The sequence below is a fragment of the Panthera uncia genome, chromosome C2 (genome assembly GCF_023721935.1).
Source record: "Panthera uncia isolate 11264 chromosome C2, Puncia_PCG_1.0, whole genome shotgun sequence".
In the NCBI taxonomy this organism is placed as follows: Eukaryota; Metazoa; Chordata; class Mammalia; order Carnivora; family Felidae; genus Panthera; species Panthera uncia.
Window position 1 is genome coordinate 151,730,845 of NC_064810.1, and position 72,089 is coordinate 151,802,933.

A 72,089-nucleotide genomic window follows, 5' to 3' on the forward strand; every position below is an offset into this window, starting at 1 on the left:
ACATGCTTAAGAAGGCTTAGCGATGCCATGATATGCCATCTGTGAGTTATGGAACCAGGAAAGTTGGTGGTATAATTTAGTGTGAGTCCCAAGGCTTGAGAACCAATGGGGCCAGAGGTATATAAGTCCTGCAGTACAAGGTCTAGAGAACTAGTAGCTCCAGTGTTCAAGGGCAGAAGAAGATCGATGTCCCCACTGAAGTAGAGAGTGAGAGAATGTGCTCTTCCTCCACCTTTTTGTTCTATTTGGGCCCCTAGTGGATTGGATGATACTTGCCCACATGTGTTAGTGGGCATACTCATTACTCAGCCTACTGACTCAAGTACTAATCTCTTCTGGAAACACCTTCATCAACAAACCCAAAAATGTTTCATCAGCTCTTTAGGCATTATCCCTCCGCCCAGTCATGTTGACATGTGAAATTAGCCATCATACTCACCTTGAGCATTACACTCTTAGGCAGTCTTCTCTCAATATGCCAGACCCCCATAATTTTTTACATTTGTTTACTTGATTAAATGTTTGGTCAATCTTCTTCTCACCTAGGACATCATATGCTTTATCAGGAACTCCAAAGCTATGCTCTTACTTATGTTCTGTAGCCTTAGAGCCTAACTCTGAATAGATGAATAAATATTTTTAATGGACTTGGTGTTTTCAAGCCCCTGTAGGCTCTTTTATCTTCATATCTAAATATATATTGAGATGGTGGTAAATTAGTGTTATTTTGCATCTTAACAATTCTATTTCTCTAAGTATCTGTTAAAATCGGGTGGGAGTTGACATCATATTACTGGGCTTTTTGGCATTTGACATCCCTCATTTCTCTAACTGTGAAGTGCACATCGTATGGACTTAACTTCTGGGATTACCATGCAAAATAATGTGCGACATCAAGGCATTTTACAATTCCAAAGTGCCACACAGAAGCCCTATGATGGTGATAATCATCATCATCATCATCATTTTAATATTATATAATCTTGGTGTGCTTGGCTCTGGAACCCTTAGGAATAAAAGCCAATAATTCCATCATATGGAATATTCTATCACTCTTGACTTAGTGATACTTTTAGTCATATAATTTAATGTATATAATAAATTCCAAATATAAGTTAACAGAAGAAAATTAAGTTAACAAAAGGCCCAAATTAATTTTTTTTCTAATGAAGATATTAACTACATGTTATCATGAGGATTTTGTGTTGAAAATATGTATTTAAGTAGCCATCTGACACTTTCGCAATTCAACATGGCATTCACAAACTTATCGAGTGGTCACATTCCTCTAACCATCAAGTATTGTGGACCAAGCCAGGAGTGTGGGAGAAAAGCTGCCTTTGAGGATTTGCTCTGGTAGTGACCTTGTTGCATGGCCCTGGGAAAAGCTCTTCCTTTTCTGACTCTTACTCATGAAGAGGGGAAACCACAAAGCTTCCCCCTGAGTTTGCTGTGAGGAATACAGACCAGTATATGGGATAGTACTCACTACCCTAAAGACTGCTGTGTTGATATGATTTATTGAAAGGGGTCCCCTTCACTATAGCCAAGCCCATCCGGTTAATTGTGAGTCAGAGAGATAGAGAGTGGAAGCAATTTTCTTTCCCATCTAAAGAGAGAGACCCAGGACCACCACAGAGTTCTTTTGAACCCTGGCAACATAAAGTATCAAAAATGTTCTCTTTAACCGTGAGAAACTACCCACTCTCAACTGTGTTGTCTGTGAAGTGCACGACACAGAAGTATTTGGAAATATATTTCAATCTAAATATTTTAGATTTCAGACACCAAACTGAATTGGGCACCTACTCTCTGATTTCTTACATGTGCCATGATCCATTTCTTTTTATTTCCTCTCTAGTCTTTCTCAGCCCTATTTCACATTTGAACAGATGAGTAATCAGACTCAGGGAGATTAACTGGCTTACGAAAAGTCACTCTAAATGTGACAAAAATTGCTAAAATCTTCTAATAATTATACTAACATTTTTTAAATGCTATTCCTTGCCCTGGACTCAGTGAAAGTGTCAACGTTATGGTGGAAGAAAAAGTTATAATCGGATTTCCAGAACAGGTGTCCTGCACATTCTCTCACCCATAAGCCATGCTACTCCCTCAAAATCAGCCTGACTTTTTGTGATAACTTATGATCCTTTCCAAAGAAACTTCTTTGTTTTTGAAATTTATTTTTCCTCTTTAGAAGCTTAGTTTGTTGTAATTAGCCTAATTAGATAGACAAACTGCCAGAGTGTTCTTTGCCTTCCAACCCCTCTCTAGTATAATAAGAACATTTTATCTCTTGTACCACCTTTGGTCATCAGATACTAGCTTCCTGGAGGTCTGTTCCAAAATATCTGAAAAAAAATTGCTAAAATCAATGAATTGCATTTGTCATGAAGTTAGAAGATTAGAGTCATATTTTCCTTCCCAAGGTAAATTATTCATGTGGCCAACAAATATAAAAATAATATTTCTTTAAGACAAAGGTGCTTGTGGGTTTCAATGGGATTCACAAGGCCTTGAAAAAATTACAGATAATCCATTGCCTATCTAAATGGAGAGCCAGGCCTAGAGCTCTAATAATAAAAATTATGACAACATTATAACAATAGCTCAAGTATATTTTCTTACTATGTATCAGGCATTGTGCTAAGTTAATAATATATGGGAATATAAATATATTCTGATTTTATCCTCAACAACTCTATATCATAGATACTATTATTATCCTTCTTTTACATGTATAAATAGAACCTCAGAGAGTTAAAGAACATAAACATTATTAATCATTTGTGAAAGACGGGATTTGTGATCTTCTGACTCCAAACTCAAATTTCAGAGCTACACCATACTATCTCTATTATTCTCTGTTGTAGATTACAAAAATAGTCGCAAACTTTTGCCTTCCCATTGAGAGTTGGGAATCTATGTTACCTTCCCCCTTCTAATATTTGCCTTGAATTATTCATTCGAATGCAGACACATGCCATTTTTTGAGTTCTGAGGCTAGGTCTCAAGAGGCCTTGTACTTTTCCCACCAACCTTGGGCTATCCTGCCCTAGACTCCAAGTGAGTAGGCTTGGCCTTGCCTGCAGAAGGATGAGAGAACAAGTGAAACCAGCCCTCCACCTGAGCCACATGTGACCGGCTGGTCCACAGCCAATCTGGAAGCTGGCTCCTGGCCAATGGATGAGCCCGGTTGAGATCAACCAACCCTGGGCATCAGATAAGCAGAACTGTTCAGTTGAGCCGAGTGCAAAGTAACAATGCATAAGCTTGTAAGCTTAACAGATGACTATTGTCTTAAGTCATTAAGCCTTGGCATGACTTCTTATATAGCCTAACTGATGAAAGTCGCAAGAGGGAATAAATATAGGCGTTGTTACGCCATCCAGGCAAAGAGAACAAAAGAAAAATAAACACGTCCTTGAATCATAGAGAAGAAAGACGATTTTGTAGGGTAAGGAATGCAGCCAACGCTGCACAGCTTCCTTTTTGGTTTTCATGTGGGCTACCCTTCCTCTCATCTCTTTGAGTTTGCTTAATATGTCAAGGGCCTGAAAAAAGAAGCATGATCCAAGCAGTCAAGGCTAACCGCATTTAGGAAAAGAAATAAAGAAGCGAAGGATGGAAAAGGAGCTGAAAATGGCAGAAGTAAAAGAGAGGAAAGGAAAAAGATTTAAATACGAAAGGAAGCAAGTGGCAACTTCTCTACCAGTTTTCAGCGTTCCCACATCTTCAGTGTTCCCAGGGGGTCAACAACAACAACAACGAAAGTTACTTCCTTACTTCCTTGGGGGAAAAAAGTAGAAAAGAAGAAGTTAGAACAAATGTGCTGATGTTAGGTGTGCTGGCTTGTGAAAGACCAAGAGCCAGATGTGAAAATATAGGCAAAGGCCAGCTGTGGCTCGATGTCTTGTATAGAAATCCCCAGGGTAGAATTTTACTTGGGTACAGCAGCAATCGCAGAAATGGAACCTCAGAATATAAAAAGCAATTTGGGTTGGGCATAGAATGGGTTGTCTTTTTGAAAAAATTGTTTTTAAATGTTTATTTATTGTTGACAGAACACAAGTGGGGGAGGGGCAGACAGAGGGGGACAGGGATCCAAAGCGGGCTCTGCACTGATAGCAGCGAGCCCGATGTGGGGCTTGAGCTCACCAACCGCGAGATCGTGACCTGAACTAAAGTCAGAGGCTCAGCTGACTGAGCCACCCAGGTACCCCAAACGGGTTCTCTTTTAGCCAGGGAAAAGATAATTCTAAAGAATCCTCTAGTCTTACCTGGGCCAGTGGCCTCAATCGAGAATTCATAGACACTATGGCATGCTGGACACAGATTTGATTATTTCCCATTGCTAGCCTCTGGGATGCATCTTAGTCCAACTAAAAGACTCTGGGGGTTATGTTTGTCTTTAAGATAAGTGGATACATACCAAAGAAAAGCCCTATAAATGTAGTCAGTGTGAAAGAATGTTTAGTCAGAAGCCAACATCTATTTGACATTAGTTCGTCCATAGTGGAGAAAAATCTTATCAACGTCCTGAATGTGGAAAAGCCTTCAGTCTGAAATTCGACCCTTAGGAGCTGTCAACAAAAGCACACTAAACAGAACACTCATCAAGGCAGTGAATGTGGAGAATCCTTTAGTCAGAATGTGGATTTCATTTATCATCAAAGAGCCCATGCCAAGGAGGAAATGTCTGAATGTAGAGTATGTGAAAAAATTCTTTAGTTTTAAGGCTAATCTTCATTGACATGAGGTCATTCATACTGGAGAGGAGACCCTATAGATGCGATAAATGCAGAAAATCATTCATTGACACACAGGCTTTATTAAACATCAGGGTGCTCACGAGAGCAGAGTAACCCAAGAAGCTACCATTTAAAGACTAGAACCGGGGCGCCTAGGTGGCTCGGTCATTTGAGCATCCGACTCTTGGTTTCAGCTTAGGTCATGAGCTCTGCACTGGCAGTGTGGAACCTGCTTAGGATTCTCTCTCTCTCCCTCTCTCTCTCCCCATCCCCCACTCACACTGTCTCTCTCTCTCTCTCTCTCTCTCAAAATAAATAAACTTAAAAAAGATTAAAGACTAGAACTTACCACTATTGCAAATAGGCATAACTGGATTGTTTTATGGAAATTAATAAACAGGAACTGAAATGGTAAAAAACAAAACACAAAAACACGCGAAAGGGAAATCCAATGATCTCCAATGTTTTGTCTTTCATGTGGGCTATATCGTCATAGTTGTTCTGTAGTGAACTGCATGTGACAGTGGGGAGTAAACAAAACCGCAGTGATACGCTCTGGGGAGACACTTCATGGTGATAAGAACAGGACATCTTGAAGATCTTCTGAACTCCTCGTCCCCTCAGTGGTTGAATGAACACAGGCTTTGGGTGTGAAGCTAAGTGGATTCAGAGAAAAAATGGGAAGGGATATTTTTTTTCAAGGCCAGTTGGTTTTCTTTTCGTGTATCAGACCTGACTTTGCTCTGCTACCAAAACAGAATAGCGGCTCATTTCATCGTCAGAGCCCTGTTCAGTCATGTGCTACGGCTGAGCGGAGTCACCGTGTCTTAAGGAAAGGAAGCCATGTTCTTTCCTTCTCTTGACTTTCATGCTTCAAACTCAGGTCCCACTTTGATACAACCCAACTATGTTTGAATACGTGGCTGAAATTCCTGGCCCCCAAATTTAGATTCAGTATTGTGTGTGTTTGAGTGAGTATGTGTGTGTGTTTGTGTGTGTGGGTGTTGTTTGTTTGTTTCTTTTTCTTTCTCTTTGATTTTTGTTTTCCTTAACTTGTTTGATTTCCCTTCCTTTGTGGTGGGGCACTGTGGAAAGTGAAGACAAGAATGGAGAAGCAAGGAATACCCACCGAGACTTCTACATCTAAGGCAGCTGGTCTAACTTACCCTCCATTCAGTGATCTGCAGAGAAATATCCTGCATAGACATTTAAAATGTGGATATCTGAATCCCAGTGTTCAGCATTACTCTCTAAAGAAGCTTTGAGGAGACTCCAAAAAACTGAGAACAAACTGAGGGTTGATGGCGGGTGGGAGGGAGGAGAGGGTGGGTGATGGGCACTGAGGAGGGCACCTGTTGGGATGAGCACTGGGTGTTGTATGGAAACCAATTTGACAATAAATTTCATATTAAAAAGATAAAAATAATAAAAAAATAAAAAATAAAGAAGCTTTGAGGAGAAGAGGTGCTTGGCATGAAAGGTACAGAGATTTTTAGGATCGCTCATTACCGATGCACTATAATCCTCTCAAAATTTAGTCCTTAAAATTAAAATATAGGTAATATTTCACTATACATACTGTACTAGAAGCCAACCTAGAGTAAAAGTGGATTTGGGGGAGACATGTCCTTGCTTTGTGAGATAGGACTCAGTTTGGGGTAGTCATCAGCCAAAATGTTCGCTTGAGTTTAGGCAGATCCTGAGGTCTTGGGAATTTTACCTTGGTCTATAGGATCAAGTGTGGAAGGGTCCTCTAGGACAGTGGGGTTATAGGATGACCAAGGGAAATCGTTTACAGGTTGGATCAGTCCTTCCAACTCCTTCTCTGGAGAGTTTGCAATCCCTTGGACTCAGGGAGCCTATGTGTCTGGCAGATTTGCAGGATGACTTTATCTGACCAAAGGTGATTCACTGGGAAGAGTGAATTTGCATGGTTTAAGGACTAAAAACAAAACTGTTGATCCCTCTTGTCTTCCATAAACTGACCTAAACAATGTCAAGGATCTTAGAGATTCTACAGACGTGAAACAACTCCCGTCTCCAAGACAGATGTTGCCAGAATATGACATAGTACAGAGAAATACTTCCGATCGTGTTCTTGGCCAAAATGGTTGATGACGGAGTCGTGAGCAATACAGACCGCTTTGTTTTACGCAATCTGAAATCTCAGTTTCTAGAAGCTGAAATTCAGAGCAAACTTTTCCCGAATTCATTCCAGAAAATCTTAAGGAAAGCGCAGCGCTTTGTCTGAAAAGCACCACCTCTCACCTTAGAGATAAACGTTGGTGTACAAAAACAGATTCTACCCCTGCAAGTTCCCAAACGGAGTATTGGCGCAGGAGTGAGGAAGTACGAAAATCAGGGCAGCATCAGACCCAAGAGCTACAGCAGCAGCTATATCTCCCACGAGCCGTGGAGTCTTAAGCAGAAATGAGCACCGTGCTTAAGTATTTCTGAGCCAATGACACAGAGAAATATTTAGGCAAAAAAAAAAAATTGATTTGTAATGTGGAATTTCTATTGCCATGAACTTCAATCTCAGAGCTCACTTTACAGCTTTGTCAGAGTAAATGGATGGCAGGCAGCTTTATCTTTCACATTCCCTCCCTTTATGCCACAAACGGGGGTCAGTGTCTCCACCGTTTGTTTTGTTCATCCTTTCTCGCACGAAGTCCAGAGTTAAGCCGAGAGCTGCTGGAACTAACGAAAACAGCTTAGCTTTTCTGCTGCCATGATACCCATTCCCTCCCTTTACAGGTCACCTGGTTCTTTAACTTTGACAAACGTCCTGTTGAGTCAATGGTCCCCATCTGGGTAATGTTGACTGATTTCTACATTCTGATCTTAAACATTGATTATCGAATTGGTTGGCGATACCATGAACGAACAGGGCGGTACTGTTTCTATTAAACCGTGTAGTAGGTGGTGAGGCACCCACAGATTCCTAGCGAATGGTAACCTGTGTTTTACTTCAGGTTCAAATGATAAAGTATAAGGTGTACATAGCCCACTGGATGGTGGGGATCTTGAAGCCGTCTGCCTACTCAACATGCGTGTGCCTTTGCGGTCTCCACAGGCCCAGGACTTCATTCTAGATGATTAAGGCACGTCCCATGGCTATGTGCGTCAGTCAGCAGAAAATCTCTGTAGTGCTTCTCAGGACTCTCCCCATTACTTGCCTCCCTCCTTGCAATGCCAATGGCCAACTTTTTTTGGGGGGGGCATAAAGTCTTCAATATGAGGCAGGGAGGAGTACAAGGGCCGAGGCCTCCACAGAGGTCTGAAATCATACAGGAGCCTCAAACATACAATCAGACACTTGGCCTTGTGAAGATTAACTTTCTCTACCCATAACTCCCGTACCTTATTATGCTAGAAGAGAGTCTAGATTCTTCTCAGACTTGAGAAACGTATGAAAAGCCAGCCCCCTGCTCTTGTATTCTCAGTGAGGTCCAAGGGAAGGTGAGGAGGTGGGCAAGAGTTGGAGAACCCACTTCAAGCATCAAGGAAGTAGGGAAGCTGGAGTGGATGGAGACCCTGGGGGGCACGCGGGGCCGGAGGTCAACACAGAGCGGGCCACGAGCTCCCGGTTAGGGTTTAGGTCCACGAGGGACGGGATCTGAAGTTCCATAACGTCCTTGGCACCTGCCACAGTGCTTGGCACATGTCAGATACTCAGTAAAGGGCTTTGAAGGCACTATTTTAAAAAATATAACAAGTTACATGTGGGCCAAGTTTCCAATCAAGAGAGACAGGAGCACTGAGCTTGCATCTAGATTTTTTTTTTTTTTTTCCTAACCCTTAATTCACTATGTCACAGGCCATTGGAAGAATCTGGAGCAAAGAAAACAATTTTTTTTGAGTATCAATTCTGAATCTTGAATATCATTTCAGGGGTTCTTGGATCCTCCAAAGTCCATCTGAAAGATTCACAATCCACGGGGTGGGGGGTAGAAGGGCAGTATTCTCCTGATGCTTGTAAAATGCTACAGAATTTCCGCTTCCTCATTTTATTCACCTAAACCAGCAATCTTCAGGTTCTTCAGAGACACACTCTTCCTATCTTTTTGTTCCCCTTTCCCACTGTCCTGCGTTGCTTTGCAGTGGTTCATAAGCATGCACGGAGGAGGAAAAAACCCACTAGGAAAAAACCAAAACCCAAACCAGAAACGATGCTCCTTCTAAGTACACCTTCTCAGCTTTGACCATGAAAAGAGAGCCACCCCAAACCCTACACCCACGATAATCTGTGGGGTCGTCGAATGCTTCGAGACTGGCCTGTCCCGTTCCCTATTCTTAAGATACCCGCCAGGGTTAAAATGAAAGCCAAAGAGGTCTCTCAAGGAGCCCAGGACGGAGAGGAGGAGGAAAACCCAAAGATGGGCGGTGTGCATCTAGCCCAGCCTGCGGCTGATGAATCTGAATCCCGCGGCACATCAGACCCAGACCTCATTGTGGGAAACAGTTGTTGGCAACTCGAGACGCAGCTTGTACTTGGCCATCAGGAGACGTCCTCGGATAGCGCGGTGCGGTGGCCTTGCGAGTCAACGTTGGAGGAAACCAGAGCTCGCAAAGAGCCCAACAATTTTGGACCCAACAGACTTGACAGGTCTGACATAATCGTAAGCTCCCAGGAGTATTGTAAGACAGAGCTCTTCATAGAACGAGAGAAAAGCACCTTAGAGCTCCCCACGTTCGAACGAAGGCAGAAGTCAGGAAGGGACCTCTGGAGAGAGAGTGTTACAAAGCTGTGAAATGGGTTCATGGCACATCCAGGTTCTCTGTCTGGGGCTCTGGCAGAATCACCCGGGGCGTTGAGAGTCACCTAGAACCCACTTTCCCTTCCCCTGCCCGTCATCCGGGGTGACGCTGGGAGGCACGTGCCAGACAAGACGGGGAGGTCAACGACATTTAGGGGGGACACACTTCCGTGTGCCTACTTAGCATTTCACCTTCATTACATTCATCTCACATCAGGACCAACGTCCCCGGGAGGAAGCATCATTTTCTGCTTAAATACATCAACCCAGAAACCACGGCCCGGGGTTCAAATGTGGGGCGCTTGACTCACTTAGGAGCGACGTGACTTGGATGGGTTCGTTGCCTTTCCCGTCTCGAAAATGGGCAGAGCTGTAGTCTGAGCTCTGGGGGTGACAGCGGAGAGGCAGGTGGGTGAATTCATCAAAAGTACGGAGGACAGCACTTGGCACGGGGTGACCGTCGGGGAAGTGCTGGCAATTACTCTCAGCAAAATTTTACAAGTGGGAAGATGGGAGGTTTGGAAGGTCAAGTAACAGTCAGCCAAGGGTCGTGCGGTGCTGGAGATTTTTAAACGGTTCTAGCACATTAATAACCACCCTGGGGCCCGGACCGTGTAGTCTCGAGGTGGGAAGGTGATTTGCTATCTTAAGAGCACGCCCGACGCTTGGTTCCGTGATTTACTCCGTGCAAGGGAGCAGGACGGCACCCTTTCCGCCATGCAAGTGAATTTCCCCTTCTGGAAGTACACATAAATAGAGAAAATAATGCCGCAATTAGGTCTGTGAAAACCGTCTTATTCAATATGCAAAGATGTTTTTCTTGGCTCACGTGCTTCAACCCCATCTATGTACAGGAGAAAAGCTATCTAACCATTTTGTAACCTTCTGGCTTTGACAGGGGTGAGGAGTCTTAGGATCGGGGCGGGGGGGGGGGGGCCCAAACCAGACCCGTTCTGATCTCACTGCCCCTAATAGTTATCTTGGCCATTGCCCCTGAAATCTGGAACATACTGCTCACCACATGGGCTGCAGCTCTGAAAATCAGGCCCCCTTTGTCATCATTCCTGACCAAGTGATGAGACCATCAGAAATATTCCACACTAATAATCCACTTCCGGCTCCCAAAAGATTTGCCCTGAGCACGGGCCTTGGGGATTGCCTCTGGGCCCTCCATCCCAAATTACTTTCTCGAAGTTCCTGTCTGACGCTTTGCTTCTGATCTTGTTCTCACTCTGGACGTGAGGCTGAGACTTTCTCTTGCTTGCTAGTAACTCTTGGCCAGGACGCAGCGTTCATTTCCCCCTTGCTTCCTGGGCCGCAGTGGGGGTTATCGCTACCCCTCTTCATATCCAGGATCGTTCCTAACCTTTCCTTGGACAGAGGGGAGCATTCACAGAATCTATTTGATTTGGTGGGATTTGATTCAACCTAACTCAGTACAATTCAAGAATTCTGAGCACCCGCTTTGAGACCAGCCTCACTCTGGGCACTATTTGCCTGGAAATCAGAGAATAAGAATGCATAATAATAAGGATAACATATCACATATTAAGACGAACCTCCCGCCTCTCCTTTTCTCTCAACTTTAACTTCAAATAAACTCCATCTACTCGTTTTCTACTTTTTTTTTTTTTTTCTTCCTGGAACAAGCTAGCAGGCTTTTAAGACTCTTTGTCACATAAAAGGCAAGGCTCTGGTTCGAGATATAACCAGAGATCTGACAACTGCTTTGGAAGCAGAGTAATAGCACGCCTTTCCCACGGGTGCCCTGGGCATTTTGATTTCTCTCCCGTGCGTGTGAGAGAGTGTGTACGCGTGGGGCTTTTGCTTTTAAAAATACGGCTGCGAGAATGAAACTACCTCTCTCGGGGGTGCACGGAATCTCACGTGACATTTCAAACTCTGCTCCTGCCGGGGGAGGTGGGGGGCAGTGGATTTAAAACAGGGCACAGGCACCCGGGCACGGCCGTCTGCACCCACTCCCAGGCTCACACCTTCAGATCTTGCCTCATTGCTTGCACACTGGTAAAGGTGGTCCCACCGCGTCTGCTAAATGCACCAGGGGCAGCGGAGGCTGTTGGGGGACACACGTTCCCCCAAGATGGGACCTACACAGCGGCAGGGCGGGCAAGCTCCCTCGGCTCTCTCCTTTCCCCTGTCTACAGGGCAGTGAGTGCCCGTTGAGAAGTCCCAAGGATTCTGTGTGCTTTTCTGGGTCATCACTTGGCACGTTCAGCTGACTGCGTGGCCAGCCCTGCCCCGTGTCTGGTGTCACTCTCAGGGCTGGGGCCGGCGTGTGTGGCCGCACCTTGCGAAACGTCGCTCGCTCAGAGGTTGGCAGGACAACTCAGGAGCCGGCAGAATCCCACACCGGGGTGGCACTCACGCACCTGCTGTGGGTTGTGAACTTCCGGCTGCCGTCCGGTCAGCCCCAGTTGACAGCAAGGGGCCAGGGCAAAATGAAATGGCACCTGGAAACAGTGCTCCGTCACTGGGGCAGGGGGATGGCCCAAGTCAAACACCTTTGGAAAAGCTCCCACCGAAAACTTCTCTGGGCGAATCACTGTTCCTCTTAGCCTATTAAAGGTTCTGATAAGGTTTGCAGTTAAAAACCTTGCCTGCCACAGTCCTCCAGAATCTTGACCTTGGATAGACAGATCCCAAACACATATGCGTACTTGGGCACACATACCCTGTATTGCCCCCGCCAGCTGCAGCGGCTATAACAAAATACCATAGACTGGATGGATGAAACAGCAGTTTCTACCTCACCATTTTAAAGGCTAGAAAATCCAAGATCAAAGTGCTGGAAGATTCCGCCGCTGGGGAGAATCCTCTCCCTAGTTTGCAGACAGGTGCCTTCTAGTGGCATCTTCACACGGTGGAGAGAGCTAGTCTCTTCTGATGAGGACCCCAACCCCATCATGCGGACCCCACCTCCAGGACTCAATTACTAATTTAGCCTAAACCTAATTACTTCCCCACACCCCATCCCCAAACCACGCTGGGATGTAGGGCTTCAAGATACGGATTCTGGGGGGACACAGACCTTCAGTCCATAACAGTACCCGTTAACCAAGATCCTGTGTACGTGAAATTTCCCAATGCTGCTTTTTCTTGAGAGCTTGCGGAGTATATCTCGCAGCATCCAGGTCACGGATTCAGGACTCTGCCGGAGCTCCCTGGCCTGGCAAAGCGACCCGCAGCAAGGCTAAAAATAGTGACGATCGTAGAAGGTCCCTGCAACAGTGAAATATATTGATCGAAGGACCAAGACTGGCACAGGTTCTTCGCAAGCAGGCAATGAATGTTAATTATTGTTAATTTCCTCCGTAGACCGTATCTTAAGAAGCGTTAAACTAAATTAGTCTTGCTGGTCACACTGCTCGTTTCTCCTGCACCCGGTCAATTTTGGTTTCTCATTTTTCAGCGTCTGCCGAAAGCGAACCTGTTATGAGTATGAAGGTCAGCATTTCGGTTTTTATCAGGGAGGTGGCCACTGCAGGGACCTCCTGAGAACCCGGCCACAAACATATCACGCTGTGACTCCAGCTGAGCTAATGCTGGTCAGGAAACACAGGGCTCAGCTCTTGCTGAGTCCCCTCGGTCCCTCTTTACTTGGTGTGCATGACCTCGAACTGATACGCTTGGGAAAATAGAGGAAGGGACGTTTGGGGCTCTGGACAACCCTGAGAAGCTTGCGGCCCTGAGATAAAGTAGAAGATTTAAGCCGCTCCTTGGGCCCACTGTCCTGTAAGCGCCAGCTCTGGGGAAAGTGACGGGCAGGACAATGTCAGAAGGGACCGTCTCTATCCCCTCTCCTCAATCCCTAGTTAAGATGGTTCATAGTTTGCTGAAAAAATAAATAAAACAAGCAAACACATAAATAGGAACCGTGCAAACAACGAAGACAAACAAAATCACGCCAGTTAAGCTCTGGGCTTAACAGACTTTGTGCTCTGCCTCGATGTGTTCAATGTCACGGAAAGGTAGGGAGTTCTTCCATTTTCAGTGCCTCGTGAGGCCCAAAGGCAGAGACTTCCCCTACTTTTCGAGCACTTCTGGTATCTGCTAGCGTAAGCCAGATTCAGACTGGTGCAAAATAAGAGTGAACATATGAAGAAGACGGGGAAGTGACAGGACCCAGACTGGGGAGAGGAAAGTGATACATTCATCTTGGGTGCAAAATTTAAGAGTTATCAAAAACTCAGTAACCAAATAATATTTCAGTGTAACTTCTCTTTCTTTCTTTCTTTCTTTCTTTCTTTCTTTCTTTCTTTCTTCCTTCCATCCTTCCTTCTTTCACGGGCTATTCTCGATGTGGGGCTTGAACTCACGACCCTGACTGAGATCAAGAGTCACCTGCTCTACTGACTGAGCCAGCCAGGCGCCCCTCAATATATCTTAAATATATTTAAAACTTAAAAAAAAGAAAAAAAAATATATTTAAAACTTAAAATTGGGGCGCCTGGGTGGCTCAGTCGGTTAAGTGTCCGGCCTCGGCCCAGGTCATGATCTCATGGTTTGTGGGTTCGAGCCCCGTGTCGGGCTCTGTGTTGACAAGTCAGAGCCTTGAATTCTGTGTCTTCAGATTCTGTGTCTCCCTCTCTCTCTGCCCTGCCCCTCCCCTGCTTGTGCCCTGTCTCTTTCTGTCTCTCAAAAATAAAAATAAGCGTTAAAAAATCCGTTTAAAAATTAAAATTAATGTAGAAAATCCATGAGGAACCAAATATCAAAAGTTTACGTTGAGACAAGATCAGTACTACTGAATGTTCCTTTTACTTTGGATCTAGCATGGCCTGACTGTGGGATGGAATAGGAGAATGTGAGTGGTAGACAAAGATCAGACCAATAAGGAGAAATAATGAACAATTTCCAGCAGACTACCTTATGTTTCTCAAGCTTGGCAAATTTAAAGAAGCTGTATCTAACAGCAAAAATGGAAAGATCTTTCTAACTGTCTTAAAGCAAGACCAACGTTCAAGATTTCCATGAGCAAAGCTAGAGGTTGGGGCAGAAGGGAAGGAAGATTTATTGGACATCTGTTATTTCCTGGCACATGATCCTTTAAACTTCATGACGAGTACAGAGTTAGATATTTTTATTACCACTGGATTGCTGGGGGGGTCCAAGCCTGGAGAGGGATCCTCGAACTAGAAGCTAACGTGGATATAAAATTTATGATAGGTCTGCTTTGCTCCAAATCCCTTGTTTTTCTTCCACACTGTTGTGTGTGTGCCTTGGCCTTTTTCTTTGTAAGGCAGTGCATCAATTCCCGTCATTTCTTATTAAGACATGAATAAATATACTTTACTTGTAAACTATAAAAAGACTATGGGAATATAAATTCATTTATTCTTTATTTTAAAAATTTTTTTGTTTATTTATTTATTTTGAGAAAAAGAGAGCATGAGCAGGGGAGAGGCAGGGAGAGAGGGAGAGAGAGAATCCCAAGCAGGCTTTGCACCATGAGCACGGACCCCGACGTGGGGCTCGAACCCATGAACCATGAGATCATGACCCGATCTGAAACCAAGAGTCGGACGTTTAACCGACTGAGCCACCCAGGTGCCCCTATTTATTCTTTAATTCATTCATTACCTATTTGTGGAGTACCAGGAAGTTGACTACGTTGATCTGGAGTATTGCACAGGGGGGAGAAAGGCCTATCGTTTGGATTTAAAGTCGTCACAGATTTGCAGATTCTGAACCCTGGAATTGACTGTTCTCGATTCTCCTTGGTTTTCATGCCAGAAACAAAGAAGTAGCTCGTTAATCTGTCTGGAATTATTTATGAATGCAGGTAAAATATTCTTTAAGTAATTGTCCCAGTGTTAGTTTCAAAACTTTGCTGTTAGAGATTTGGCCCACAGGTACGGATGAAGCATCATATCTTAGAAGTCCCATTATTTGCCCTGGGTTCTTCAGTTTACCAAACATAACAAGATTTTTTTTATAGGTAGGGAGATTGCTGGCATTCTGCAGGAGTGTCTCTTGATGAATAGACAGACCTCATTCTAGCCTTCATGGCAACCGGAAGTTGAATCCTAGTTTCAGATCGTGAACACTGGCTTTCCTGGGCTGGTTGTAAGTATACGAGCACGGCAGGCTATGAGAAATGCTGCTTCAGCTACTCAGGAGGATAACTTAATTGTATTTCACAACGTAAGCCAGCACATTTGAAGTGTGGTCTTTTATGGTGACTATCTCTGGCAGGTAGTTTATTATTTATTAATCTAATGACTTAAAATTCCACGATAAAAGCTTTGGTACCCGAGATTGTCTAGCTTTGGCTGAATGATTACTAATGGGTTGTTAATAGCTGTTACACTGGTAACAGGTCTATTAAATTATGTAGATGAAAATTGCAGCGATGACCTCAGGTGAGCCGCTCTTCTGGGAATGGAGACTCACTTGAGCAAGAGGAAGCAAAATCAGAGAGCTCGGACAGGTTCTTTTCAATACAATGTCTCCCTTGACAAAAATAGTCATACGAAAAGGAGAGTTTATACGAGAGCCTGGACCTTGATGTTCTTGTTGGAGTTTGTACCTCAGGAAGAAGTGTAGCAATATTGTAGGGTAGTTAAGGCACGGGCACCAAGAGCAGAAGCCCTGACTTTAAATCATTATTTCTTCATTCCTAAGAGAGTGTACTATAACCTTAGGCAAGAATTTGACCTCTCCGGGACTTGCTGTCCTCACGTGAAAAATATAGTTATGATATATAACCCAGGGTGTTGTTGAGAGAAGTAAATGAGGTCATAGGCTTGTGAGAGGAAAATATTAATAAGGAAGTACTCAGAGATTCACACCCTGTTTCCTCTACCCAAAGGGATGCTTCCGTTGTAAATCCAACTTTTCAGTGTCTGGCCATTCTCTAGAGTGCATCGCTGCCAGAGAAACCTTTTGTGATCCCGAATAAGCCATAAAGAATCCTAAGAGTCCGAGTAGGACAGTGAGACGGGAAGAACTTAGCAGAGGAGCTGAATGAATAAGGAACAAAGTAGAGAGGTTGGAGGAGTGTAGCCAATGAAAGCCTGGAGAAGGAGGGAAGGCCGAGAGCTTGGAAAGTGAGAAAAGGAGACAGGACAAGTTTCCATCCGTGCTCTTTGAGAGACTGGAATGAGGAGTTGGTCCCCTGACTTCATTTCATCGTGTTTCATTTTGTTCTGTTGAATCCTGAAGCTTTGTGCATGACCGTCTTAAGGAACCTGTCCAGAGGCCATAGATTTCAAATGACCTTACATGTAAAATGATTATTATAGAATATGGCACTAGGAACTAGTGAATACATGAGAATGTTTATAATAATAACCACAGCGACAATGGTGAATTTGACGAGAGTGCTGATTATCCGCATTATCTTCATTATTATGTCTGACGTGAGATTCTAACAAAAGCTTCGCTTGAACATGTATGTCCTATGGGCATCTCGTTAGAGACATCCATGATTGGAGCACTTAGGAGAAACGGTATTTTGCTGTCCCTGTCTTATCTCAAGTATATTTCCTTAGGAAAACACAGGAGGACCTTTCCAGTTTTGATGGGATAGAAAGTTAGCATGGGCTGCTGGGTCTCCTTCCTTAAAATCAACTCTGGAGAAATCAGGAAAATACAAAGATGAGAAGATTTGGGGGAAGTGTAAGCTATCATCATGCTCTGGTGTGTGTGTGTGTGTGTGTGTGTGTGTGTGTGAATGGGCTAGGCACCTGAGAAGTAGAGAAGCCAGCCATTTACAGGACTATTTCTTGACCTTTCCCCATAGAAATTGCAATGGCAAGGCTGTTGGTGTTGAATGTTTAGTATGAAAGCAGCATAAGAGAACCTGTGGGATGAAGTGTTGATTAAAACAACTCTTGAGTATTCATTATTTTAGCCCCCTCCCTCCAATTCCCATGGCTGGTGGTTTACAGCTATGAAAGATATCTCTTTATCATATCATTTTCCTCTAAAAACCTGAAGGTGATTTACCAACTGGCAGCATTTCCTGTGGGAATGAGATTACAGAGGGACATCCAGAGCCATTCTGTGGTATCTCAGCGGGGTTACATGCCAAGGCCAGACCTTTGAACCATCATATGATACATCATCATGGGGCTCGTACCCCAGGGTAACTTGACAAGACACCTGAGAGTTCCGAACCACTTAACAAACAAAGGGAATAGTCAAACAGATGGCTATTTTAAGTAAGTATGATAAATATACTCAAAAAGGGAGAAATATTGGCAATAGGAAGTCAGGAAGAGACGTCTCTTTTTTTTTAAGTTTATTTAATTATTTTGAGAGAGAGAGAGAGAGAGAGAATATGGGAGGGGCAGAAAAAGAGAGAGAGATAGAATCCCAAGAAGGCTCTGTACTATCGGCACAGAGTCCAATGCAGGGTCTGAATTCACGAACACTGAGATCATGACCTGAGTCAAAACCAAGAGTGGGAGGCTCAACTGACTGAGCCAACCAGGCTCCCCAGGAAAAGAAGTTTACAATTTTAAACAAGTAGAAATATTTTGTATCAAATATATAGCAGACAAAATAAAATATTCAGTGAATGGCGTAAGTATCAGAATGGACACGGATGAAACTTTGGTTATAAAAGTGAAAGATAAGATGGAAGAATTTTCTAGAGGATAGCAGGCTATGATAAAGGGAAAGTAGGGCGAGGTAAAGCGGGAAGTGCTAAAAACTAGATAATAACGTTCCAGGGGGAGTCAAAGAATGGAGGGAAGGACATATTTGATAAAGGTAAATTTCCCATAATTACGTCAAGATAAAAACACCTAAGAGTGAAGGGGCTCATAGAATGCCAAACAGGGCTGATCAGGAGAAACGCATTCTTCATCCTAATGAAGTGGAATCCCAGGACGTAAAAGACACAAAGAACGCTCGAAAGCTTTCAGAGAGAAAGCAGACCATGCACAAAGAAACAAAAGTGAGGTTGGCATCCTATTTTTTAACAAAGTCTCTTGTACTCTTGCCATCCTTCCTGCCACTGGTGGCTGGTCACTCATCGCAGCATAAGGGGGACTGTGCACCATCACTCACTCCTGAGTCTGCACTGGTTTCGATGCCTCACGGCCAAAAAAACATGGCCGAGCGCACTGTTTCTTCTGAGGTGAAGTCAAAGCAAGTTTGGCAGCTTCCGCTTTGATCTCTTGCATGGCCCGTGCTCCAGATCTTTCTTCTCCAAAGCCAGTCCCCATTCTGGTAGAAGTTCAAGCCCCATGTAGGAGTTCTCCCAGACGAGCCCAGACTTTCGGCAATCCCCAAGGGCGCCGCTTACGAGTGAAGAAGGATCTTGCAAGTGGGTCCCCCCCCGTCCCAGAACTTTCAGTGCCCAGCTGTGGAAGTCATCCCCAGTTGAGGCTCTGGACATTTAGAGGAAAGAAGAGCCATCTTCACTCTATTCTTCTCGAATTCCAGACCCACAGAATCTATGAGTATAAAATTTTGAATGTTTTTTTTTTTTTTTTGCCATTATATCTTAGATCTATTTGTTACACGGCATTAGATAACTGCAACCCTTAGGGTGTTCTTTCTCTAAGAGGCACATTGTAACAGATGTAAAGAAACTTAAGTAGGCCTATTCTGTCTCATCCATGTATTCATTCCCTCATGCATTCATTCGTGTCCCCAATATTTATTAATCATCTACATTTGTCAAGTGTTGCCCAAAGTGCTGAGGATACGAGAGTGTGCAACCTGGACGCGATCCCTGAACTCACAAAAAAGTTTAGTTTTTTTCTGAAATTGTTTGTTTCCTCTTCTGCATTCTTGGGGACCATAGAGTTCGAGTTAAAGCTGGAGTTTCACACACACACACACACACACACACACACACTATACATATCTCACCTTTTAAACATGTACATTGTGCACAGTGAGTTAAATGCTTTCTTTGAATAACGAAGTTCTGGAACAGGAGTACGTAATGACACCAATAATACTTCTAATGGAGTTTTTTTGTTTTTTTCTCGCAACAGCATATTCAAGCTCCACCATGAAGAACCCTAGAAGCAAATTCGGTAAAATTCCTGAGATTCAAAACCTTGTGGAGCTGACACTACCCTTTGTGCTTGTGGAGTCCAAGCCTCTCATTTTGCAGCTGAAGCAAGTGAACCCCAGCAGGCAGTGGAACCGGATGGGTCAGGCTATCAGTGGCACGGCAGAGCAAGCTAAACTCCGCGAGGTCGGCTGAGGTCTTGTGTAACCCAGAGGGATTCTGGCATGAATTTCAAATCCTCTTCTCAGTTCTGGCACCATTTCTGGGATCCATATGTCCGTGCATACATAGAAGCTGAGACAGAGGAACGCGTGAGAATTGCCAAGGTCTTAGAATCCTGAAAACAGTTGCTATATCCTGTTGCCATGACAACCCACTCAGGAAAGTACCTAGGTGCCAGACTTAGATTTCTTTCTTTCTTTTTTTTCTTTTTGGGTCTCAGGGGAGCGAGTTGATAACTCTTTTATTGCTACCTGGAGAGAAGCCTCTCCCCCCCGGTATGCCATCCAATGGCAGATCGATACCCCGGGGATGGTTACCCAGGCGGCCGTGGCTGGATTTATTTTCTTCAGAGACAAAGGTCTCTGATGATTGTTGTGTTATGAAAAACAAGGAGCTTGTAGAAGCTAACATGTCTATGAAAACTTGTGATTTCTTTAGCCCCAGCTTCCTCCGCATTTCTGAGGCTCCCTGCTTTATCCCTCCCCCCACCCCACCACCTCCTTGTTTTCCACCAGTGCATCTGCTCCTTCCTGCAGAGGAAACATTTGTACTGTTCAAATGGTTGGACTATGAGTCACAAAGTAAGCTTGAGGGACTTTTCTGAATGATGCCGAGCAAGGCCTTAATTAAAAGGGAGGAAGAAGTTCTGGTGAGTGGGAGCAAGGGTTGGGGTGTTAGAGCCGTGAGACGTGCCAGCCTCCCCCCCGCTGGGTGCCGAGCTCTCCTTCTGGCAGGACAGCACCATCCACTTTTAGGAGGCACACGATATCCATGGCCTGGGAATTCTCAGAAGTACATTATGATGCTACCAGAACCATGCACCTGGATTTTGGAAGGAGATGACGATGGCCAGCCAGCCCTCCCCTTGTGCTTCCGATGCGTCGGACGCTATTTTGGGCGCTTTTCTAGTTTAATCCATTACGTCTTAACACTAACTCAATGAGGTAGGTACCAGGGAGGTCACGGTCCAGTACGGTGACCGTGCAGTTTGGCTGGTTTTATTTCCTCCCAAGATGAGATCGTTGTGACATGACAAGTGAGCGGCTTGTGTAAGCGCACGCGCCCGTGGACGCCCGGGATTCAAATTCAGGCAAAGGGCGCCCTCGCCCACCACGCCATGTCACTGAGATGTAATGGTCCAACCAGCTGGCGTTAGATGGAAATCAGACTCCTTCCTCCCCACTTGTTCAACGGACCACCACTTTCATGTTCTTCTGCCCTGCTCCCAAACTCCTTTGGCTAACCATCTCCTTTCCCCCATATTCTACACTGTGCCTCAGTTAAGGGACTAATTCTTTCTCAACTGGCCAGTCCAACAGCTACATGTCCTACGCCCCTGCCTCTCATGCTGGTTTTGTTCATCCCATTCCCCACACCGCAGCCAAGGAGATTCTTTGGAAACGCATCTCAGATCTTTTCCACCTCTGTTCAGAGACCCTGCAGTGCTTCCCCATCCTTCCCCGGATCTCAAACCTTTGGCAGACTATCTTTGCGTCTTATGCGTGCTTTTGCCACTATTAGCTTTTTCTCCATTATAATGGCCTATTTGTTCTGAGCGAACTGTGACTTAATCCAAGGCAGGATTTTTGTTCTTTACCCTCGTTGCTCCACTTCCTCAAACACTTGCTTACATCCAATAAACATGCAAGAGGGCAAGGAAAGTTAAATTAATGGCTATGGAATTTAAATGGCTAATTAGGCCCCGGTCTCCATGTTAGGAAGCTGCCATGATACATCCCTGGTTGTATTTTCAGCCTAGTTATGACATTAACATTATAAAGCATATATTCATCTCACGGAACAATTAAAGAACATGCATCTGACAGCCACAATTAGTATACTACTCTGGAGACAGCATTTTCTCAATCATAAAACAAGTGGCTTTCAGTCTCAATCCAGGAATCATTGGCAGGCACGTGTTTCTGTTTTTTTTTTTTTTTTTGGTAAATTAATATCTGCCTTTTCTCCAAGGGCCCCAAACCAGGCTCTTCTACTCGGCAAACGCTGCTTTAGTTGCTTTTCACGCACCTGATCCATTAATGTCATGTGTCACAATACGCCTCGTTAGAGAACATTATTCCGTGGTCTCAGTCATCATCAGCCGCATTTTGGGGCACACCATTTGAGAGCCGAGTCTGAAGCTACACCAAGATGGTTCCGTGAAGAACAAACGGGAGATGCTCTCAGTTTCCCAAGGAGAACTTCCTCATTTCACTTGGTGCACCTTCTTCAGTCCAGCCATCTGTCTGCCATCTTGGTTCTTCCTTCCTCTCCCTCAATCACCACATTCAGCGGTAGTTCAATAGGTTCATTGGTTACCGAACCCCACCTCTCCTCATCTTCACCGCGACCACTTCTGCCATGGCCTGGCTGTCCCTTAGTGGGAACTGCCGTTTCCTCTTTGCTCGCGTCCCCCCTCCTGTTTTCTCTGTTCGCAATACCCTCGGAGCGTTCTCCCTAAAGAGCAAAGCCCGCTATGTCATTTCCTCATTTAAAGCCCTTTTCTCACTTGCCGCGATCCAAGTTCTGGAGCCTGGCATTTAAGACCTCCTCTTGGTTGACTAACAATTAGACAGTATTTACTGGATGTCAGGAACTAAAAAAAGTAAAGCACTTTAGATGTGTTAACTCGTTCATCCCCGCAACACTCCTATGCGGGAAATGCTATTTGATCACTGCCTAGCGCTCAAGTTTCAAAACTTTCCATTCCCACTACGTGCTGTGCACGGGTGGTGCGATGTGATGTGGTTCGTGAGATTTTGTTCAGATTTCTTCCTCTTCCATTTGCTTGCCATCTTATCTTCTTAACAGGTTACTCATCCTTCAAAACTCATTCCAGGCATATTATTTGCTCCCTGAGAGTCTGTTTTTCCCTCTTTCCCAAAGGCAAGCAAGAGGTGATGTCTATGCTTCACGAACACCTTACATAAAATCTGAACATGATAGGCACTGTGCTGAATTGTCCTTGTCTCTTTATGGGCATATAACTATCTGAGCCTCTACCAACAGGGGCTATGTTTTATCCTGTATCTGTCTTTGCACCCCACCTATTCCCACCGGAGGTCCGATGAATACTCTGAATAGAATGGGTACTTTCCTGCATATTCATGAAAAAGAGTATTTACCCCTAGTGTCAGAAGCATGTTGGCACGGGTAGGAAAAAGAAGGAGTTAGGGATTAAAGTAGAAGGACCAGGTCTGAATCAAGTAAAAGTTTTGAAAGAACAGGGAAGCAGAGAAAGGAGAGAGGAAGAAAGATTATTCCAGTGGTTAGTTTTCTGTGGCATATTTGGAAGATGTTATTAGGGCGTGAAAATAGGATGGGTTTTACTAATGTCTAGAGAAAATGATTGGGAGAATGGCAGTACTCTGAACGAAGTGCAATAAAGTATCTTAAATATTAGCCATCAGAGAATTAGTGATTACAAGCAATGGAGAGCTACTTACGTTCTTGAGCAGGGCAGGGTATTAACTAAGACGGAAATTAAGAATGGTGATCTAAGCAGCTTTTAGGCAGATTGGACATCAGATGGTATAGGAACAAGGAGAACAAATAAGGTATCTATGGCAAACTGTAAAACTTAACCATGGTATATTTAAATGATAGAGACCTCTACAGCAGTGAAAAAAGAATGAATGAGAACTACACCTGTCACCCCACACGAGTCTCTGAAGCACGATGCTGAGAATGAACACATCATGACAACATCTATATGAAATATACACTATGGAAAAAATGTTAGTTTTTAACATTAACCATTAGAAATGGTTAATGTTTAAGGACACCAATATGAACAACAGTTTATACTTATTTGGGAAGGTACCCATGGGAAAGATAACAAGTGAATTCAGTAGGTCAGTTGCTCTTTGCGGATAAAGAAAGGCCGTGAATGCTGAAGAGTACGCGAGGGGCTCCAATGCTTCCTCAAGTTTTAGTTCTTATTCTGGGTGGTGGGTAGATAGATAGCGGATATTTATTCTCATACTTTATATGGCAGAAGTGTTTTCCAATACTTCCAATACCAGTATTGGTATTATTAGACTAATAAATAATCAGAAAACATTGGGAGCCTATCTGAATCATTTTAATATACTTCCTTGCACATGCCACGGCGGGTAGAGAAGAGAAAGAAAAGACCCAAGGAATTACTGTAAGGAAAAAAAAAATAATAAAAAGGGTGATGGTCTTTGATGAAATGTTCCAAGGCAACCGAAGCAAGGAGGAGGGAAACAGCAGAATCACTTAGGCAAGTGACATCTTGGTGAGAGAGTTTCACTTTCCTAACAGAGCTATGATGGTGAGAGATAAAGAGATTCGAGAAGTAGCTAGGAATATAAAACTGTTGAAAGAATGAGAAGTGACAAAAAAACAACAACAAAAAAAAAAACCCCAAAAAACAAAAAAAACCCCAAAACACCTCCAGGGAAGGTGGATACAATCTGAGGTCTGGTGATAAGCTACAGACACGAGGAGCAAGTTCAGCGAGGGACAGAGCCTTGAAGAAGAAACTTAAGGGCTCGGAACAATGCAGAGTTCGTGAGCCCGGGGAGCAGGGGAACCAGCAAAGGAAAAATGTGTTTATTTCCTGGCAAGGGCTTCAGAGACGAGTCAGCTCTTTATTGAGTTCGAACATAAGGAGAAGTACCCAAGAATGTAAGCCTTTCATCACATCATCACATTTGTTTCATCTGTCACTTTATTTACTTTCTCTTGGGAGTTGAAATGGAGAGAGATCTGAGCGAATTTGAAATTTGTTATTTTGTAATGTTAAGTCCAAAGCTTCTAAATAGTTTTTGAAAAATCATCAGGTCTGTTGGAGACTTTTTTAGAACACTTAAAAAAAATGTGCCTGTCTCTTAAGTTTTAAGTCACTCTTCCCTCTTCTACACATTGTCACCTGCATTTGACTTTCAGTAAGCAAAAGAAAATCAGGACTGTCACGAACATTTGTTGGGAGAGGTCTATAAGAGAAGACCCAATGCCAAACCTTGTGTATTGATGACCTCATCTAAACCTCACAGCTTTATAAACACATACTTACCTAATCAGCAACTATCTGTTGAGCATCTATTATGTGGAGACCCAGCTCTGAGCGCTGAGCATACCACAGTGAACACAGTAGATACAAATTCCTGCCCGCGTGGAACTTCTATTCTTGTGGGAGGAAAGAGGTCACAAACACGGTAAGTTGGTATAATGTCACATACAGTTATTTTGTACTGACACAAGTAATGAGAGAAAGGCCGTGGTGTTCACCTTCAAGTAAGATGGTCAGAGAAGGCCTCACCAAGAAGACAGTCCCGTTAGAGCCTGGGTAGACGGAGTCAACAGTAAGGGTGACGTGGGAAGCAAACTTAGAGCTCGGAGAATGGCAAGAACAAAGATCTCACAATCTACCACTTGGCGGCTGTCTGTCTGGAGTGTGGCCTGTACTGTCAGGGTGAGGGGAGCAGTTAGAAATAGGGTTGGAGAGAAAGGAAAATGAAGGAAGGGAAAGCGAGCGGGCGGGAGGTGAGAAGGGTCCCGGGAGACACTTGGAGGCCCTCTGAGTGAGGTAGGGAGGCCTTGGCAGCTTCTGAGGAGATGATTGAGCTGATGTGAGTTCTGTTTCAGCAGAACCAGTACAGCAAAGACAGGAGTGGTGCCCAGGGAGGGAGCCGGGATGAGTTGTTGGGGACTCAGACCAGGGCAGGAACGGTGGAAAGTGGAGGAAGTGACAGGTTTCTGGCAGAACGTTTTTTGGTTGTGATGTGACTGTGAAATTGCTGGCTGATGTCCGTGTGGTTTTAGGGCCAGCATACTTGCAAGGTCTATGCGAGGGGAACTTTTATCCCTCTTTTCCCTCCTGTCTTTTTTTTTAACACTTGGGAAACCATCACTGTTCCATTTGCTATGGCTATGCTCGATGCAATGGCCTCCGTTTGTTGCATATAGATCGGTGCTTACGAAATTCTTTTCTAAGCTTTTGTTGCTCATTAGACGACAGCAATAAAATGAATCCCGTTGACTCAATTACGTTGCCATTTTCATGATGTCAAATCAATGTCTCGCTTTATTAAAAACTTAAACACAGAGTCTCATTCTGTAGAGCTATCCTCCGATTGTGAGTTAGTATTGCGGAAAGAAGTGTATCTATGTTACCGGTAATTTAATACGGATGTAGGCCTGGGGTGACTTTGGGAAGATTGACATTAAAACACACCCTACTAATGTCAGTCAGGTTTGCTTACCAACAGCTAAATGCTATTACCATAAATACTTGCTTGGCTCAAAATAATCGTAAATATCAATCAGACGCAATCACTAAAGTAATGCAGTAACCCCGGGGTAATACACCAGCCAGCCAGATGATCCAGGATATTCTTTTATATCTTTCTAAATTACTTTCCACAGAAATTACAAAAATAAACAATAATAATTTTCCTAGGCAATACTTAACATCTTACTGACTCTTATAATAACAAAGCCACAATGCAGTACCGTATTTTACCTCTCAGAAAGCGATCGATACATTAGTCACAAACTACCGCGCCAAGAATACGTAACAAATTACTTCCAGACTCAGTAGCCTGAAATGGCATTCGCTCAAATCCATGGATCTCAGCGGCTGCGGGTCTGGTCCTGCTGGCAGAGCTTGGGACGGAAGTTCTACGTCAGGGTGCAGGCTTGTAAATACGCTGGGAGACGCTGCTTAGTGTGTTTGTCCGCCTTGAACCGGTGAGCTGGCCAGGGCGCCTTCTTCTCCGAGTGATGGCAAGCGTGTGGGGGAGCATGACCAATGGGAAGCATTCATTTCAAGCAGGAGTGTGCTGCAGCTGGTTGCATTGACAGTAAAACCTTGGATGGCCAGTAACTTGTTCGGCGAGGGTTCCGCAAGACGAGCAAATGTTTCTACTAAACTTGAACTCGATAAACGAGCCATGTCTTGAAATAAAGTGGTACCTGACACCAGATGTCACATGACCACAACTGGGCCGATGGTTCTTGAAATTTGCTTTGGTATACACGTGCTTTGGACTGCAAGCGTGTTTCCAGAACGAATCATGCTTGCAAACCAAGGTTTGACTGTATTGACAAGAGTCGATTGTTACATTTGTAGCCTTTTGTGAGCTGGTTGCTAAAAACAGTCATTATTAAATTTTAAATGATATAAAGATACAGTTAAATACATTAAAACAGAAACAAAGACAATTGTTCAGAGCTCACCACTTTCTAATTATTTTTCTACATTCTCTTATTATCTAGGACCTCGAGGTCATTTAGATCTATTATATCTGTATGATAGCACAGGGGCCAAGGGCAGGCTGCCTCGCAATGTGCCACACTGGCATATTGATAATTTTAAATAAAAGTGATTTAAGAGACTGCCTGTGTAAGAACACTCAGACCCTCCTTTGTCCCCCTGATAGAAGGAAATAAATCTCCCACCTGAAAGGTGTCCTCCCTGTACCAGGAGGTGAAGAGAAATTCTTATCACCAGAAATAGGAAATTTAGAGCCCAGAAGCCTGTATAAACAATCCTAGTTCTTTCTACTAATTTACTACCCCTGCCCAAATTCTGTTTAGAATTCCTTACTAATTGAAGCTCCCAAAGTTAGGTTTTCTATATCCTGTCAATTTTTCAGATTCATTCTATCTATCTTTGTCTAAAAAGTATACAAACTGTCTGCCTTGGTCTTTTTTTTTTTTTTTTTTTTTTTTTTTTTTTAGTAGGCGTCACTCCCCGTGCAGTTCAATGTGGGGCTTGAACTCACAACTCTGAGATCAAGACTTGAACTGAGGTCAAGAGTTGAACGCTTAGCGGATTGAGCCCCCAAAGCCCCCTGCCTTGGTCACTTCTCTAGGTCTCAATTTCATTATTGGGATTCCCAGCTCATGTAATAAAACTTTAGGGTTTTCCCCTGTTAATCTATCTCATGTCAATGTAATTCTAGTCCAGCTGGAAGAGCTTGAAGGGTAGAGGAAGGTTGTTTCCTTCCCTTCAGTAGACATCCTATGAAATAATATTGTCAGTGCATATTTCTGCCCAGCTTCGCATTCACCGGTATCTCATGGGTAGCTTGAAACTGGCTGTGGTGGGAGTATTTGTACCATGAAAATCATTAACTGCCACAAATCAGAAACTCTTTCCTTCCGTTGTTTAACAATTGGTTCCACACCTAAGCTGTTTAATAAGTGGAGAGGCAGCTGTTAAACATTTTCAAGCACAGCATTCATTTAGAACTTTTGCTTGTGTCAATCTGCAAAAATCCCATTGGCCAAAATCAAGCCGCGGGGAAATGAGCTCTATGTTTCGTGACAGTGACCACAGAATGACGTGACTAAGGTGCATCCGGACAGGAGGACAACTTATTGAAGGTGATAATTCAAACGCTACCACAGCTGGGCAATGGTACAACAGGCATGGAAGCAGGCAAGTCAGTGTGCCCACGTACGGGTGAATGTGTGAGTGCATGTAACTTTGATTTTCCTCATTATTTCTAACATTTCCGAGAGGAAAATCAATATTGAAAAGCGATCATTTGAATTACAAAATAGATTTTTATCGATTTGTATTTATAAAATGCTCCGTCCTTATATTTAGGTACACAAAATCTGAATTAGCTGGCAAGGGTTGCCCGCTTATGATTCATAAACGCTAACAAGCGCACTTCCTGGGAAAATTGTATTCCATTCTAAACCAATCAGAGTCCACCCCAGCCATCGTTCTTTCAAGATCCTGCAAATCTGACATGGCCTATGAGAAAAAGCCTCCAAGCCGAACTCTAAGAATGTTAATAGTCTTGCTTTCCTTACACGCTGATTTGTCTGTTAATTGGAAATCGCATTCCCAGCTGCACTGAGAATGTTTTCTGAACAAAGGGAGGAGGACATCTTAAAGATTGCATTGGAAGTCAAGGCAAACCATAATTTACATTTCAGAATAAGAATGCTCCTGGGGAGCCTTCTTCCCCTGCTGCCTAGAACTTTGATTGGCATTTCAATAGGACTCCACCAAATTGGAGGTTGGTCCCAGGAAACCCATCCTCCTGGTTACCAAGGACTGTAATTCCAGGCGTCTGATCTGAGAAAATACTGTCTATGAGAACAGGACATTTAAAAAGTCAAGGCCAACTGTGAAAGCCAATGAGAACCAAGCCAAGGAGGGCAGCAAGGACACGAGTACTGAGGATTTGTAGATGCTTCATTATGGAGATGAGCTGTATTTCTAATTCCAGTTAATCCTGCTTGTGTGGTTGCCAATGAAATGGCAGAAAGCAAACATATTTCATATCTTTCCCACCCCCCACCCCAAACCCATCTCCTCCAGAGAGAATTATCTACTGCAGTCTCTTTTTAGATTTAAAGCGTTACAAAAATTGTAGCTTTGAGGATATGAAGTTGCTAGAATGTCTTGGGTAAAAATTTGATTTTGGATGTGAAAATTTAAAATCTGGTCTCTTCAGCTTTGAAACGTCATTATAAAAAGAAAGAAATTGAGGTCCCTCAGGGTTATTCTCAACTTCTCCTTCCATAAATAGTCACCAAGTTCTAAATCACCCCTGCAGTTCTCCAGAGCTTGGTGCCATTCATGCTTTACCTGCTGCACTAGCCGTGACCTCTCCATGGGACCTGAATTCCATCAGGAACAGAGCTCCCCTCCCTGTCTCCCTCCCTTACTCATCCCCCCCCCCCTTTTTTCCCCCTTCCTTCTTTCCTTTTCTTTGGTCTTTAATCATTTTGATGAATGATAAGGTAATATGTGGTTTTATACATAAGAATAAAAATAGGGACATACAAGAATATACCTGCTGACGTGGAGAAGTCTAGTTTGCAGGATGCAAAAAAGAAATCTAACAGTGTTTTACCCAAAGGTTACCAATAGTACATGAACACGCTAATTTATTAAAGGGTCTATTTTGACCCCAAATGATTTAAAGTATGAAAAATATTGTAAAGATCATTTCCAAGTTAGTTATTCACAGGTTTTTCTCCATTGGGTCTGGCACTGACATATCTACTCTCATGGTAATATTATGTGGACTAATTATTATAGGTTTCGAGTATTTTTTTTTTTTTGCATATTTACAAAGATCCGCTGATAATTTCCTAAACATTTTCTTGACTTGTCCTTCGCTTTTTTTTCTTTCTTTCTTTTTTTTTTTTTTCTGGTGGGACCAGATACATTTTAAAATATCCTGGCCAAGAGTCTTTAAAAATTCTTTTGAGATTTCAATCACGATGAATTTGGCAGTGATTGACGTCTTTATAATTTCGCATTTTCCCATTCCATAATGCGTATGTCACATTTCATTTCAATCTTATTTTGTGCCTATTTAAAGCTTCATTGTTGTTTCCTCTTTGTGGCCTTCATCAAAGTTTGGAGTTTGCCTCTTATTCCTAGGGTATATTCTCGCTTTCCAAACGAGGAGTTTTAGAAACCACCAACTGTATTCTTGCCATCAATTGGGATGACATGTTGCCTCTCTTCTGACAGACGCTTCCCTTTGCTATTGTGGGGAATTACATTAGGCAGGAGGTGTTACCCAGAAGGTTTGCTAAAATTATTAGGAAAGAGAAATTCTCTCTTACCTGCAGCTGCTAAACTAAGAGGATGCAGAATTGGACAGGCTTGCTGTTGTTTTTGCCAACAAGTACCAAATCAACTTTTGAAGGAGTCCGCACATGATGAACCAGAACCCAAAGGTGAAGAGACAGCTGTGAAGACATTACGTGAAGCAATCGGAATCATTTATGTCTCATCCACATCTACCCAATGGACACTTGAGTCCGGTGAATCAAAATCTCCCTCATCTTTTTTTGGTTTTATCAGTGAAGGTTCTATCACGTAAGACATGTACATACTGCATTTCATGTTCTATTTCTTGATCTTGTAAAATTATTATTGTTATAAAGGTAAATCCCATTTTACAGGAGGATAGAAACCAATACCCAGTTTCCCCCCCTCATGAAAACTGATGCAGTTTGCTTGTTATTTTTTCCCTCATTACTTCTGGCTACATCTTGTGTTACCAGGGACAGCAACTTAAACGCTCAGCAAGCTCTACTTTTGGGAGCTCTGCTCTTTGTCTCTGTGCATTCATTTTTGCATCACGGTCAGGAGAATGACATCTATGATTTCTGCTTTTTGTAACTTGTGAAGTTTTGCTTTGCAGCTTACTGTCACATCCTACCATACCCCGTGTACTTGACTTCATAAGCATATTGGTAGGAATTAGCATTCTGGATTCACTAGACTCAAAGATTCTTTCCTTCCTTCATCCTTCTTTTAGTCCTACTGCATCTATGTAACAAGACTTGTTAGTTTTAATGTTCAAGTTTTTTCTACCTTTACACTTTCTTTTGTGATCGGCCAACTTTTGAGAGAGGGAATGGACTTGGCCTGTTATTATCCAAGTTTTTGCCTTATTAATGTAAACGATATGTTTCTGGGAACCTAAATATTGAAGAAGAACTATTTCTTTTCAGATCCTCTATCCTACTCGCCTCACGTCGATTTTGGCTAATATTAATGCTGCTTCACGTTTTTTTAAAAAAATGTTATTAAAAAATGTTTATTTCTTGAGAGAGAGAGAGAGAGAGAGAGAGAGAGTGGGGAATGGGCAGAGAGAGAGGGAGAGAGAGACAGAAAATCTCAAGCAGGCCCTGCACTGTCAGTGCCCCACTCCGGGCTTGATTCCAGGAACTATGAGATCATGATCTGAGCTGAGATCAAGAGTCAGATGCTTAACTGACTGAGCCACCCAGGCTCCCCCACCACCCCCCCCGATACCATTTTACTTTTTTGTTTAGCATTTTTTCGTTATAACCTGTGTGTGTGTGTGTGTGTGTGTGTGTGTGTGTGTGTGTGTGTATTAGGTCATGAAATCACTGATGAGTAAAATATCCACTTAACATGCAAGATAGACCAATGAGGTTTAATATAACTGTATGAAAACTTTCATTGATATGGTTTCAGGTTCTAGATTCTAAATAACATTTACAAAATGAGCACTTGTGAAGAGTAGGTGTAGTTTCAAAGGAGAGTATCCATATTTATCTGAAAAGGCTCTGAAAATCACCCTCCCCTTCTCCAACTGCATATATGTGTGAGGCCAGTTTTTTTTTTTCCCACTTACTTCAACTAAAACAAAAGGGCACAAAACATTTCAGGCAGAGGGAGTAGGAGAAACCAGTTGTCTTCCAAGAAGTCAGAAACTAGAGACATTTGCAAAAGGTAAAAACTACGCTTTCTTCTCACTGAATTCGTTGTGGCTTGGGGAAAGACAGTCATTTTTAATGGGTCGTTTCTGTGAAAGTGTAATGGATTTATTGATGCTATTTTGAGTTAGTCAATAAATATTTTCAAACGTTTTAGTTCTAATTTTGAAGCCATTACATCGTGATAGCTGTAGCCCACGTGAACAAGAGACGTGGAGGCCATTCGGTGGGTTATTGACAAGTTGGTCACGTCCTATTCCCAGTTTCTGTCATCTCTCGACTGGAAGTGCCAGCGGGGCTACTGTCTCCGTTTATTGCCATTTTTCACAGAAGTTCCCTTCTCAGTTTGTTTTGGGACGTTGTTTCTCCAGTCATTGGGTCCCATCGGAGTTTCGTCACTGAGAGAGTCTTCAGAAAGTTTGCTATGCTGTAAGGGATACAGGATAGGGAGACCGGGGATGCTCCTAGTCCTATATTTGATCCTAAGCCACCATTTCAAAGTACGGAAGCAGAAAATACACTAGTGACTCTGGTAAAGATAACGATGAAGGGGATACTCTCCTTTGGTTGAGTGTTGCTCTCATCAGAGTCGGTATTCAGCTAATATACGCCAGGATGTCCACACTAGCTGTATCTGGTTAGCATCCATTTCCATTGACTCCTGCCTCTGCTATGCTTGCTATTTAATAGTATGAATATCATATTTAGCTGTGATGCTCGCAAGGTATGAAAAGAACAACCTGACGGTCTGGAAACACCGATAAAGGAAATAACATTCTGGAAGCCCTTCTTTTCACGATTTTTTTTTTCAGTTGGTAAAGTTGCCAACATCTTGTTTCTCTGCGTCTTTGTTACAGGAATCTATCAAGAGATCCAAAGAGGATACGCCTGTACACTTGATAGAAAGCAAGGCGTAAGGTAGACATCCTCACCCAAACCTGTCTTTTTCTTAACCTGTTGCCGAGCCTTAATTTCCATCCAGTAGAACCACAAAACGTGGACGCGTGATTTGCCTACTTATCTATTCTGACATGGCCTAATGCCAATATGGTCCCAAACTTTCAGCAAGCCATTCCCACATAAACCTGCTGTCTTTACCTCCCGGGGTGAGATGCAAATATCAGAAAGGATGAAATACCTTAACCAGGAGGTCACTGTCTTGTGTTAGGCTTCCTCTTGGATTTTATTCTTAAGATCATAGGAGTGCTATTTTTTTTTTTTTTTTAAAGGTGGTCAAGGTCTGCTGACCATCCTCTCACACATCTGCAGCAGATTGCCTGGAGCTAACTCTGAGAACAGCTCCAAGGAGCCAGACATAAAAAGAATACAAAAATAAACGGGGATTCACATGTTGGTATGGTGGAATCTTAGGCAACGAAAGAGAAAACCCCGGAAATAGCATTTTGTCCGGAAGAAAGAGAGCTTGAGATCTCTGGGACGCTGGAGGTGGTTAAAAGGATCTTCAAATTGCAGGCTTGGAGATTTCCTCAAAACGCCTCCCGCACAGCTGTCCTCTTAATGTACCTTTCAGAGGCTCAGCTGTGGTCTGTAATGGTTTTAAAAGGTTACACTCCCATGTAAGGATTTTACCCCTTTTTTCTGTAAGCAACTGTTACCGAAAGTATTACAAAATAGGCCTTTGAAGTGGGGAAAACTCAAACACCGAAGACATACAAAGAAAGATTTCAAATTTGGAAGATGAATACCTACTCTAGGATGCATTTGGGGCGGGGGTGGGGTGGGGAAAGCAGTGTCCAGTAAATTCTGATGGCAGTTTAAGGGCTCTTGGGGCCGGGCCCTGAAAATGGGACACTTGCAGATAAGACATCGCCAATGATAGTTAGGGCTAATTTCGGAGCCCTGATAACTGCTTGCAATTGCATAAACTAATCTCTGCAAGCCGGGGCTCTCAGCGCGTCCCTGGGCTAATAGCAAAAGCATCGCCTGGGAACCTACTGGAAATGTTCATCCTGCGGACCTACCCCAGTTCTACGGAGTCAGACAGTCTGCAGGTAGGTCCCACAGTCAATTGTAACAAACTTCCCCTCGGGATTCCAAGCCAGGCTACGGTTTAGGAAGTACTGTCAAGGATTGTGTCCCCAGGAAGAATGGCATCAAAGGTCACAGCTGTCCTACTCTCCCCTCAGACGTTTCTAGCTCTTCTTTACGTATTTCTTTATAATTAAATAACGTGTAGATACAACTGCAAAGGCCGGGCAGAAATTTCCACAGCAGCGTGGGCAAAGCTTGCCATTTGACAAATAACCTGAACCTTTGATCTCCTTACAGGACACATGTATGGGCTCCTTAGAATTTCCCTGGTGCTGCTCCTCTAGCTTTTTTTTTTTTTTTTTAAGTTTATTTATTTATTGAGAGAGAGAGAGAGAGAGAGAGAGAGAGGGAATCCCGAGCAGTTTCGTGGTGTCAGTGTAGAGCCTGACGCGGGCTCGAACCCACTAACCACGGGATCGTGACCTGAGCCGAAAATCAAGAGTCTGATGCTTAATCCACTGAGCCACCCAGGCGCCCCTCCTGTAGCTTTTCAGACCTGCTTCTGGCTTCATCCTCACTGGGCGGCCACATCGAATTCCTTTGTTCCACTGATTTTCTCAGCTCCCTTGGTGTTTTGTTCTCAACTCTGCATACTTCCTCCATTTGCTGTCCCTCCTTCCACAGGCCCTCACGATGGAAACAAGCCAAGGAGCCCAGAAGCAGGGCCAGGTCCAGGAAGCCAACATTGCCCGGGAAAGGTAATTAACGCTTTCCTGTCTGCTCCCAATCCATTCTTATTTAAATTCAGGATCTGCTTTCTGATGTATCTAATGCAATTGCCATTTCAGGAATGGAGAAACCCAGCAGGACAGAAGCTCAAAATCACTCCCAAGTGACGATTCTCAAATGCTTCATCTGGGAGTCAAACCCGTTTTGACCCGCCTGCAAACTCCTCGTTGCCTCTTCCTCGAGGCGTCACCCCGTGTGTGTTAGCCTCTCGTGTTGTCTGTAATGTCCATCCTGTGCTTGTGGTTTGTGGGGGCACCTGTTTGGGGCTTGAGAGTTACAGGTATTGCTGAGTTTGCTTAGTTCTACTTATAAAGAAAACAAAGCCAAATGCTTTTGTTCTGGCTACAGATCACTGGGGAGAAGGAAAAACCGTTCTTAATCATTTAGCCTGTCTTTCCTCTTCTTTCACATTCCCTCTGTATTCCTTTCTCATCTTCACTTAAGAAATGCCTTCTGCCCCTCCCCTGCTCATGCTCTGTCTCAAAAAAAAAAAAAAAAAAAAAAAAAAAAAAAAAAAATTAAAAAATGCCCTTGGGAAACACCACTGAGGTTGAAGGGGGGTCGGGGAGACAAAGACGGGACTTGCCCTGGCGTGCTTTGCAGGTCAGGTATAAGGCAAAGGAGGAAAACGGAACGTATGAAAAGGAAGAACATATTTTTGTGATTTTTTTTTGCTTTAATCAATATGTTAGCAGGACGAAAATTAATCAGGTTTTTAAAGCTGAAACTGAGGGTGCAGAAGAAGGGGTATGGTTGGTTGTCTTTATCTGTCTTGCAATAGAAGCTCAGAGAAAGGGGCTCAAGCTGTGGCAGGAAGGATCCGAGCACGATTGAGTCGGGAAGGAGGGCCCGGGGTTGCTGGCCATGGTGGTCCAGGACCAGTGACCCTGGACTTGAGCGATGAGCTTCAGCTGAGGCTAAGGGCAGTGCTGCCCGTGAGCCTCTCGTGGGTTCCTGGATGGCTTCTGCAGTCCCTTGCACAATAAGGGTCTCCTGGCCAATCACCACCCCGAATTCAAATCCTGGCTCTCTTCACTTTGACCAGCGTGATTTGGGGCAACTAAATCCATATCTGAGGCTCTTGAGTGTATCTGTTAACGCAGAGTGATTTAATGGTCTGCTCTGACCACGCTGCCTTACTAGGATGTGTTACCCATTTGTGGGACCCGGTGTCAAAGAGGAGAAACGCCTCCTTCAAAACTTGCTGTCTAGACAATTGACACAAAGCGTTAAAGCGAGCACAGGGCCCTTAGTGCAGAGCCCTGTGGGGCTGCCCCGGTCACACGCCCGCCCTGGAAGCCTGCTCTATATAGCCTGGAGGTAATCATCCCTGAGCCCCTGGGGGATGGTCTGGCTCAGGAAGACTCAGATTAAGCCAACACAAGTTGACCCTGTGCCGAGGGCCCGGCAGGCCTCACGCTGCTCTGCACGGACCTGCTGTGAGCAGGTTACAGCGATGGTTTGAAGCACACACTCTGTTATGGATGTGTTTAAATAGATCTAAAAGCTTTCAGCTTGGTTTTTTTTTTCCCCCCAAGTTGAACCCCCAAGCTTACTAAGGCCAAATGAGATCACAAATGCAGACTGCATGGCCCATCGTAGAAACCAATCGACATTTCCCCATATTTGTTCCTGGAATCCCCCGCAAGAGGGTCAGGAGATCGCTGCTTGCAGGGCGGGCCCTCGGTTTCTGCAACAGAGACGAGGAATCAAAAGCTCCGTAGCTGCCGCATGGGAACCTGCCTTTGTACCAATGTCCCCAGACGCTCTCACGCCTCCACGGCTTTCACCTGACTGCACTGAACCCGATACCCATCGGCACCCTCCCCATTTCAAAGATAATCTTCATGCATAATTCCTGCTCGGCCGAATGACGCCTAGCTATCACCAAAAACGCGTGACCCTTAACAATGACAGCTTTTATTTCCCAGAGCGATGAGCATTGCACCAATTCGAACAACGCAAGCCACGGCGCACGAGCATTTTCTATGCGTCAAGCGCTTGTTTAATCCCACAATGACTTCCGAGGTGGGGGTTGCCCACCCGTGTTCTAGGAAAGGAACTGGATACTCAGAGACACTAAAAGACTTGGAGGCAGCAAGCGGCAGCGTTGTGATGAAGCCTGGCTTTTTGGTGGGCCCAACGTCCACAGCGTTCCGTTCTTTCCACGTGAGACCCACTACCTTGCCAGGTAGGGAAAAAATTACCAATGCGGGTAAATTGGCCCCATAAACTTCCTTTCGTTTTTTTGTGATGTAGGTGCATTGGCCTTCCTTGCAGCAAACTTGGAGCTTGGAGAAAGAACCTTCTGGGGGGCCACAGGGTCTCTTGCTTGGCAAGAGGTCCTCAAAGGAGAAGCGTCATTGAACCGCACTGTTTTCTCTTGTCCGAAGCTAACCCCAGCCTATGCCTCGCGAGACCTCTGTCACTACACTTTTTAGTTAATAAATCTGGCTAAAAATTCTCCCCAGATGACTGATGCGAGAGACAAAGAGATGCGTTTAAAACCTCCGAGTGGAGGTACGAGCGAGAAAGCTGCATAAGGTAACGGAGAAGGAAAACACCAAAGGAAGTTTGTATTACATCAGCTTCTCTCTTTACTGCAGCGATGGACATTCGGGCTCTTTCCATCCTTTGGCTGTTGTCGATGGCGCTGCCACAAACATGGGGGTGCATGCGTCCCTTCGAAACAGCACACCTGTATCCCCTGGATGAATGCCTAGTAGTGCAATTTCTGGGTCGTAGGGGAGTTCTAGTTTTAGTTTTTTGAGTATGGAGGAACCTCCATACTGTTTCCCAGAGTGGCTGCACCAGTTAGCGTTCCTACCAACAGTGTGAGAGGGTTCCCCTCTCTCCTACGTTGTCTCTTGTGTGGTTCATTGTAGCCATTCTGAAGGGGTGAGGTAGGAGGTGATTGTGATTTTGACCCGCATTTCCCTGATGAAAAGTGGTGATGAACATCTTTTCATGTGTCTGTTGGCCACCCGGAGGTCTTCCTTGGAGAAAAGTCTGTTCATATCTTCTGCTCATTTCTTAACTGGATTATTTGCTTTCCGGGTGTTGGGTGTTATAGATTCTTTATATCTTTTGGAGACTGTCCCTCTATGAAGCATGGCGTTCGCAAATATCTTCTCCCATTCTTTAGGTTGACTTTTACGTTTACTGATTGTTTCCTTTGCTACCCTGAAGCCTTTTATTTTGATGTAGTCCCGATAGTTGATTTTTGCTCGAATGAGCGAATTTTTAACCGTTCCTTTTCATACATACGGAGCACAAGGAAGGAAGGAAGAGACGTTGTATAGCTTTTTATTTTAACTTTCATTCCTTAGTTTTCATCGTGAGCCACGAGGGGAGGCAGAATTATGGACATTTGATACAAATAACATGGATCAAACTCCAGAGTTCTAATTTACTCCTGCCTAATCAATTTGGGTTAATAAGAATTGCTCAGCCTGCCTATTCGTATGTCTCATAATTAGCATGCCTCACAAAATTTGATGGACATTAGCAAAGAAATATAACCCATGGCAAGATGGAAAAGCATAGACACCTATGCTTAAAGCAAATACCTGTTCTTACGATTTAGTGTAAATGAGTTACGTAACTGGCCAAAGTAAATTTACTTTGAACTTTTCTTAATTAAAGAAATGTGTGAGTGTTGTTCTCTTTACCACGTCTTGGGTCTGGATTTTCTCCTTCTACCACAAGACCATGGGATCACCAGTAGATGTTTAACAACCAGCTTGTCAGAGGCAGAAAAAAAAATTTGCAGCATTTGCTGATTTCCATGCCATAAAAACTCCCACATGGCTGACTTTAGCTGTGTGCATGAAATAACTGAAACAGAAGATGGGAAGAAATGCAAATAATCAACTCTTACAAACGACTATACCCTGGTTCCTGCACACAACGGTCCATAATTATTTTTGAACTGATAGGGACTTTAATGGTACCTATAGTTTCCCATAGATTTAGCTGACTTTCTTTAATTTTGCGTATTTTCTCAATGTGAAAATACTAGAATATATTGAATTTATTTATCAATTTTTCCTATTGATCTTTGGTGTTCCTGTGGGTTTTATTAATAATAGCGAATACTTCCACAGCATTTGCTTTGTACCAGGCATAGTTATATTTCCCATTATTCTTTTTATTCTTTCGACAATCCTAGGAGATATTTTACCAATGAGTATGATCCTGTCCGTAGGCTTTTCATAGATGTATTTTGTCATCCCAAGGAATTTCCTTTCTGTGTCTAATTAGCTCAAATTTTTTACCATGAATGGATTTAAAATTTTGTGATGCTGTTATCTTTATTGAAATGACCATATATGTTTCTTCTTTATTTTGTACATATAGTGAGTTGCATTAATTGCTAAAGTAATCTTGGATTCCTGAGATAAATTTGACCTGAGCTGGATGAATTTTCCTGTTTCCATGGTGCCTCACATGATTTATCCATATTTGTCAAAGATTTTTATATCTGTGGTCAAAAGGGGATAATGAACTATAGGTTTCAACTCCTTGAATGTGTTTTTCTGGATTTTGTATCAAAGTAATGTTGGTCTTATGAGTTTGAAAGTGTTTTTCTAATTTCTAAGAGAGTCAGTATAGGATTGGTATTCACCTGTGACGTAATCTCTGCTTATGTTTCTTTGGGGAAACTTAACTACTAGTTTACTAGATTTAATACATATAGAGTAACTCAGATATTCAATTTAAAAAAATTTTTTTTGCTGTTTATTCATTTTTGAGAAAGACAGCAAGACAGAGCACAAACAGGGGAGGGGCAGAGAGAGAGGGAGACACAGAATCTGATGCAGGTTCCAGGCCCTGAGCTGTCAGCACAGAGCCTGACGTGGGGCTCGATCCCATGCACCGTGAGATCACGGCCTGAGCTGAAGTTGGACGCTTAACCCACTGAACCACCCAGGTGCCCCTCAGGTATTCTATTTTTGTATCAGTTTTGGTAATTTGTGTCTTTCAAGAAATTCACCCATTTCAAGTAAATTGTAGATTTTTTTCAAATATTTCAAATATTTTTCAAATATTCTTATATTATTCACGTAATTCTCATGGGAATTGAAGAGAATTCCATTTTTACTCCTGATATTGTTAATTTTTTAAGTATATTTTTGCTGATTATGCAACTCTAGACTGGTAGTGTTTTTACTTTCAATATGTCCAGTGTTTCTGATAGAAAGTCAGTTGTTGTTTTTGATTATATTTAAGCTGTTTTAAATTCAAAAATTTTAAATTTTAAGTAAGTCTTCTTATTGTAGACTATAATGTTATGTAGAAAAAAACACTAGAATAGGGGCATATGGGTGGCTCAGTCGGTTAAGCATCCAAATCTTGGTTTAGGCTCAGGTCATGATCTCATGGTTGTGAGCCCATGAAAAGCTTTGTGCTGAGTGTGGATCCTACTTAAGATTCCCTCTCTCTCTCTCTCTCTCTCTCTCCCTCTGCCCCTCTACCCTGTTGACTCTCTCTCTCTCCCTCTGCCCCTCTACCCTACTGACTCTCTCTCTCTCTCTCTCTCTCTCTGAAAGATAAAAGAAACAGCACTAGAATCAACAATGAGTTTTTATTACTAGTAACAGAGTTCAGTAAGTTTTCCAGATGTATGACCAGCTTTAAAAAAAACAAAACAAAACAATATATGGGGCTCCTGGGTGCTTAGTCAGTTAAGCATCCCACTTCAGCTCAGGTCATGATCTCACAGTTGGTGAGTTCAAGTCCCATGTCAGGCTTTGTGCTGACAACTGGGAGCCTGGAACCTGCTTCTAATTCTGTGTTTCCCTCTCTCTCTGCCCCTCCTCTGATTACACTCTGTCTCTCTCTGTCTCTGTCTCTCTGTCTCTCTCTCTCAAATAAATAAACATTTTAAAAAATTTAAAAAAAAAAGATAATCGGACATCCATTGGCCAAAAATTCCCCCAAAACAAAACCACAAACAAAACAAAAACTTGATCTAAACCTTACACCTTCCATAAAAATTAACTCAAGATAAATCATGAACTTAAATGTAAATTATAAAAATTCGAGAGAAGACTATAGGAAAAAAATATTCAAGTCCCTAGAACTAGGCAAAAGCTTTTTATTTTTATTTTATTTTTTGTTTATTTTTAAATATAATTTATTGTCAAATTCGCTTACATACAACACCCAGTGCTCATCCCAAATGAGGCATCCCTCATTGGAGGGCATCCCAAATGCCCTCCTCAATGCCCATCACCCATTTTCCCCCCCCCCCCCCCCCCCCCCCCCCCCATCAACCCTCAGTTTGTTCTCTGTGTTTAAGAGTCTCTTGTGGTTTGCCTCCCTCCCTGTCTGTAACTATTTTCCCCCTTCCCCTCCCCCATGGTCTTCTGTTAAGTTTCTCAAGATCCGCATATGAGTGCAGACATATGATATCTGTCCTCTGACTGACTTATTTCACTTAGCATAAAGCCCTCCAGCTCCATCCACGTTGCTGCAAATGGCATGATTTCATTCTTTCTCATTGCCAAGTAGTATTCTATTGTATATATAAACCACATCTTCTTTATCCATTCGTCAATTGATGGACATTTAGGCTCTTTCCATAATCTGGCTATTGTTGAAACTGCTCCTATAAACATTGGGGTACATGTGCTTCTTCGAATCAGCACTCCTGTATCCTTTGGATAAATTCCTAGTAGTGCAATTGCTGGGTCATAGGGTAGATCTGTTTTTAATTTTTTGAGGAACCTCCACACTGTTTTCCAGAGCGGCTGCACCAGTTTGCATTCCTTGCAACAGTGTTGCATTCTTGCAACAGTGCAAGAGGGTTCCCATTTCTCCACATCCTGGTCAGCATCTATAGTTTCTTGATTTGTTCACTTTAGCCACTCTGACCAGTGTGAGGTGATATCTCAGTGTGGATTTGATGTGTATTTCCCTGATGAGTGGGACCCTTTCCTACAGGACCTTGATACATAAGTGTTTATTGTAGCGAAAGAGTGACAGGCTGGGAACTACCCAGAAGTTTAAAAAAAAAAACAACAAAACAAACACTGAATAAAAATTTGGTTACTTCTCAAAATTTCATTTTAGCTTTGGTTTTCAGTGGTTTAATTAATATGCTCTAGGTGGAATTTTCTTCTAATTTATTTTGATTGGGTTCACTAAGTTTCTTATACACGTGGGCCAATGTTTTATACTTATTTTGGAAAGTCTCAGCAATTGCTTCTTAAAAATGTTGTCTGCTTCCTTCTGTCTCCAATATTCTGGCAATTCAATTAATCATGTATTAAACCATTTGAAATCATTCTGTTACGTTATTTTCTTCTTAATTAATTGATTGGGGGGTGCCTGGGTAGCTCAGTCGGTTAAGCGTCAGACTCTTGGTTTCGGCTCATGTCATGATCTCGCAGTTCATGAGTTCGAGCCCCGCATTGGGCTCCATGCTGACAGTGTGGCACCTACCTGGGATTCTCTCTCTCTCTCTCTCTCTCTCTCTCTCTCTCTCTCTCAAAATAAATAAACTTAAAATGGGGCGCCTGGGTGGCTCAGTTTGTTGAGTGACCGACTTCGGCTCAGGTCATGATCTCGCAGTTTGTGAGTTCCAGTCCCACGTTGGGCTCTGTGCTGACAGCTCAGAGTCTGGAGCCTGCTTCAGATTCTTTGCCTTTCTCTCTCTCTACCCCTCCCCTGCTCATGCCTGTGTCTCTCTGTCTCTCAATAATAAATAAATGTTAAAAAATTTTTTTAACTAAAAAAATAAACTTAAAAAATAGTAATTGATTGATGATTTCCCAAATTGTCTTTAGTTTGAATAGTTTATAGTGGACTTTTATTTTATTTTATTTTTTTAGTTTTACCAATCATATTTTATTGCTTCTCTTTTGCACATCCAATAAATTCTTAACATCACATAATAAAGTTTTCAGCTCTAGAATTTCTGCACGTTTATTTATTTACTTTTAATTAAGAGAGTTTAGTTTTGGGGTAAGTTTTAGATTCACATGCAACTTGGACTGAGAGCAAATAGGGTTTTTATATGCCCTATCAACCTGCTCCCCAGTTTCCCTCTTAACTAACATTCAGGTGGTCATTTGTTATAATTGATGAACCAATATTTACACATTATTAACTTAAATTCTATAGTTGATATCAGGGTTTACTCCCTGTGATATACATTCTATGGAGTAACAAATGTAAAACGATATGCATCCATCGTTACAGTAGCATACAGAATAGCTTCATTGCACTAAAAATTGCCTGTGCTCACCTATTCATCCCTTTATTCCTTCCCCAGAAACCCTGGCAACCACTGATCGTTGTTTCTCTCTGAGCCTTTCTTTTCCCCAAATATCATATAGCTAAATTCCTATGGTACGTAGCCTTTCAGAGCAGCTTCCTTCACTTAGCAATATGCCTTTGAACGTCCCGTGTGTCTTTTCACGGATTGATAGCTCATTTTATTCTATTGCTAAACAATATCCCATTGTATGGGTATACTACATTGTATTCATTACATATACATTGTATTCAATTCTCCATTCACCTATTTCACTGAAAAACAGCTTGATTTCTTCCAATATTTATCAGTTATAAACAAAGCTACTAGAAACAAAACAAATAAACACACCCAAAGTAGAATCAGACCTATGAATGCAGAGAACAAACTGAGGGTTGCCAGAGGGCAGGGGTTGGGGGATGGGCCAAATGGGTGAAGGCAAGTGGGAGATACAGGCTTCCGGTTTGGGGATGAATAAGTCATGAGAATGAAAAGTACAGCCTAGGGAATACACTCAGCGATGGGCCAGTGGTGTTGTGTCGTAATAGATGGGAGCTACACTTGTGGCGAGCACAGCAGAACATCTACAGAAGTTGAATCACTGTGTGATACACCCGAAACTCATGTAACACTGTGTGTCAACTACACTCCAATAAAAAATTTAAAATAAACGCCCAAATAAATAAATCTATAAATATTCCTGTACAGGAGTTTGTGCGAATCGGTTAACTTCGGTAAATACCAAGGAGCGTGATTGCTGCGTCCTAGGGTAAAGGTACATTTAGATAGTTTGAAACAGCCAAACGGTCATCCAAAGAGCTATACCATATTGTATTCCTGCTGTCGACCAAAGTTACTATTGTTCCACATCTCTGCTGTCATTTGTTGTTGCCAGCGTTTTGGATTTTGGCCATTCTAATAGGTGTGTGGTGACAGCTCATCGTTCTATTCACAATTCCCTGGTAACGTCTGACATGAGGCATTCTTCCCTATGCTTATCTTCCATCTGGGTATCTTGTTTGGCAACGTGTCCGTTACGGTGTTTGGCCCATTTTTTAATCTGGTCGCTTGTTTTCTTGTTGTTGAAGTGTGAAAAGTGCATGCAAATGTTGGCGACCAGTCCTTTATCAGGTATGCGTTCTGCAAATATTTTCTCCCAGCCAGTGGCTTGTCCTTTTATTTTCTGAACAGTATCTTGTGAGGAGCAGATACTTTTCATTTTAATGCAGTCTGATATATCACTTTGGGTGCTGTGTCGAAGACGTTATTGCCAAACCCTGAGGTCATCTAGATTTTCTTATACGTTATTTCCCAGGGGTTTTATAGTTTGCATTTTACATTTACATCTATGCTTCCTCTTGAGGTAACTTTCATGAAAAGCGTGAGGTCTGTACCTAGATTAAGTTTTCTTACATGTAGAAGTACAGTTCTTTCAAAATCATTTGCTTAAAAGACTATCCTTTCTCTATTAAATTGCATTTGCTCCTTTTACAAACATCAATTAATTACATTTGATCCATTTCTGGGTTCTCTATTTTTAACTATTCATGTAATCTTCCTTATATATTTATATGTATGGTGTATAATACCACCCAGATTATATGTATACATTTGTAATACATATTTCTATACATTTACTTTTCTGTTTCATTTTTCTCTGCTGAAATTCTCCATCATCTAACCCACTTTTTTCCATATTTTCCTATGATTTCTTTCCCAGATTTATGATACTTATTTTCAATACATTGTTTTTAAATTTTAATGTCGGAATCTCTATGGGTCTGCTTTTATTGTCTATTTTTGCCTTGGCTCGTGTGTCATATTTTCAAACCTTTTACATCTTTCATGCATCTTTGTTGCATTCTGGACATCGGATTTAAGCACGAACAATAGAGACTAGAGTTAATACTATTTTTCACCACAGGGGGCACACGAAGTCTATTGCCAGGAAGCTAAGGAGAGAGAATGGTGCGTTGGATTTCTTCAGGTATTGAGCTGGGTTTGAGCTGTGTGTAGCTTTATTTAGTTTCAATTCATATTTGGTTTTTAAAATCTTCATGGTGAATCTGTCTTTTTTGTTTTTTGATTTTAGGGCTCTTTGTCTTACTTTTTTTTTTGGAATATAAGTATTACATGGCTCTGAGAGATTTCCTTTTTCTTTTTTTAAAGTTTATTTATTTATTTTGAGAAAGAAAGCACGAGTGGGGGAGGGGCAGAGAGGGAGAGCGGGGGAGAGAGAATCCCAAGCAGGCTCTGCGCTGTCAGCACGGAGCCCACCGCGGGGCTCGATCCCACAAACTGAGAGATCGTGACCTGAGCTGAAATCAAGAGTCGGCCGCTTAGCTGACTGGACCACCCAGGCGCCCCGTGCAATTTCCTTCTTCTTGTGGCATGTGCCTGTCATCTTTCCTGCAATGCCAAGGAGTAGGCCAGAATAGCAGGCAAGCAGAGAGGACTAGATCTATATCTGGGGGGCTTCCAGATTCCTCTTATCGTACATCGCCGTCACAACTCTGAAGCTTTCTTCTCACCCTAGCAATGTCCTGGGAAACATGACCCACAATCACCACACTTTAGCCACTTAAATATCTATTGGCCCATTCACCATTAATGATAACACTGTATGAGTGGTACTATTCTATTCCCACTTAGGAAACGAGAAAACTGAGGCAAAGAGCTGTTTAAAAAAAAACAACGCTGCCCAAGTGGCCACACGGCAGGTAAGGGGTCACATAAAACTCAAATCCTACAATCCGTGGAATGAACTTGCTTTCAGAACTACCCCTAGAAAGTTACTTTCTGTAGTATGAGCAACACTGTTGTTAGTGAAAGGTATCTCATACATATCTCAATCTGTCTTTGCTCCTTTGAGACCCTCAGATATAGCTGTTTCTCTTTTAAACAGCGATCTCAATAAAGAAGCCCATGTCTGTTCCATTTCTGGGCCTTTTCAGATGGTACCAGGTAATCACACCCTATACTGTTCCACTAGCATCAACTGGCTTCTACCTTCTCCTGATCGTCTGCTCTTCATGTACGCCTGCTTTCTGGTGCCCCCTGGCTTTCAGCCCTCTGATCGTGGCCTTGGGTTGTGCTTTGGACAGAGCGGGGATCTGGCCACCATTATCCTATGGTCCGTCTCATGGAGACTCCATTTCTTGCTGTTTCTGGTCAGTGGATTGCTCTCTCCAAGGCCCTGGGATCCCACATAGGCTTTGCCCCTTCCAGGGCTTTTGGTTGGGAAGAATTTAGATGAAAACAGGAATATAGACGTAATAGCTTAGATCTATTCCTTATTAGACATTTGGTAGTCAATCACTTACTGATAAATATTATTCTGAGGGGAGAACTACATCGGGTTATTGAATTTTGTATTTTGTGTTTCCACGCGTAAACCATTCAGCTATGAATGGAGCTAAATAAAGCTCAATTCGAAAACTCGGATCGGGTAGGTTAGATAATGTAGATAATAGTGTTTCATGTCTCAGGCTTTGGGCAAGATTGAGGAAGCGTTATAATTCAGGTTGAAATAAGAGTCCAACTCTCACCTCCTACCAAGCAAAGAGCCACACTGTTCACACAACGAGTGGACATTCCATCGACATTTATCCGCATGAATGTGAAAGGCCATCCCCGGCACTTAGAGAACAAGTATTCACGTGTGGAGCTCTCATTGTCATGACAAAGATTAGAACAAGAACGGAAAATATCGCACCATCCCTTATTTTTCCAAGAGTGCCGGGATGGGTTTCTGACACCTTGTGTTCTTAGGAGCACATTCTCCTTCAGTCGAAGTACGGCCACTCAAGATGGCTGTTCTCTCTACAAAGCCGAGAACAAAGTCCATGGAGAGCCATCCTAATTTTCGAGCCGGTGAGTATTTTGGTGCTCAAATAACCTAAGTACTATAAGCAACGGCTTTAGTGGTAGAGAAAATACATGGAGAAGTGAAGTATCCACCTCTGCTAATGACCACTGCAGTGCACCCCCATTCCTGCATTTAGTGAAGACCCGTCAGGCTGTCTTTTCTTTTGAAGTTCCATGGAGAGTCACATTAAGGGGGTGAATGCCTCCATTTCAGGTTCCATTTAGGCCACCCTATTAACTTTCTGTTAAAAGCTTTTTCTTTTTCATTTTTTTTTCCCTTCTTTCCCCCCCCCCCCCATTTGAACACCTTCTTGTAAAAAATCTCTGGCCGGAAGAAAAATTCCTTTTAGGAAACTTTGACTGAAATGTAGAAGCAGTTTTTAAGTTACAAGCCTTTGAAAAGAAGTATAGATTTTCCAGCTCTGTTAAAAAAAAAAAAAAAAAGAAAGAAAGAAAAAAAGAAAAAAGAAAAGGAAAGAAAATTCTTTTATCTTGTAGAGTCTTCACTCAAATCCAGTCTGATGGAAAACTCCAAATCTGCATTTACTTTATTGTACCTACTTGAAGAGCAGTGGGTAACATTTTTGGTGAAATTTAACTTATTACTTTTTTTTAATTGAAATTCCTGAGCACTGCAACCCTGGGGTGATGCTATTCGCTGCTTTATCCTATACTTGCAGGAATAAAAATGGCAGGGTCGTTATCCTGAACCAATTCCCTAGTCGTCCCCTGTGCAACATTTGTAAAGAAATCACTTGGCATCTCACAGAGGCCTGCTAATGGCTTAAATTATGATTAGCCAGAGCAGCCAGTAAAGGGGTAATTCGAGGATGCTTATTAGGACCTTCTGCTCCTAAATACCAAGTGTGCTATTTCTTATTATTATAGCTTAAGTCCTTTGCATGCTGAGGACTTCAGGGAGGTTTTTGTAGTCATTTGTGGATGTTCAGACCCCTGGGAAGTACTCTCTATGAAGAATTAAGATCACATTAATGAGAATCCTGTAAGAGTGATAGATTAGTCCTGTTTTGAGAAGCTTGGTATAACTGAGATTATGTTCATTTAAGTATTGATGATGAAAGTTCTTCGGTCAAGAGAGGTGATGAAGGATGCTCTTAAAGAGGAAGTATAATCTCCAAACAAAGTCTGTTCATGGGGAAACCACACTCTCTGGACAACATGGATGGGTTGGTCAGAGAGTGGTAGGGATTGATTTATAAGGGAGACAAGGGATCCTATAAACCAGCTAAGAAACCTAGGTTCATCCATAGTCCTTAAGTGGTGATGGAAGTGTCTATGGAGGAAAATGATGATATATTTGACCTTGGAAAGTGCATTCCAACTAGGAAAGGTCAGGGAGGGTAGATCAGAAGGAGAAAACATGGGAGAAAGAAAGCCCATCAAGTAATCTGGGGGCACCCGTGTGGCTTAGTCGGTTAGGCATCTGACTCCTGATGTCAGCTCAGTTCATGGTCCCAAGATTTGTGGGGTCAAGCCCGGAGTTTGGCTCCACACTAACAGCGTGGAGCCTGCTTGGGATTCTCTCTCCCTCTCTCTCTTCCCCTCTCCTACTTGCTCTCTCTTCCTCTCAAAATACATAAACTCTAAAAATATTTTTAAGAAACTTATTTAAAGAAAAGAGATGTGTAATCTGGATGACGGCTAACAAAACAGAGCAGTGTCTGAGAGGGAAGGGATGGAGTTAATACACTTAGGAAATGAAGAATATGATATCGTTGGGGCACCTGGGTGGCTCATTTGGTTAAGCCTCTGACGTCGGCTCAGGTCACGATCTCGCGGTCCGTGGGTTCGAGCCCCGCGTCGGGCCCTGTGCCGACAGCCCGGAGCCCGGAGCCCGCTTCGGATTCTGCGTCTCCCTCTCTCTCTGCCCCTCCCCTGCTCGTGCTTTGTCTCTCTGTCTCCCAAAAATAAACATTAAAAAAATTAAAAGAATATGATAGGGTCAAAGATGATTTGAAGATTTTAAGTGGGTAGGAGGATAAATTGCAGACATAATTTTCAGTATGTTTATTGAGTAACGGCATAAGACGCTGTCGAATGCTTACCTCCCATATCAAATTGATTTGTCATATCAAACTGGATTTGTCCTTCAGGTTGCCCCATCTTAAAACACTTTGATCTTTTAGACAGGAATATCAGGACGCTTCCTAGAGCTTGTCCATGAATATAAACTTTTGTTCATGTGTTTACTAAATTGTACCTATTGGAAGAAATGATAACATAGGACAAATAAAAGACAGGCTTTCAGAAACTGTTTATTGAATAGATTGACCAGGAAATAATCACCGCCATCATCATCATCATCATGGCAATGCCTTTATTATAGTGTTTACAGAATACATCTCACACGCATTATCTCACGTGACTGTAGGTGAGCCGGGTCATTTTGTAGTTGGGAAGACTGCGGAATGGTTAAGGAATGTTCTCAGTGTCGGAGCGCTGACCAAGTTGGCTCTGCCTTGGCCCTCCGTCTTGTTCATGGCTGCCAGTGAGTCCACTCAGGGTCACGTGTTCCATGCCTCAGGAGCTTAATGTATATTCTCACTGAAATATGGGGAAGCTAAGGGCAACCGGGTGGCTCAGTGGGTTAAGCGTCTGACTCTTGGTTTCGGCTCAGGTCATGGTCCCACGGTCTGTGGGTTCGAGCCCCGCACGGGGCTCCACACTGACAATAGAATTGTCCGCGCTGACAATAGAATTCTCTGTCTCCCTCTCTCTCTGCCCCTCCCCTGCTAACTCTCTATCTCTCTCAAAATAAATATGCATTTAAAAAAAAAGAAAGAAAGAAATGTGGGAAAGCTTGTTTTGATCTTGCTACTGTAGTTCACAGATGGCTCCACTTTAGGTAACTGCCCTATGACCTCACCAGCATGCCCTTTGCTCCATAAAAGCTGGGGATTAAGGCCCAGACGTGGTGGAGAATGGGGCTGGAGAACAGCTGCATAATTGCCTGGATTCATCCACCCACTTCTCCCATGTCAGTAAGTTACCCTGAATAAGACTGTAAATAGTGTGGAGTGACTCACATCATTTTTTGGCTTCGAATTGCCTTCTCAGTGTGGAAGGTACTGACTCTCTTCCAACTTCTAACGCCCAAGGTCACGAAGCCTGTAAATCTAACGGGTTTTCAATATATCAACTGCCTCATCAAGTGATGTTGGAACTGATACTGGGGATTCAATGATCTTTCCAGTGTTTTCCAGCATCAGCTGGGTAGTCTAGCATTGTTAGGGGTATTTCTCATTGGACATTTTTATACGGGAGTTCTTATTAATGGTCCATGTTTCATGCTAGAACATTCTAGAACATGCTAGAACATTTCTAGAAATGTTACCCCTTATAGTTATAATATCAACAGTCAATTTGCCTTTGTTTTTGTTTTTCATTAATCTAAGTTAGGTAAATTTATTATCCATTATTTTGGCACAGCTAATTCCACTGTCTCCATAGATTCCCAGATAGCAGGGTTATAATCCCCCTAATCATATACTGACATTTCTTTGTCACAATATCAATGAGTCTTATGAAAATTACAACACTTTAAAAAAAATACACCCCTAAAAGTTACGTTTATTTGCAAACACATTAAGATGAGTAGCATTGAACAGTAACATAATAGTTTCACTTAAAATTATCTTAAACAGTATAATAATGAGGCACACCATCATGAAACTTCAAAGAAAGGACCAATTAAGGATGAATAGGTTAATTGGAAGGGCCAATTAGATTTTCAGAAAGGAGAAGTTTCTCAGGTGGATAAAAAGGGAAGGGCATTGCAGGCAAGGGAAGAACGAGCACAGGGGTACATGAGATATGCAACGGTGTGGCAACTGTGGAAGCCATTTGTAGTTGATTGGAGCTGAGGCAGACAATATGAAGAGAGTCAAGGTAAGCATTAAGACTACAGATCCGGCCATCTGATACGGTAATGTCTAGTGCCGTACTGTTGTTCGGGTGAAATAAAATTAAAAATTCCATTTCTCAGTCACCCTAGCCACATTTCAAATGTTCGATGGCTATGTTTGGCTCGTGGCTACCATATTGGATAGCATAGAAATAGAACATTTCCATTACTGCAGAAAGTTCTTTGGTACATCTCGGATAATGCACAATGGTCATGTGACAGCTTTGTAAGCCCCTAAATCGTGTGAATGGAGACCGAAGGACTCGTAAACGAGAGATGTGAACTTCTCAACCATCTCATCAGTCTCATCTTAAACACACTGTTTCATCTCCCTCGTATTTATCCAGATTTACTTAAGCTACTATGTATATTTGTATAGCATTGTAAATGCATTGGAGTTTTCATCTTCACATAGATACAGATGTAAAAATCATAGCCAATACATACAAAACCCACAGAGAACATAATTTCTTACCAAAATATTTATAATAAACACAAATGCATAAGTTTCCAGAGGAGCAAAATTGATAGATTAATATCCTATGGTTAGTAAGTGAAGCCTTTGTTTTCCCCCTCACGATGGGCACCTGGGCTCACAAGATCATAAAGTACCCTTGGATCCGGATTGAATTTTAAAGACTCTGACAAACTTCAGTTGCCTCTGTCCTCACTTCCAGGGTGTTACGGTATTCAACAATAACAATGTGGTGAAATGGCCACGTCTATTCCCCCCCCCCCCCCCCCAAATAATTCAATTATGTGAATCCTGAAAATCTGATATCTGGCTCAGGAACGAGGGACAGAAGGCACAGTGGTTGCTCTGGGCTCTGGGAAAGTTTTATTTTCTCTCCTATTAGAGGAGCACAAGACAAAAGTGACTAATTTTCTTTCTACTACCCAACGCCTGGATGCCCCTCCTGGAACGTCTACACTCTGAGGAGGCAGCCAACCCAAGAGAATGGCAGAAGAGGAGAGCTGGAGGCCTTCCCTTCCACGGCTGGAGCCACCTGCCTCATCCAATGAGATCGTGAGGATTCTATTTTTGTTTAGAGCCAGCGATTATAATTAACTTAATTTTGTGTGCTGAAGAAGGACACATAGTACTACAGATTCCCCCCCCCCCCCACCGCCCCCAACCCCCCGGGGACACATATATCTTTAACTACACGTAACAGATAACCCAAAGGGAAAGAAGGCATTCAAATTAGATAAATTGATATGTGCGAAGGCATAGAGGTCCAAAAGTCTGGAATATTCAAAGAATGCTCAAGGTTCGTTAGTTGTCAGAAATGAATCATTATGGCAGAGTCGTCATAGGTGAAGACAGGCAGGCAAGGGGCAAAATAGGAATAGATTCTGGAAACCCTTGCTTGGCATACCAAAGACTGTAGATTTTACCGCAGAAGTAAAAGCGTGAATTCTATCAGCCGTCCCCAAAGCTGGTTGGTAATCTCCCATTTGAGTGACATTCATGGAGGCCTTGCTAGAATAAGTTTTCGGGCTGAATCCCTTGTTCCATGTGACTTTCAGTCACAACTTACGGTTACTGTCCGCGTGTATTGTTTCCAACAATTATATTAGGATATTCTACTATGCTAGTAAGAAATAGAGGTGGTGATTTGGAAGATAAGTGGGAGAGGGACTGCTAAATCCCAAACAGCTTCTGTAAAGGTCAGTTTGCCAAAAGCGTATCTTTGCAATTCCCCAAAAGGCTTAGACATTCCAAAGCTCCTGTATCCTCACGAGAGAAACCGTAATGGTAAAATAAAAGGCTAGATGGGCCTGTTATCTTAGAAAAGATACGTGTTTTAGTTCACGACTTCTAACTTTAGAAATGACACCGACAAAAAAAAAAAAACCTCAGGCAAAGAGCACACACAGTATCCCTGAGATGCGGGCCTTGAGACAGGAGTGAAAAGATCTAATTCATTTGAAAAATTATTCCTGCTCGCAGGCGGGGACAATTCTAGCTTTTAGACACATTTTCACAGGGTAAGGAAAACTCTGGCCTCGGTGTATGCTTTAAGCAGAGAGTGTTCTTGCCTCTTGCACTTAAGCTATTACTCAGTCATCACTAATATGGGTATGGGTTTTAAAAAGCACTTTCAGTCTTGCTGTGTTAATAATTCTGTTGTTTGTGAACAATAGAGCGCATTTTTCAGATGGTACATTCGAGGCTAAAGAGGTACAGTCCTTGACTAGGAAGCCAAGGATTTTCTTGGAAAAGCTCAGGGTCATTACCAACGAAATACTCCCTGTTAAATACATACTGTGTGCTCAGCATTATGTAAGATGCTATGGGGGGGGGGCGGGGGGAGGACACCAGCATAGGGTTAACGCATACTGGGTTGGATAGCGTCCCCCTCCCCAAGATGTCCACTAGGAGCCTCAGGTGGTGACATGATTTGGAAATGGGACTTTTGCAGATATAATTAGTTAGATTAAAATGTGACCATACTACACTGAAGGCATGCTACCTACAGCGTAGTAGTCATACAGGGCCCTAAATAGCCAATGACCCGTATCTTTGTAAGAGAAAGGAGCAAGAGACCCGGAAACGGAAACACAGAGGAGACAGACAGGGGAGACTGCCACGTGAAGACAGAGAAGTCAGAAGCCATGCAACGGTAGACTAACGAATGGCAAGATGGCTGGCGATCGCTGGGAAGGAGGCATGGGATCGGTCCTCCCCCAGAACCTCCAGATGGAAGCCACTCTGCTGACACCCTGATTTTGCATTTCTGGCCTCCTGAGCTGTTGGAGGATAAACTTCCATTGTTTTAAGCCGCTGGGCCTGGAGTCATTTGTTATGTTAGCGCTAGGAACCTGTATTCAGAGAACGGCTCAAGGAGGGCTGGGGGATCCAAAGACAGCTTCCATGCGGAGCTAAGTGGAGGGCTCTGAAGTTTCAGTTGAAGTTGGATTGATGCAGAGCTTCAAGAAGGTTTTTCAAGGGCAGAGGGATTGGAATTCTAAGCCAGTTCTATGGTCTGAGCAGTCAAATGCTGGTGCATCTGCTGAATCGTACCTTTTCTGCACAGGACTGCTGCATCTGTTGTGTTTCAGTATTCTATACCCTGCCAGGATTCATGCACATAATGCCCACTCTGCTCGTTATGGTCACCCTATGGCATAGGTATCCCCTCCCTTATTAGTGTGAAGAAGGAAATGATTCTCCGGAAGCTTAAATGCTTTTTCTTCAAAGTCACGAACCAGGAATTGAGGGCAGGGAAATAAATCGTACACGTTTCTGACTCCAAAGTCCATGCAAAGACTTTCTACTCGGTTGTAGAATGATTCCTCCTCCTCCACTCCCCATTCCTTCTCTTCCTGTCTTCCTTTGAATTTGTTTAGTATCTTTATAGAAGATCAACATCGCCACTTAGAACAAGAATTGTATAAGACACACATCTCAGTGAGGATGCACCAAGTTCATGTCTTTCTGAACATAAGAAGGTTGTCAACCCTGAATATGTACATGCATTTGGTAGGAGGAACTAAGCATATTCACTATGACCATGGGAGTGTTATGGCTTTTAGGAGCGGTCTTGCTCTTCGGCTTTGAACCATACAAAAGTCCATGGTGATTGCCCATTTATCTCTATCCTGCTAAGCTGAGGGTTCCCCCGGGGGCACAGGCTCTATCATCACTGTGGCTATCCTCTTGGCGTCTGGCTCTATAACCTGGCACATAGCATGTGGTCAGTAAATATTTTCTTGAATGAATGAATACATGGATGAATGATTACGTAGCATGATAGATAATCTATGTTCCTTTAGTTCCTACTGATTCTTATTCCTCAAATGGTTGATAATACGCATGAAACATCGAAGCCATATTTAAAATGGAGGTGTTTTTTTTTAATGTTTATTTATTTTTGAGAGAGAGACAGAATGTGAATAGCGGAGGGGCAGAGAGAGAGGGAGACACAGAATCTGAAACAGGCTCCAGGCTCTGAGCTGTCAGCACAGAGCCCGACATGGGGTTCGAACTCACTAACTGTGAGATCGTGACCTGAGCCGAAATCGGACGCTCAACTGACTGAGCCACCCAGGCCCCCCTAAAATGGAGTTCTGAATGCAAACACATTTTCCTAAAAATTATGAAATATTTACTATTTACATGTTTAGTAAAAATCTAATTTTCTTACAAAAAGAAGATGTCCAACTTCTTTCTGCCTTGACGTGATCCTCCTAAATATCAGGTTTCTCTTGCTTTCCTTACCCTTCTCTGCCATTTTATTAGTAGTCTAGACATAACACACAGTTAATAAGGAACACCTCGGTATACACGTGTAAAAGCAAAAAAAAAAAAAAAAGGAAAAGAAAAGAAAACCTGGTTAAGAAGCCATACAACCTTTCTGCTAAAACCTTAATTCCTGTTTTAATGATTAATTTATACAATCCAGAATGTAAACCCATTTAGAAAGTTTTCTGATCATTTAAACCAGACCTTATCAGGGCCATTGTATTCCCATCATGTGTTTGTGAACCAGTTGGCCCAAACAGGATGGCATTAAGATAAGGAAACAATATGCATATGGAAATTGCCCAGATAAAAATTATGTTCTTGGACACGTTAAACAAGAGATGTTAGATATAATGATGAGCTGATGTACAAAATATCTTCATTTATTCGGAAAAAACATGCAAAAACATATCACAAACACGACCTGGTGTGCTTATTATCCACTAAAGAAGCACCAGAGAGGAGGAACTACAATGCTCGTGGCTTTATTTTACATTACGAGAAATATAAAGCAGCATCCTTTTTGCAATTTTGATGTGGGAAAGGCCCAACTCCTTTCTTCTGCCAATGGATCAAAAAGCCAAGTGTGCTAAAAGTCACTGGTACCCTGATCCCAATGACAGCTGCCGTGATTCTGCCGTAGAGTCAGACGGATCCATGTGTGGGTTTTCCTTCTCTCCCCTACCCCTCTCCTGCTGCGTCTAGATTTCTATTATTTCTCTAGATCTCTTTTGTTGTAAGTTGACTCTTCGAACATGTTTCTTTGTCTCAGCCTGCTTATTTACCTAAGCCGTCTGGTCCCCTTAGGTCCTCTGGCCTCTTGGGGAGATTGTGAATAAGGCAAGGGCATCCCCTGGGACGTCAGAAATTGTTTCCAGGAGTGGACTGGGGCCCAGTTTCCCCTCTTCCACCCATACTGCTTTGCACAGGTTAAGGAAGAAGCCAGTTTCCCGTAGAGAACTATTTTCTTGCATACAGGGGAGACGTGTCATGAAAATGGCCTCCCGGGAACTGAAAAGAAAGGAAAGATTTTTCTCCGCCCTGCCTGTTTTGTTCCAGACATTGTTCAAGGACGCCAGCAAAACTCTGGGAAGTAGGCATTATTATCTCTGTTTTTCAGATGAGCCAGTAATTTGTTCAAGGTCATACAGATAAGTGGTATGTGTAGAAGTTAAACTTGAATTTATCCATCCTCAAAACTCTTTCCACCATACCTACTGACCCGGGAATATATCTCCAATCAAGGCAAAGCAAATAGTATCGTCCCATGGAGCATCCTTACACAAGCCGACTAGGAATCATAGAACCAGAGTGCTGGTGGGGAGCTTCATAATCATTCACTCTAGTCTTCCCATTGCCAGATGAACAGTGTGGCTCCAAGAGATTCGCTGTCTCAAGCAAGGTCCTGTGTTACAAATATGACTCCAGTCTTTTAACTCCAAGTTTGATATTGCTTGCTATAGGCTGAATGTTTGTGCATATGACTTCCTTCCTTCTCCCCGTTCACGTATTGAAAACTAGTCTCCCACATGATGGTGTTAAGACGTGGGGCTTTGGGGAGGTGATGAGTAGGTCATGAGAACAATGCCCTCACGAATGGGATTAGCACCCTTTTAAGAGAGACCCCAGAGGGCTCTCTTTACCCTTCTGCCATGTGAGGACCCAGGGAGAGGACAGCAGGCCATTTATGAGCCAGGAAACAGACCTTCACTAGACACTGAATCTGTTGCCTGGTTCGGACTCCCCAGGCTCCAGAACTTTGAGAAATCAATTTCTGTCGCTTATAAGTCACCGAGTTTATTGCATTTTGTTACAGCAACCTGACTGGATTGAGACACTCATCCGTAATGATATTTCACCTCTTACTTTACAATTTGGTTTATGGTAGAGTTACTTTTTTCTTTTTCTTTCTTCGTTTTGGCGTTATCTCTTTTAATCCTCCATTTCTTTTTTTTTTAATTATTTTTTTTAACATATATTTACTTTTGAGAGACAGAGAGAGACAGAGCACGAACAGGGGAAGGGCAGAGAGGGAGGGAGACACAGAATCCGAAGCAGACTCCAGGCTCTGAACTGTCGGCACAGAGCCCGGCGTGGGGCTCGAACCCACCACCTGGGTGATCATGACCTGAGCAGAAGCTGACTGCTTAACCGACTGAGCCACCCAGGCGCCCCTTTACTCCTCTATTTCAACTGATGATCTTCACTGACGAAAAAACCCCAAAAAACAAAAATTTGCATTCACCAACCTTCATGTCTCCCATTATGACCAAGTCCGAAGAATGCCTTAGAAAAAGTGCCTTTGAGATCACCATGAATTCGAACGCACGAGAAAAAACTGCAGAACAATTTGGAGTTTACTTCACCAATTGTGAAGAGTTTTCTTTCTACTTTCGACTTCTTTTGAACCGAGCTGATTTTAAAATATTGTCAATGCTCTTACCACTTGCCAGCCAGCAAGTGTGCAACTTGCCCGTCTGCTTCTGCTCAAGACTTAAAAATAAACAAACAAAGCAAGAAAAAAGAAAGAAAGAAAGAAGGAAAGAAGGAAAGAAAGAAATAAAGAAAGAAAGAAGGAAAGAAAGAGAGTCAATAAAATAAAATTGCATAGCTGCTCGACAGACAGACGGCTTCAGTGTTATCTCGGAGTCAGAGCTTTCTGAAGATGCGTAACGTGTTCCCTCGTTAGCCAGAGTTGTGCCATCTTGGGAACAGTTAGGATTCCACGCATCCCTAAGTTTGGGCTCCGTAGAAAGATGAATGGCTGAGGTCTCTTACTTTGCTCCCAAATGATGAGAGGAACCGAATGCTTGCTATTTTTCTTAATGGAATTTGAGTGAGTGGTATTAAAAAAAAAAAAAGAATAAACTACAGGACACATTCGCATACATCTCACAGGGCCTTGTCAAAATCTCATTCTCGTTTCTGACGCTAGTCTTTTGAAAAGGGTATTTGTTTTGACACTTCGCCTCAGTGCATTTGTCGCTCATCCCGAACACCCTTACTGACCCTGGGATTGCACCTGGAGAAATTCAAAAGAGGCAGAATCCATTCCAGAGCCAGAAGCGTGATGAACGCCTTGCACAGAGGGTAGTTCCAAACTGGAAAACAAAGTCCGGGTCAGTAGTTATCGCTGTCTGTTACCTTACCACGTGATTCGGTGTCTCCTTTCCCATGGATACTGAGAGGTGACCGCGGGGGGCGATGGCGGTCCCTACAGAATCTGTGTTCTCTGGGGCAAGTGCAAATGGGAAGAAATGAGTAGAGGTTGATGAGACGGGAGACAGGAGTTATGGCAAGGATGAGGTCATGTTGAGAATAAATCTGTCTGATTCGTCATTAAGTAAAAACTGCAAACCTTTATTAAGTTATTGCCTTAGATCAGTTTCCCTGGAAGCTAAGCCCAAGCTGAGGATTTTTGGACAAGTGAGGTATTTGGGGAGGAACGGGTGAGAAAAGCAGGATAGGACAGGGGTAGGAGCTGTCTCCGTAGGATGTGGTCTCAGCTGGCGATGGGCTTTAGCCCCATCTTATGAGAACTCTGGGGCTACACTGTCCCTTGCGGTAGCCGCTGGCCCCGCGTGGCGATTAGGTGCTTGAAACGTGATGAACCTGGGCTGAGGGGTGTTGCAAATATAAAATACATACCAGATCATAGACACAGTCCAAACAAAACGGGAAAACACGTCACGGAGAGTTGTTTCTTGATTACATGTTGAAATGATAACATTTCGGATTCACTAAACTACACGATTACGAGGGGCGCCCATTTGGTTTTACTTTTTAAACGTGACTACGAGGGACTTTGTCGTGACATGTATGGCTTGCGTTTGCTTCTACTGGATAACGCTGCTGTGGAATGAAAATGTGCCTTTATTTTAGCCGAGGGAGGCTGGTACACAGTCATGGAGTATCTTCTCCCTCCTTCCCTTCCTTCTTCCTCCCTCTTTTCCTTCCCCCCACCCCCAATTCCCTAACCACTAATGTTATTGAACACTCAGCAAGGCACGGCTGTTTTCCAGCTCCCCTGCTCAAGTGACACACAGGCCTGTGATCTCATCATCCAAACACCCAGGCAAACATATCCATAAATGCACTCCGCGAAGCACGACCACAAAATGCTCCTGACAGCTTGGTGGTGGGAAGGCATATTGGCAGCGGCTCTGCAAAATAAGCAGCTTATCCAAAGTCCAAAAACACATTATCAACTGGCTTCCAGATGCTACCGTGTTTCGCATCCACGGGCCCACTGTGTGGACGGCAGGCGGGTTATTGCGGCGGGACACCTGAACGAAAAAGGACCTCGGCACGTTCCATTTCTGAAGCTTTGTAATTTGCAGGCGCCCAGACGACACTTCAACATCCAGCAACAGCAGCCAAAAGCCAAATGGTATACTGTAAAATTCATGTTTATGGTATATCACGTTACATTGCAATTTATACCGCCATTTCTACCCCAGACCCAACTTTTCGGTGACGTGTGAAATGCTTCGGTGCGCGCTCCTTCTTCTAGACGTGCTTGATGATGGCGCGAAATTCTTGCCAGAAGCTCTTTTGATGATGCAGGCTCATCTTCATCATTCGCCCCACGGCGTCACCGCTGATAATGTTTTGCAACTTTTGCCCAGACGTCTGGCTCTGCGTTAGGCACCTAGATGATTTATGACCTTGGACCTTTGGGGTAATGAGTCGAACATTTACGTGGCGAATAAAATCAACAGTTTAGCCATTGTCTTCTGGACCTTGGCAAGTTTTAGCTCAAAAGAATTCGAGGACAGGCAACAATTCTGGAATATGATGCAACAACATAAAATGCTGCTAGCTGGGGCAAATCTTATTCCTTTCTCTTTTCTTACCCTCTCAATTCCTCGCGTTTTATGTATGTATGTATTTATTTAATTTTGAGAGAGACCGAGACAGCACGAGTAGGGAAGGAGCAGAGGGAGAGAGGGAGAGATAATCCTAAGCAGGCTCTCCATGCTGCCAGCACAGAGCCCGATGCAGGGCTTTGAACCCAGGAATCCGTGAGATCATGACCTGAGCCAAAACCGAAAGTCGGATGCTTTACTGACTGAGCCACCCAGGTGCCCCTCAATTTCCTTGCATTTTAAAATGGAAGCTCAAGAGCCAGTCCTGCAGAGTAATAGGATTGCCGACCAAACCTCCATTGTCAGTGACAGTGAATGGACACTGGGTAGAGCGGTGGAACAGGGAGGGACAGGAAGCAAGGGAATGAATTTCTAGATATATTAGGTATCTGAAAATGAATGAATATTTAGTAGGCCTCCTAATATCTGATCTAGAATGTATTGATAGTGCCTTGATTTTAACATTTGGAACTAACACTAATTTATCTCATCTCTGTTTCAGTTAGCTTGTAATTAATTTTTCTTTTCAACACAGAATGGAAGCCATATCACAGCCAAATGCTAAACTATGATTTGTGTATGCAAAACAGTTCGATTATTTGACACAATTACACTAATATCTCAAGAGCAATCTGAAAATGGAAAATCTCGGTAAAGAAGACTTCAACAAAAATGTAAAGCATAAAGCTTTTCTTTGCTGTGATTTTGAGGAAAACATATTCAAAATGGACCAGAGAACAATCTTCAGTGCGTACCCAAACTCAACTCTCTGATGGCTTTCTTAAGTGTCTAGAAGAAACTTCCTGGTTTCACAAAAGTGACAATTTTTAAGGGAGGCCTTTCTTTGTTAGAGCTGGGTTTTCACTGCTACCTCCATGAGAGTAAATGTGAAAAATGGCGGTGGGGGGGTGTGTGCCTCACACATGTTATTCTGTGGACATTTACTCTTTCAATCTTTCTGACTACTATTTTGCTAACAGTCTCTTGAACTAGAAACTCCCACTTGACTCTGATTTAAGAAACCAATAGGATGTCAGATCTTTTCCTCAGATAATCTCAAAGGATTTTACTAACAACCACATTACCCTTCAAAGGATCCCCTAGATAAAAAGTAGTTCATCGTTGGGAATGATTTACCCAAATGGCAAACCTAAGGGTCAGACGAGCCAGTGACTTAACCCGAGTCTCAGATAGGGTCAAGTAGGAAATTCTGATTTTCATGTGATTGTATGATATTTTACTTCCCTATGACCACACTGTTCCCCATGAAGTTTAGTAAATTAATGATCGGAGCTGAATAACTTAAATTCAGGGAGACCATGATACAACATTAGAACAGGACTAACTCTTCGCCAATTTGTGGAAGAAATCGAGGCTACCAGAGTCCTAGCCGGTATAACAAAAAAGTCTCCTCATATGTTAAAAATTCTAAGTTCTGGGGCACTTGGGTGGCTCAATCAGTTAAGTGTCTGATTTTGGCTCAGGTCATAATCTCACAGTTCGTGAGTTCGAGCCCCATGTCGGACTCTGTGCTGACAGCGTGGAACCTGTTTCAAATTCTCTCTTTCTCTTTCTGTCTCTCTCTCTCTCTGTGTCTCTTTCTCTCTGCCCCTACCCTGCTCATGCTCACTCTCTCTCACCCATAAATAAATAAATAAATAAATAAACAAGCAGACATTTTTATTTTATTTATTTATTTATTTATTTATTTATTTAATTTTTAAGCGTCTATTTATTTTTGAGACAGAGGGAGACAGAGCATGAACGGGGGAGGGTCAGAGAGAGAGAGGGAGACACAGAATTGGAAACAGGCTCCAGGCTCTGAGCTGTCAGCACAGAGCCCGACGCGGGGCTTGAACTCATGAACCGCGAGATCATGACCTGAGCCGAAGTTGGACTCTTAACCGACTGAGCCACCCAGGGGCCCCCAAGCAGACATTTTTTTAAAAAAAATTCTAAGTTCTTCCAGTCAGTTCAGTTCAATTAAGTATGTACTGACTCTTCACCATGTGGCCAGCCCTGTGCTAGGTACTCAGGATACTGAGTTCATGCTCTAAGATATAAGCCTAACTTGGATTTGTTTTGGCCCCTCTACCTTAGAATGCGGCAAATTTTTATTATTGGTGTCAACTCGTGTTATGTAAGTGCATCAGAATTGCTAGGAAGGAGGGCCACAGCAGTGACTTTATATATTATTTTGAAAGATTGCCTGACCTATCCAGTGGGGAAGGATGATGAGCCGACAGAGTAACGCTTAGTTTCTTTCCAGGCAGGTGCACAGCTTCCATTACTAGGGGATAAAAAGTCATGGGTCAATAGGTCAATATCTTAGGATACTTAGAAAGGCCCACCCAGAATGGTCCACAGTTGTGTGCAGAAGTTTCCCGGGACCATTTACGCAGCCCATCAGAAATGGTGACGATTGCAAATGTCACCTTCGTAAAGAATATAACAGCTGTATGGGAAGGATCTCCAGATGCTTTCACTCCCAGATCCACACTTTGTTGGCCAGTAAAAGAAACTGAAAGGACACACAAACGCACACAAACACAATACGAATTAGAATTGTTACCCAAATCTCACTTCGTGTTTTCCCCTCCTCTGCCTGTCGCGTGCGGAATCCTCTACGACTCCACGGCCATTCCTCTTGCTCGGCTCCTCACCATCTCAGATCTGTGGTCAATCTCGTGCCTGAGTCCTCTCGCTGAGACAAACCTCATCATGGCTCTGCCTTTGAAACCCTTACTCAAGGGCCCACTGCCTACAGGTGATGCACAAAAGCCAGAGTGTTCTGACAATCTGTTTCCAACTGCCAACTATATTGGCCCATATTATACTTCTCACGTTTCCATGAAAACACGATGCTTTGCGGAGCGCCATTTCTTTCTGGAAGGCGAGTTTTGCTTTATCTGAGGAATGTCTACCAATGCTTTTCCTGGTTAGCCACCTCCCCAACTCTACCCTCTCAACATAAATCCTTGGCATCTTCTGTACCTACACATTCCTTTTTTACATGATTGGTTTCAGCTCTTTAAAATTGCTTTAATTATTTACACACTGGTGGCCACTCTTAACATATTAACTGCCACATATCCAATGCTTGGACTCAGCACATTCTAGATGCTCTTAAATATGTGTTGGGTCGCACTGATTATATTTAGCTTCATTATCTTTCTCCCTTATAAGTCACAGATCAAAGAATACTCTCCTTTAAGCAGATATTTAACGGGGGAAATATACACCATTGTTTCAGAACCTGATTATGCAGATTGACTCTCTTACTAAGAAATTAGAAAATTAACGCAGCACCACTGCTGTGGGACTTGAATTACAGAACTAGCTGTATTTTGAAAACTTTGAGAATCTGCCAAAAGAGAAAATTATGAGATTGATTCTGTAAATGATGCTGTTCAAAGTTAACGTACTTGTCTAATGGATTTGTTAGAAAGGATTTTTTTTTTCCCCCAGCCACGTCTTTTATTTTCTTACTTTTGATCAGTGGGTATCTTCGGTTTCATCCTGGAGTGATTTCACCTGCAAAGAATGTAAACCTATAATCACTGGTGCAAGGCAAGCACAGTCCTTGATTAAGTAAATGAATCATAAACGGAGTCTCAGTACTCCAAATAACACCACCTCATCCCACACTTCTTGTTTTCTTGAGTATTATCACTAAAATAACAAACATGATGAGCTGGGGTCGGGGAGGGCTAAATTCCTTTTTTTTTCCTTTAGATATATAGTGCTGAAGTCAGGCATTTTTCCCATTTAGAGCACATTTATTCCTTAATTTGGCATCGAAGTGACTATACATATAGAAAAGTGCGCATAGCGTAAGTGCAAAGCTTAATGCATTTTACAAATGTAACACGCAATGTACCAACACACAGAAGCCCCCCCTCCCTTCTTCTTCTAATCATGATCTTTCTTTCACCCCAGGGGAGCCATTATCCAGACTTTTCACATCAAGGATTACTTTGCCTCCTTTTTTGTACTTTATGCAAATTGCATGTTAAATAGGTACTTCTTCCTTTCTGGCTTGTTTCCCTCCATACTATATTTGTGAGTGTCTATATTTTGTTCATTCTCATTGCTATATAGTACTGCATTGTGTGAATATACCATCATTTATTTATCCATTCAACTGTTGATAAGCCTTTGGGTAGTTTCCAGGTTGGCTTTATGAATACTGCTACTATGAATATTCATGTGCACGTCTTTTGGTGAACATATGCATGCATTTTCCCAAATGCTAAACCGACCTTATATTCCTGGAATAAACCACACATTTCGTGATATATTATCCTATTTATATGTTGCTGGGTCTGATTTTCTAGGATCAGATTTAGGACCACTGCATTTACGTGACTGAAAGAAATTAGTTGGTGATTTTCCTTTCCTTTAATGTCCTTGAGAAGTTTTGGTGTTGGGTGTCCCTGGGTCTTACAAAGGAGCTGGCAAGTGTTCCCCCTTTTTCCTGCTTGCTGTATGAATCTGTTCAATATTGGTGTTATTTCTTCCTTGAATATTTGGAAGAATTCACTTGGAGGCCAGGTGGCTCTGGGGTTGTCTTAATAACAGATTCAAGTTCTTTAATAGATGCGAGATTAAGATTTTCAATGTCTTCTACTTCTGTTAACTTTGGTGTCTGGATTGATGTCATTCATCAGCTGTGGAAAATTTTTGGTGATTATCTCTTGAACTATTTCTACCGCTCTATTCTGTCTATGAGACTCCATCTATGCAACTATTATATTAATCGAATGTGCGTGACATTTCTCTCACCCTTTTGTTTCCCTGCCTCTTTCTTTCTGTGCATTGGCTTTGCATTTTGCATTTATCTGTTTTTTCACTCATTAATCATGCTATGTCCAATCTGTTGCTAAACTCATCCTTGAGGTTCCTTATTTCAGATTTATTTTTTAGTTCAAAAATGTCCATTTTTTATATATAAATTTCAGCTTGGGTTGCAATTTTCTTTCTTTCTTTCTTTCTTTCTTTCTTTCTTTCTTTCTTTCTAAGTGTATTTATTTTGAGAGAAAGAGAGAGAGAGTCTGTGTGAGTGGGGGAGGGACAGTGAGGGAGAGAGAAAGAATCCTAAGCAGGCTCTGTGCTACCTGTGCAGAGGGCGACATGGGGCCCCATCTCATGATCTGCAAAATCATGACCTGTGTGGAAACCAGGAGTCAGACGCTCAACCGACCGAGCCACCCAGGCACCCCTGAGGTTACAATTTTCCATCCATATTTCTTTCTCCCATTTTTTGGTGTCTGTTCCATGAGTGTATTTTTCATAATTATTTTCATATTTTTCATCATGTTCTTCTGCTAATTCCAATATATATGGGTCTCGTTCTATTGTCTATTTTTTTAAATTGTTCATCACTGGTCACGTAGTCTGGATATTTTCCAAGTTTAGTGTTTTCATTGGGTAAAAAAGAAACACAGAGTCTCCAGATTATGCAATACTCAGCCAGACAGGTTGAACCCTGTCCTCTGATGGGCAGAAACCATGTGGGGCTGAAAACCTCAGTCCAAATCAGATCACAGCTTTGGTAAAGAGATCTCTGGTTGCCTCTATTTCCTTTTTTATATATATATATATTTTTTTTTTTCATATGAAATTTATTGTCAAATTGGTTTCCATACAACACCCAGTGCTCATCCCAATAAGCTCAACCCAATGCCTCTATTACTAAGGCATAAGGTTTTCTGCCAGGGCCAAGTCTGGATCTTACCTCCTAGTTGTGCACTCCCTACACTCAATGTGTTTTCATAAAGGCCAGGGCACTCCTTTGCCGTTTGGAAAGTTTAGGCTTATTTCCTTAGTCTTCTGTACCGCTTCAGGAATCAGAAATTTTAGGAGCGAGTGCACCACAATATAGGACGCCTCCCTGTTTTAGCTGTTTCTCACTCTCGTGCTACATAACTGGTGAAAGATCCGCTGTCTTCTCTTCCCTGGCCAGGTCCCCTGGCCTGACATGTGGCACACATCTCAATTCCTAAACTGCCCTCAAACCTAGTAAATGCCACCAGAGAAAAATAACTGGGATCCCAGCAGTTCTCCTCTGCTGGGTCTCTCCTATCTGTTCTGTTCCGTGAGCTTTCGTTTTCTTATAAGCTTTGATGCCTTTAAGATACGAGCCTGGTAATGTATCTAGGTTTTACAGTTCATCAGCTGAAAGAGACTTCCAGAATCTACTAGTGCTTACCTGGAAGTGAAGTGCTCTAACACTGAAAACATTTTTTTTTTAATAGAACATGATGTGAGGGGCGCCTGGGTGGCTCAGTGGGTTAAGCGTTCGACTTTGGCTCAAGTCATGATCTCATGGTCTGTGAGTTCGAGCCCCACCTTAAGCTCTCTGCTCTCAGCTCAGAGCCCACTTCAGATCCTCTGTCTCTCTCTCTCTCTGCCCCCTTCCCACTTGCGTGTGAGTGCTTTCTTTCTCTCTCTGTCTGAAAAATAAGCATTAAAAAAAAGAACATGACTTGAGCCATTAAAAGTCTAAAAATAATTTATTTTTATTTCCCCTCAGTAAGTTAATAAGAAGAATTTAAAACAAAAAAAATTCATTCAACTGTATTGAAAATCATTAAATTTTACCATGTCATTGAGAGAGAATTTCATCGTAATTATTTTTGAGTACCTAGTCAGCGTATGGAACCATGCCTTCCTTTTTTAATACATAAGCTACAAATTTGTCTGATAGAAATCATTACTAAACATTCCTAAGAAGTCAGCTCTTCAACATGCTGATTTACCCCATTCAGTTGTCTTAACCCAAGTTTTCTTTCTTGTTTTCTTTTAAATAGCGGGGGAAGGTCTATCATGCTGGTAAATGGTACTGTCCACATTCAGGCAAAAATAATGTAAACTCTGAGATTTGTTTATAAAGATATGATAAAAGGTGTGACTGTATATCCTACATATAAAAGTCTGGGACTCTAAAGCTTCTGGGAAAGATAAGGGAAATTCGGGGTTTTCTTTTTTTCCTTTTGCACATTAGAATGTTGTGGTATGCTGATTCTATATGGAGTTTCCGTTTTGAGACATGAAAGTCAGGCATAAACTTGGAAGATAAACTTGTAGGCATTGTTTTCCCACTGTTCAGTTTAAGATCTTTCTCTCCAAACTATGTTTTGAATAATGACATTAATCAGAAAGAAGAAAGACCTCAAGGAATGGCATAATTGAATAAAACAGAAACATAAAGCAAAATGAAAAAATGTTGTCTATTTGTATGAATGACTGGAGAAAACTTTTAAAAGATACAAGTCCTTGGGGTGCCTGGGTGGCTCAGTCGGTTAAGCGTCGACTTTGTCTCAGGTCATGATCTCACGGTTTGTGAGTTCGAGCCCCGCATCGGGCTCTGTGCTGACGGCTCAGAGCCTAGAGCCTGCTTCGGATTCTGTCTCTCCCCCTCTCTCTGCCCTTCCCCTGCTCATGCTCTGTCTCTCTCTATCTCTCAAAAATAAACAAACTTAAGGAAAATAAATTAAAAAATAAAAGATGCAAGTCCTTGTGATTTTGAATTCTCTCATTTGTCCTCATTTTCTGATTCTCTTCTCTATCTTCATTTCCCTTTTACAGTATTTTCCAAATAGTGTCTCCCCCACTGTTTTGCCCCCCAACTTGCCTAACTTTTATTTCTGTCTTCCACCAGTATCATGAATGGCATTCATCAAGAATTATTAGTCGGTCAGCCTTTGCTTCTGTGCTCCGCACCCCTCTTTAAAAGGGGCCCTTTTCAATGACTTTACTTCTCCCTGATTTAAATAAATATTTCACCAATGTCTTCTCTGAGTTCCCCTTGTATTCTGTTGACATAGAAATATATCAACCTTCTCATTTTCAGCTGAGTGTTCTCACCAAAATAAGATACATCACGGAACTTATCTTAACGTCTACATCGCTGGGATTTTTTTGTGGCCAAATAATGCTACATGCCTGTACTCATTTCCTTTGTGCACAGTTTACATGGCTGTGAGTGCACGACAAGTGACGGGAATCGAATCTGTGGGGCTTTGGCTATGAATTCTGACCTCATCAAGACCCTTTATATTAGACAAGTTACGTACGACTCACTAGGAGAGAAGTTCATGGTAAAGAATGGAGTGCAGTTATGATAACTTGAATTTGCTTGCATCATCTCTCAGGCATGTGAACTCTTGTCACTGGCGTTGACTGAAAAACTTGGATTGGAGCTATGTATGCTTATCCAGTTGTGGATTGTTTTTTAAACAGACACTGAAACCTCTGGGACCAATTGAGTCACCTTCAAAAAGAAATCCCTGCCTCCTTCTTGGAGAGAACAAAGATGTAGATGAAATACGTTGCTTTGCTCAGTCGATTCGGTGAGACTAACACAATTCAGAAAGCTCAGTACAGGACACAGCTGTAAGACAGGCTCATTTGTGAGCGTTGATACAAAAATAAATGAAATATTAGAACCAACTCTAGTAATTAAAGGGTTATTAATTAATACTAAGTATGGCACAAAAATGACAATGGTTAACATTTAGCGACTGCGTAATACGCACCAGGCACGGTACTCCCTGATAGATTTGTATTAACACATTGTATCTGCTCAACAATCAAAATACCGTATTATGATTACTACCATTTTTAGCGAAGAAAATTAAGGCACAGAGAGATTAAGTTACTTGACCAGGTCACATAGCTAGTCAAAGTTAAAGACAGATGGGCACTAAATTTCTCCTTCTTGACCCGCAAAGAAGAAAATTAGCTTAAAGTCAAATACACAGGGAGAAAGAAAAAATTTCAACATATTAAAGAAATGGTAAATTAACATATATAATATATAAAAATATAATAAGAATCAATAAAAGATCCCAGGGATAAGTAGACAAATATGAGCAGTTCATTCATAGAAAGAGAGAAACACAAATGATCAAGAAATATATGAACGTATACTAAAAGCCCCTAGGATTCAGAGAAACATACATTGATAACAAATGATCAATTCCCATTCACTAAAATGGAAAAGATATCATAAGCATTGAATATTTGTGTTGGCAAGTGAAATTTAATATCTGATGAATTCAATATTTTAAAGATTTCTTTTAATCGACAACGCATGTCTAGAAATATACCAGAGGAACATGTTCACGTGCCTAAATAGCACATCTAAGATTTGTTATTGCAGATTCATTTGTAACAGCTTAAATAAGGAAATGCTTTTTAAAAAAAATATATGGCAGCATAAGGTATTACACAATCTTGAAAAAGAAGAAAGACAAAGAAAGCAATCCAACACTTACCGATTCAAAAATTTTCCTGGAAAAAAAAGAGCCAATTTTAGAATAATATACAGAATGATTCATTTGGATATTGTATAAATGTGATACACGCACGCATGCATACAAGTGTGCCTGGAGAAGGAAGTTGAAAACGTTCATGTCTAAATGTAATCAGGGGTTATCTCTGATCAGGGAGTGGGAAGTAGGAAGCAGAAGGGAGACTTTGCATGGATGTCTTTTTTGTTTGAATCTTCTTGTCGTGAAAATGTATTTTTACGAATTAAAAAGAAGTTTGAATAAAATGATTTGTTTCTGCCCAGTTGGACCAGTCGACTCTATGCCATGTTTCCATCAGGGACTATAAAGAAATGAAGATTTACCTCATATGATTTAGATCCTTGGTATTTGGGGCTTGACGTCCATTCTTTGGTCTTGGAATTAGACTAAACTTGAACAAGTTATCTGACTTTGAAACAATGTTCCAATATCCTTTTTTTTTTCCATTCTTTAATTAGGACTGTGTCAGTGCCAGATTTTCGGTTGGTTGCCAGTGATTCAGAATTGAATAATGTTCAGTCAGTCCCACCCCTAAGGCATATCATGATCAAGACCCTGTTTCACACATAAAAGCTTCCAAATCCGATACGGTAATTGTTCCAATAAGAGGAGAAAGTGGGAGAAATAGAGCCTTTCCCCAGGTACTATACCATGAGACAGCAGAGTAGGAAGGAAATCTAGGTCTTGTGCTAAAGTATTGTGTAGGAAATCGACAAATTTTTTTAAGTATCAGGTACTTTTAGATGAAACCCACATTTCCGGCTTCCAGGGGAGTATTTTCTCTTTCTGTCTTACACAGACGCATGTACCGTATTTATATAAATCTCTTCTTAGCATACTCCTTGTCTCAAGAATGCCCTGGCTTCTCACCGGCCACCTTACTTACCACCATTGCCTCTTGTGCTCCTATAGGTGTTTTATATTTTGTCACTCTTGTCCTAGACAGCAGAGAAAAGAAAAAAAATATCCTGGATAACTTGGGAGGTATGACAGGTTGGAAAGAGATTTCTCCATTGTAATCACCCCTAAAAGAGGAGAAAATGCGGTAGCACAATAAGTCACACTATCGAAATATCTCTTTCCCATCTTTATCTAATTGTGAACTTGGTAAAAAATTCATAGGAAGTTATCATGAAACAAGTTCTTAGCGGAATCCGTTTCTTCATGTTTTAATACGGCGTGTTCTCCTGTGGGCTTTTTCCTTATCTTGCGTGTCTTCTATTAAATGTAAAGAAAATGGACAACTTTTCTGCCTGAGGAGACCGAGTATTACTTGAGATACTTGGCTCTGTGCACGAGTGTACAGAATAAAGAAAAAGCCTCTGATTGAGAGAAAAGAGTCACACAAAAATAGCCACTGGTTCATGTGCAGAGCATTTTAAATAGGCTGCTTAGAATTCCATTATAGAGTTTTCCTGGGGGCCTTGCATCAGTAAGCCCATGGAGATATCCATAGTGTTTGGTTATTTGCACGTGCTCTCTGGTCTCGTGGCTTCGTTACGTGACTTAGGAAAGAAGGTGTGGCGGGTGTCATTTATTAAAGATGGCATAACAATCTGTCATGCTCTTGAATGCAACTTTCTTCCTCCTTCCATTGATAAGTGTGTCTATATTTTGACTTTCTGCAGGCTTGCGACCCAAGCAGAAGTGAAATGAATTCACTTCTGGGGCTGAGTCGCCCCAAGATGATTCAGCTTCCCCTTGGCTCTCTTGGAATGCTCCCCCACAGGTCACAGCTGCCATGCTTCGAGGACCCCCAGGCCCCGTGGAGAGGCAACACGCGCAGCCGAGCTGCTGGCAGATGGCCAGCATCAATCGTCAAACATGTAGTGAAGATAATTCCAAAAAAAATTCTAGTTATTGATCCACCGCAGGCTTTGAGTCTTCCAACTTTGAGATGCCGGTAATCACAGAGCAGATACTACCTGTCCCAACTGTGTCTAATCCATAACGCAAAAGTGTTACAAAGATTGAATGAGATATAATGTTCGAAAAATCCTGGTGTCAGGTCTAGCTCACTCAATAACAGGGAGATCTTTTACATACTCAATGCTTTTGAAGGATTTAATAGATTAGTAAGTTAGTGGATCCGCTGTTAGAATCACAGTGTAAGTTCTTGTTTGATTTCCAGCACTGTGAACTTACATACCTTTCTGGGTCTCACCTGAAGGAGAACCTTCCAGAAGAGGGCAGGGGGACTCTTCCCCTGGTGATTCATGTGGAATCGGCCTGACGTTTGTTCTTGGATACACATCTGGGAACTGCTGGGCAGGCTCATTTCAAAGATCAGTCGTTAATACGTTAAGATGTTAAGCACATTCAGCTTCCAGTTTGTCCTTTTCTTGTTAATTTCAAGGGACAGAGACAGGGAGAAGTCTGAGGTTTTTCATTTGCTCTGCCATAGAAATGTAATCATGTCTACTGCTCCCAGGGTCTTCCTGAAGTAGCCTTCATTTATATGTCAAATATGATGTTCTCCTTCCTAAAAGCATGCTCGATGTTGTGCCCAAGCTGGAGTCCAGTTAGAACCTCCTTTTTAAGGGTCTGGTGTCAGTGAGGTGTGACAAGGTGTGACAAAGCATTTGACACATTAACTGCTCCTGAAAGTCAGAAACCTGTGTCCAATCAAGCTACTAAGCTAAAAAAAAAGAAAGAAAAAAAAATGAGGCTAAATCTGAGACATAGCAATGTCCCAAATTGAAACATTTCATGCCAACATAATGTCTCCCTTCTGTGCATGTATGAACGTCAAATGCATACAAAGTACCTGTTTATCTGCCCATAGTCAGTCCATTTTTAAAGCTGAGCAGGAACACAGTTGCTGACCCAGGGAACATAAATGACATCATTACCTAATGAACTGTTGCAGAATTCATTTGAATGTG